Source organism: Ursus americanus, chromosome 9 (genome assembly GCF_024610735.1).
Source record: "Ursus americanus isolate L20-20 chromosome 9, mUrsAme1.1.p, whole genome shotgun sequence".
In the NCBI taxonomy this organism is placed as follows: domain Eukaryota; kingdom Metazoa; phylum Chordata; class Mammalia; order Carnivora; family Ursidae; genus Ursus; species Ursus americanus.
Genome location: NC_142135.1, coordinates 47,359,638 through 47,431,726, shown reverse-complemented (window position 1 = coordinate 47,431,726; position 72,089 = coordinate 47,359,638). Strand labels below are relative to the sequence as shown.

Here is a 72,089-nt window from a genome sequence, read left to right as displayed (position 1 = left end):
AAAAGCAAAGTGTGTCCCTGGGTAAGAAAAAAACATGTGAGCTTCTTGATGGAAATGCAAATGGATTATCCAGATTCTGCTCTTCCACCAACATGCACATCATTGATAGTCACTGGCTCTGGTTCATCTGTAGAAATTGAGTTAAATGATACCACCTCCAAGACCCATCCAGATCTCATAATCTCCACCATCCAATTCAGAAATTAATCTGCTTCAAAATCCTCTACTTGAGACTGAAGAAGATGTAGTTACTCATATCAGTTGTCCCCATGCTTTTTTTAAAAAGATTTTATTTATTTATTTGACAGAGAGAGACAGAGAGCACAAACAAGGGGAAGCGGCAGGCAGAGGGAGAGGGAGAAGCAGGCTCCTCATTGAGCAAGAAGCCTGATGTGGGGCTGGATCCCAGGACCCTGGGATCATGACCTGAGCCAGAGGCGGACGTGTAACCGGCTGAGCCACCGAGGCACTCCATCCCCATGCTGTTTGACTGTGCTCCCCCCTGGGGAACAAGTTAATTATGGATCCCCAATAGATGTATATTAATCAAACAAGATACCCATTTACTGTTCCACCAATAGGTAAATTTTTTAAAAAACACATAAAAATATACATTTAAAAAAGAGGCAAAAAGCAAATTGTAAATGGGACCCTAATGCTCCTTGCTCACACTACTTTGGACACCACATTTTGTAGAAAAAGTCTGAATTCTGACATGTATCATTTGAGGGCAGTCACGTTTACCCTGCTTGCTTCCCTCCACACTGCTCTCTTCATGCCGTCTACACTCCTGCCACCTGGGATTACTTAGCATTCTCTGGACAAGTCATGCACGGTCACACTTCCTTGTCTTAGCTCTTGCTTTCTCCTTTTTCTAGTCAGGCAGAAAACAACCCCCACACATATGCTAGCTAGTCTTGAAGACCTTGACCCAAAGTCACCTCTCTTGTGAAGCCTTCCTTCTGCGTTCCAGTTTTATTTCCTGCCTCAGTACAGAACGATCACCACACAGTGCATGCACCAAGCCACGTGTATAAATTGTGTTACGCCCATGAATTACAGCACTCTGTAAACTCCTTCACAAAATGTCAGTGTGTGAAGACCAAAATTGTCTATTTTTACCTTTGCCTGATTTCCAGCAGCTTGTGCATGGCAAGGGCTCAATAAAAGCTTATCGAATTTAATTTCTTTAGGGAAGTTTTAACCTAGAGTTGAACTCTTCCTTTCAAAAGCCCCTGTTTTCTAGCACATCTGTGAAGGCAGGCATCCACCGCAGTGAAGGTTAGAAGTAAGACTAGTCCTCCGGCATCTGACGTCTGGAGAAGACCACGTGCTACCGAAGATAACGGTCATGATGAACTGTGTCTCGATGTCTTCTTTCACTAACAAAGTGTTGTTTAAAGACTCTATTCCTATGAGGTACGAAATACAGTAAAATGAATAAAACTACTGATTTAATTGTTGACTATGCCAGCTTAACTGGGTCAAACTAATAATAACACATTCCAGGAATAAAGTATGACCATTACTCTATTTTTTTCCTAAACCATGTTCAGCTCTTCTCACTCATGGCGAGGGGGGCAGAGCAGCTCGTGGCGAGGTGCAGAGACCAGCTGAACCCAGGAAGAGGGCGGTGAGTCAGGACCACGGAGCTCCTGGCTCACACCAACAACTGTGCTGCCTGGAGGGCGTAGGAAACAAAGCAATCCCAGTCTGGAGTCAATGGGTGATGTGACACAAAGAAGGAGGTGTTGCCTTTGTGGTTATGACTTATGACCTTCCGTACGTAAAAATAGTTATGGGTTACTCCAAGGACTAATAGAGTGTTTGTTGTTGAACTGGGTGCTAAGCTAATGATAAAAATAAGATTGATTACTTTTAGAGCAATGAGAGGTCCTAAACCAGGGGTTTTTAACTATTTATTTGCCAAGGATTCTTTGGAGAAGCTGAAGAAAGGAGCCATGAATAATTTACGAAGATGTGTCGTATGCTTGGGGAAAACTTCTATCCCTGGGATGTCAGGCTAAGAGGTTCCGGTGCTTCCTTTCTCTCCTATGGTTTCATGATTTTTGTGTGCAATTCATTATTTCTGTGTTGTGCTTTTTCAAAATCAAGACAGTCATTTGTGTGGTTCTTGAACAACTTCTTAAAAACTCTGAACATTCATGTAAGGTTTCTGGAAGCATTTTGGCAGAAATATCAGTGGCCGAGAGATAAGCCAAACTTCCTGGAAATTTTAGCAAAACTTTTTTTTTTTTTACATAAATAAACAAAACATCTTGAATAACATAGTTTATAAGTTCCAAAATACACATTTTCCTAATCAAATGAAGAATGCACAAATGAGGTTTTAATATATACTAGAATTAAGTCAACTCTTCCCTGTGAAACCTGGGCCCTCCTAAGTCACCAGTTGTTGGTAAAACGATCAATGCAGATCCCTAATTACATGGCCAATATCGAAAGCTCACGTGACTATTCTAATATATTTGAATCAATATGTATTATTTGCTTTACAAAACCTAGACCAGCAGAAAGACTTATGTGAATGATTCCATGTTATACGAAACTCTTCTATACAACCATGCATTCACTTATTATATATTTTCCTAAAAGAGAAAAGAAAGCCCAGGCCACAAAACTCAGCAAAAGGATTAGCAGTTCTAAGAATTCAACCAAGGATGATATAAATAAGGAAGGAATAATTTTCAAACCTTGGCCTTTGACCTCAAATTAGAATAGTAGATCTATAAAATCTGAAGCCTAGGTATGGTTCTGATTATTCCTTTTTTCTAGAGTAGACATTGTAAATTATTAGCTTTAAATCATCCATTCCACTTTTTAAAAACTCAGTTTTGCATGTCCTTATAAAGCAAAGGAAATCTTTCAGAATATTTTAGCCTAGTTTCAACAGGATCTGATTTAGACAGCTACTCTAAGAACAGGAGAGTGAGAAAAGAAAAAAAGCCTTCTAAGATATATAACTGACTTCTTCTAAAACTTAAAATATGAAAAAAAATTGAACATCTCATCCAATTTTCTCTCTCCATGTCTCTTCTGTGCTGCACTGAAGGCTTTATAAACACAAGACTGGGGAGTAGTTAGCCAAGGTCTCAAAGGGCAGGGTATTTCTTACTCTGTTTTTTGTTGGGACTTTGAGCTTATCTCTTCTGCTTATCCCAAATCAAGCTCCTGTTGCCCCAACAGCTACTCCAGTTTGGGAACTGAGGAAAGCAAGAACACTCTTGACTGGAGAGAGACCAGGACCCGAGGGGTGGTGGCGTGGGAATGGGAGAGAGGCTAAATGCAGAAAGCAGGCCGAATGACAGCGGATGGGGCAGGCCACAGACATCCTGTCCCAGAGAACTTTGAGAACTGCCCCATGAACTCAGGGTTCAGTGGGAAACTGTATATTTAGCCACTGTTCCCACACAAGGATGTAAAAATTGAACCATAATAAATGGCTACTTCTTAATAAAGCTATTTTACTAAGATGTCTTACATAGTAATGCCTCCTTAATCATTTAAATTGCCCAGAACTAGAGGTGCAGACATGCAGGTTCAGAAAACTTAACTCTAGCTATCAGATGGAAACAAGAAGATATATTCTGCCATCTGTAATTCGTAGGGGAAAACAAGCTGATCCAAAGACTAACCTATCTAACACAACTTGACTGGAATTGAAGAAGCCAGCCTCTGATGCTTATCCAGTCATGGCGCAGATTACGTAGTGAACACGGTGATGCGCCCTTACGATGTTCTTAACTCTCTTGTCCTCAATCTCCACATCCACTTGGTCACCAAGATTTACCCAGTTGAAATGACTCCTGAATAATGCCCCTTTTCTCCCATCCGAGTCACTGCTTTAACTATTCCAGATGGTCTGTACACAAGGCGACCCAGGGCGGCATTCCAACAAGCACACGGCGAGGCCACTCTCTTTTGCACACAGGACGAAGCCCACCTCCTTGGCTTGGTCTGCAGGGCCGTGTGCAGACGGGCATCATTTTATCATCACCTGACTTCATTGCCGCCAAGCCTGCTCTCTAATCTATGCATAAAAGATTCCTGGGGCTTCCTCCAATCCCTCTCAGGCTTCTAGCTTTTACATAGACTATTTCTTCTCCCTAGAAAGACATTTCTTCGGTCTTCCCGTGGTGAGCTCCTATTAATCTTTCAACAACAATTCAAATGTCATCTTCTCTGTAAGACTATCTTCGACAGACCCACCCCCATCCTCACTCCCACCGGAAAAGTAAGTGTGCTCCCTTGCTGCCGAGCGTTTCCTGGGGCACGGTGCTCATGTCCCTATTAGGCTATCACATTCTCCTGTCATGGTAGGGCACAAAGACCAGCTTCAAAGTTGACTCTGTCACAAATTGCTGTGTGACCTCATTGAAACCATTGTACCTCCTTCTACTGAATTTCTTCACCTATAAAATGGAAATAAACCCAGCTACCAAACAGAGCTGTTATAACAATTCAAGAATGCATTAAAGCATCAACACAACTCCTGGCTGTAGTAAAAATTTAACAAATAGAGCTAAAATAATTATTATTAATAATAGTTATTACAGCATTAGTTATGTAGGTAAAGATCTAAATAAGGCTTATTAAAATTCTATGAGGGTAAGAACTGTGCCTTATTATGCAATCTTCATCACACATATACTAAATTCAGTTTTTTGGTTTATCTCCTACATATCTGAATGGATTTTCTCTTTTCTGACATAATCCCAGTTGTTAAGACACATTCCTAAGTTCTTTTCTCTGGAAAAACCTGCCCAATCTGAAATGAATGTACCAAAGTCCTGTGAAACGATAAGACACAGGCCCTGATGGGGAATATAATTTTCAGTAACTACAGTGATTCAGTGATTATGTGCTGAGAATACTTATTCTAAATATTTATAGTTCCTTTCTTAAAAAAAAAAAAAAAAAAAAACCTTTGGGGCGCCTGGGTGGCGCAGTCGTTAAGCATCTGCCTTTGGCTCAGGGCGTGATCCCGGCATTCTGGGATCGAGCCCCACGTCGGGCTCCTAGGCTGGGAGCCTGCTTCTTCTTCCTCTCCCACTCCCCCTGCTTGTGTTCCCTCTCTCACTGGCTGTCTCTCTCTGTCAAATAAATAAATAAAACCTTTAAAAAAAAAAAAAAAACCCTAAAGATTTTTGAAGGAGATGGCAATAGGGAGGGAGGAGGGGAGGGCAAATGTTTGACTGTGTATGTGCACAGAATATATATTATCGTGGAATAACCCAAATGTTAAGCTATGTTTGTACTGCTCATTCCCAATACTTACAGATGTCCTAAACCTTCCCTAATTTCCCTAAAGGGATTAAATTAGTACAGCTATATTGAAGACTTGGCGTGAACAGAATTTTCATCGTAAACATCCCTTTAGTGTTTTATAGTTTAGATCACATTCAGTCCCCTGAAGAAATATGCCGTTTCAGGAACTTTATTTCTAACCTCCTAACATGTCCCTAAATTGTGATTTGTATTTTATAAACAGATGAGTTCAGGTTAATAATCACACTGATGAAAGCAGAACACAGCGTGTCTTACAGCTTCCCATTGATTTCTCTGCTGTGGTAACAATTATTGACATGAAAAGGTCCACTTCCTGCATCATCCAGAATTCTCCAGAAACTTTTAAATTGTATATTTTAATTATATTTAATTGTATGTAAAGGATATTGTATGTTTAATTATATACACTTAAATAATGTTTTATTTATATTATGTATCTTTTAATTCTCCATATATTTAATTTTTATTTTTATAATTTATAATTTATACTTAATTTTATATAAATTTATATAAATATAAATTTAATTTTATAAAATATGAATATAATTTACATTTAATTATACACATAATTATATATAAATATACATTTATATTTTTATATATATATATATGCCAGGCAGTTAATATATATTAGCTATTATCACCCATCCATTCTCCCTTCTTTCTGCTCATTCTTTGTTCATTTTTCCCAAGAACATCCTACCTACCAATCTTCATGTGGTCACTATGGTTATGATCTCTGCAGCAACTAACATCTCTCAAATCAGGATGCATTTTCAATAACATACTGTCAATATAATTTGACTTTGCTTTTCTTATTTAGTGGAACAGACAAGTAATAGTGTATGTATATCATAATCGAAAGCATCTTACATTCAATGAAAATTAATCTTGCTTGTTTTTGAAATGCCATCTTATTCACTGGCCATATCCTGTCTGTATATTTTACTTCCCCAACTTGTATATGGGATTATATTTTTGTATTATTGTACCCCTAACCACTAGAATGTTATTAATTATGTTTTAGAAATTCATCAAGAATTTGATCAAAAATTAATACTACACCATGACCCAAGGAACTGGAAGATTCTAGATTTCTGAAGAAACATTCAATTTTATTTTTTTTAAAGATTTTATTTATTTGAGAGAGAGGGAGGGAGAGAGAACACATGAGCCAGCGGAGGGGCAGAAGCAGACTCCCGCTGAGCAGGGAGCCCAATGTAGGGCTCCATCGCAGGACTCTGGGAACATGACCTGAGCTGAAGGCAGACGCTTAACTGACAGAGCCACCCCGGCGTCCCCAATTTTATTTAATTGTACAGTAGCATAATGTATATATTGAGGTAGACATATGGATATATTTTTAAATGATTCAATACATTTGAAGAGATTTTCAGCAAGGATTAAGTTAAAAGAATCCATCTTTTCTTTATCACTAAGATACAACCGGATGTTTTTCTTTTTCTTATGCTTTCTCTGACTTTCCCTGTATCTTAAAGATAATATCAATCTCGAAGAGGGCTTTGACCATTCCATCTTTCTGTGTAGGTCTTTACCCAGACTGCTAAGGGAAAATAAGATAAACTTTTAAAAAGTAGTCTTCTGTCTTCTCTGTAGTTCACATTTTAGTGTTTCTAGTCATGGTGAAAATTCATTCTGAGGTAGAAGTATTGATGTTCATTGAGTTTGTAGAACTGCCTAAACTGCCTGTCCCTTGACCAAGTCAAGTCCACAGTTAACCTACAAGACAGAGATGACATTAGATATCCATATTCCAAAGGACTGGGCAATAGTGGCTCACCTTTAAAAATCTCCACTTTAATGTATATCAAATAAATTATGGAACCAGAAATGAATTTTCTTTCTTTCTTTTTTTTTTTTTTTTTACTACTTTATTTAGTCAGAGAGAGAGCACAAGCAGGGTGAGCGGCAGGCAGAACAGGCAGAGGGAGAAGCAGGCTGATGCAAGACTCGATCCCAGGACCCTGGGATCATGACTTGCACCAAAGGCAGATGCTTAACCGACTGAGCCACCCAGATGTCCCCAGAAATGAATTTTCAAAATTGCACTGAGCTGTATTTCTCTTGTGTTCACTCACTTCCACCTCTAACCTGCCATCATACAGCACTGGGGTTTACCTCTCTTCTTGGGCAAATAAAGATTCATTGCATAAACAAATGTAAACACTGGCTACGTGTGGATACTTTGCTAGGTCAGAGAAGATGCAAGAATAAATTACTTTCAAAGATCCTACAGTTTAATATAGATAGACAACACATGAGACCCCACCTACCTCTCGAGAATGTCACTGCTGTTTGGGAACAATGACATTGGAAGCTTTCCTCCGTATCAGCATAAATGCTTATATTGACGCTGTGATGAAGGAGACATGGCAGAAAACAGAATTTCATCCCCTTCACCTTACCTGGATGTCAGAGGCCTAAAAATAACACAGGTATCTTTAAAAGAACCAGTGCCAGAGGAAATAAAGATATTAAAAAATCAATATCCACTTGGCAGAGAGAACAAGTTTTTACAGTTCAGAAACATGCATTTTCTGAGCTCAAAAATAAGGCTACAGGCACTGAGATTCCAAGAAAAAGAACCCATTTTGGAACTCTGCGAAGTGTGAGGAGAGTAGCAATCTGCTCTCCCCTTCGTGCCGTCACAGGGGTGCAGGAGGAGAATGTGTGTTCTTTGGCCAGAAGCCCATGCGAGGCCACGTCACATCCTCATCCTGGCTGGGCAGGATCTAACTGCTCTCTCCGTGCAGATGTGAGGCTACTCAGCCATCTTCTAGAACAGCTGGGACTGACAGTAATGCAGAGAGTCTGTGAAGACACACTCTGTGTGTGTGTGGGCAGGGAGGGGTAAATGTTTAGTTATAGTACAGAATAACACAAGAAGGGAATACATCTTGGAGGTCAGAAATCATTTTAGAATGAGAACTAATTATTCAATTAATCTTATTTTGCTTTGAAATTTACCTATGTAGTAATCAGGTCAAAGGAACATTAGCTACAAAAACGTGCAGTCAAATAAATTTATCACAGAATTCGGAAAAATAGGTCCTGCAAAATTTGGACTGCCAAGATGTCCTCTTAAATGATAAAATAGCATTAAGAGAATGTTAGCTAAAAATGGGTAAAGATAGTGGCCATTTTAGGATTATGATGAAGTTAAGTCTAGCCCATCTACCACTCAACATGCATTACCTGGAGTGGTTCTACTGGGTAAAGAAAATAAAACAAATTGGGAGAGAATCACCTATATTGTGATTTTACTTTAAAATTTTCTCTTTTAAAAAATTCCTTTGATTAAAAAACTCATGTAACTATCCACACAGCTATAGTAATAAAATCGTATGGCTTCATAGATGCAAACATAGTTTAAATCTTACCAAACTGCACAATTTAGACACGTGCACCTTATTGTATATCAACTATACCTCAATTAATCTGCAAAAAATATCTATGTAGGTTACGAAGTTATACCAATACACAAGACAACACCGTGGGCACATTATTTAGGAAGTAGTGTTTCAGAGAGAGATTGGTATTGGTGCTTTAATCGAACCTTTAAAACCATTTATTCAGATACCTTTTTTGTTCAGAAGTAGAACTGATCAAAGCAGCTGTGATGAAAGGATAATGATACTAAATGATTAGTGTGTGCTCCCCAAGCTGTGCGTGACTCTCCATTACTGTGTGAGCTGTGCCGTTCACAGCAAGGTAGCCAGGAATCGCTCTCATGAAGCCCGGAAGGACCAAACACCCCCGCCCCGATTTAGACCCGCAGGTGTTGCCTCATGACCTCCACCAGAGCCCATGTAAGGAGCTGAGTCCTTAAGGACTGAAGAAAACCGTCCTCTGAAAAAATAAATAAATAAAATGAAAATTATACTGCAGAAAAAAACTTAGAGATAATTGTAAGGTTGATGAATAATGGCAATAAAAAGATAGCTGCTCTTGCTGTAAATCTGAAAATATTGCAAAGTATTGCTAAACTTCGGTGGAAAATACTAGGCAGAAATGAAAGACTGTAAACTATAGAAGAATCCGCCTACAAAAAACAGATATAACAAATAGTAAGTGTGACGGATTATTTAAACCTTACCATACTTAATCCCAGCCTCTAAATATATTGATTATTTTATAGTTATGGGAGGAAAAATTCTCTTAAATTATGGACATTTAATTTATTACCTTCAATAACTTTCTGTTGAAGAGATTAAATAAATTTCATAGACTGCCTCTATTCTGAATTAATTGCCACTCATTCTTTTAGATAAACTCAGGAAGAACAGACCAGGAAAAAGTATGTGCAACTTACACTCCATCTTAACAGAAAAAGACATTAGGTTTAAAAGAGTTGTCCTTACCAGTGCTCTCCACCCTTGTGCATGTTTAAATATCATAAACCAAACACTAGATAGTCCAGTGTAACCAAGGCAGGGATATACATGTAATCAGTTAATAAGTCTGTTTTGGATCGAATAGGAGATGAAAATAAAGCACGAAAAAGAATGAGAGTACCAACAGGAGAAAAAAATCCTCCTTATTTCTGATTTTATGCACATAGACACATATAAAAATAAAAATTACAGCATGTGATTTGAAATACAAGAAAAAAAGAGTGAAAATGTGTATTTTGTTCTAAACAGTTCACGAAGACCTTCAAGGCCACACCGTGAGGGCACAGTGAGACATGTTCACCAAGGGTAGTTCCATGGTTGCTGAGTGATACAGCAATTGGCGATGCCAGGACTTAATGGCCTTCAGTCAGTGGCAAATTCACTGGTCTTCCGGCAGATTTAGGGCTGTCAAGTTATGTAAAGGGAGAATCTTTCAGGAGGCAAGAAATATAGATTGGTTCCTTAAATAGTCATAGTCCAAGAAGATCAACATCACACAATTAGAACTTTTAATTGCAAATTCCTTTAGTCTATAAAAGTGGTTGGGAGTACAGATGGTTTTGTAAAAAATGAATATCACACTATTTAATCCTTGCATATGTATCGATGAAAGAATAAGAGTCTACGACAGTATTATGTGACTAAAACATTAACTTAGAAATGTTATAGCTTGCTGTTTTTATGAAATGTGTTCCCTTCCTCCCCATCACCACCAAATTGCACTTTTCCTTGAGTAACATGTCTGGGCAAAGTAGACATGGAAATGACACACATATAATAAATGTTTAAATGGTTTTGGATAATGACTACTCTTCGAAAAATAGAGCATTCATGTTCCTTGAAGAATCAGTTTTTAACTTGGCTTCATCTTGGTGACTATTAATAATAATAAAATAATCCATCTGTAACCCATTCAGGGTGGTGGGTTATCTCAGTTTATGTTGTCTTTCCTCATAACCTTGGGAAATTGATTCCTTCACAGAAGGAAATGTGAGATGAAATTCAAGCCAGGTGATTTTTCAACCTAAGATGTAACTTAGGATGAAACTAACACTGTAATTAATAAGCCTATTGAGCAGTTGTTATCTGTAGAATCAGTCAGCAGGAGCAAAGCAAGCACTGCATCTGGGGAGTACATCCTTACTTAATCCACATTTCCCCTTTCTTGCCTAGTAATTGTGCAACCTTGGGCAATTTGTTCAATTTTGCTAAGTATCCTTTTTTTTTCCCATCTGTATAATATGGGGAATAATGTCTATTATAGAATTTTTGTGAAATTAAGGTGGATAATATTTTAAAGCACAATCCCTGGCACATAATAGAAACACAATAAATGGAAGGCGTTACTGTCACTGTTAATATTTTGATGCTTTCTGTGATATCCCCCTTTATAGTTCTCGCTGGTAATCAAAAGCTGCTTCATGAACAAGTCTACACAGCACTCATAGTTGGGTTTGTATGAGAAGCAAGTGAGTTTGCAAGTGCATGTAATGAGTAAAAGAATAAGGCTCTTTCCCAAGTTGTCCCAAGATAGCTAAGCCTGGATGTCAACCTTGAGAAAGAGTGACAACCAGAACTGTTGTACTGAAAGATTATAATCTATATGATGTAGATAGAACTAACAGGAATATTCAGAGGTCTACCAATCTTCCCCTACCACCACCACCACCACCACCACCACCCATCCCTAGAAAAGAATAGCAGGAACAATTCTTCCTCTTAAAATGGGAATTCATTCAATATTACAGTCCAAGCTTTCAAGAGAGAAGTTCAAAACATATACCATCTGTCCTCCCACCTCCCTGCTGCCAGTCCCCAGGAAACAATAATCTACTTTCTGTCACTGTAATTGAGTTTCAATTTTCTGGACTTTTATATAAATGTTGTTATAGTATGCACATTTGGGGGGTGAGGAGAGAGCCTACCCAGGGTCCTTCCCCAGCTGCAGCTGGATGTTTGAAGTTCCACTTTCAGTACATCGTCCCTATGCCAGGTCCTGTGAGAACCTGATAGATTCTGGGAGTCACTTTCTGAGAAATTACGCACACACACACACACACACACACTGGTGTAACACTCCAAGAAAATGTTGCATAGAATTTCAGGGCACTCAGAGGAAAGAATTTGCTTTATCTTACAGCTTTTATAGCCATCAAAAATGATCAAACTGAAAATCTCCATCTATTTATCACACCGAAGCTGGAAACACAAGAGAGCTGTGCATTTGTATTTTCAGTGTTGACCAGAAGGGGTTTTATTGCTCAGAGGATATTTTTTTCTCTTCTTTTTAAGGAAGCACGACACAAGATGGAACCAACTTTCTTCTATTGTTTAACAGAAAGGTTGTCTTAAAAAAGAAAATCTATAATTGGTTTATTGTGTGTGTTTTTGAGGGGGAGGGATACTATATCAATGTAATATTAATGTGTACATATATATTTATATATGTGTTATATATGTTGTATATATTAATATATAAATTATAATTTATGAATACAAAATGTAAGGGTGAGCTCACTCAACCATTTGCACACATATATTCTCTCAGAAAATGATGTATAAACTTGTATGCAAAACCACCCATCAGATTAAAGCCTTATTTGATATGTCTCAAAATATTTCATTTTGTGCCTAGATGATAAATTTTTTTCTCTCTTCCCTTCAGCAATAAATGCTGCAACATTGTTTATCAAAGGAACAAATATGAAAGAAAGACATTGCTTTGAAGTGAAGACAGATAGATCCCCTGGCAAACTACAGCTTGAGGTGCAATTTCCTAATGTTCACATTCCTAAAAAAGGAAATGAAAGAGACTCAACTCTTGAGAAAGCTTTAATGCCGGCTTTGATCTCAATTATAAAAAGTTATTAACAGAAAGTGCATGTTTACATTTAGGATTCAAGAGGGGATATACTATGGAGTGTTTAATAAAAAGTTGAGCAATGGATGGCTTTGTACTATTGATTTGAAAAACTTAACTCTTTTTTTAAAGCAATTGAAAAAATTGTTAAGATTGATATGTCACAGGAGTTGAAACAAATGGTAATTAATCCTGTATGCCCGGGAGGTGAACAATATGGTGGAGCCCTCACCTGGAAAGCCGGACTCTGGGTTTCATCTTTAGCTCTGTGCAACCACTAGTGATATAAGCTTGAGCAAATTCCTTTACTCTCTGGGCCTCGACTTGCCTCCTCATAAAATGCACGGGATGGGCTAGATCATCTCTGAGACACTTCCTGTCTACAACGACCTATTTCTTAGTCCCTGTTAACTAAGCCATGCCCACAACTCCAGAAAACATAAATAAAATCTTAGCCTTGATATAAATAGTTTTTTAAAAAAATAGATGAATAAGAAATAAATAGTAACCATAGGTCTGTTCCTTTAATGAACATTATTGGGATTCAAGATATAAAAAGCACACATATAAAAAAACACAACAAATTCTAGTCAGTTTTTGGTATTTGCATAAACACTATGTGATTGTAGATATCAAGAATAATTTTTGTCAGACTAAAATGTTATAATTAACGCATTCATCACCTTTTGCCTGTCAAATGTTTTATTAAAGTCAGTAAAGAAATTATTTCATATTCTCCAGGCAAATATTTTTGAGGTAATGGAAAAACATCTCAGAACAGTCTAGAGCAGCAAAAAGGAGGGAGGAACAGAGGGAGGGGGAGAGAGACAGAGAGAAATAATCCACAAAATGGAAAATGTCTCCTGCAGACACTGGAGAGAAGCTTATTTCAGGGAGGGGGAAAAAAAGGCAGAAAACCCATAAATAGGCCAATAGCTTCAGCTACTAAGATATTTTGATTGCTGGGTTAAAATGGTATGAGACTTTTGTTCAGACTACAGCTGCCTTTCTTTTTCATGACAGAGGCTCTTTTTTCTTTCTTTCTTTCTTTCTTTCTTTCTTTCTTTCTTTCTTTCTTTCTTTCTTTCTTTCTTTCTCTCTCTCTCTCTCTCTTTCTTTCTTTCTGGAAAACATACGCCATGTCCAGACAGTCTGGGAATGAATATTCTTCTTATTCCTGCTCCAGTCTTGTTTTCTTTTCTAGTTCCTTCCCTGTTCTTTGCAGCCCAAAAGGAAAAGGCAGGCGGAGTAGGAGGTAAAGGAAGAGTATTCATCCAACATGACCCCTTGAGTCACTGCCCTGCATATCAGCTTCTCCAAGCCCTAAAGGAGTGAGTCAGATCCTCGCTCTGCTGTTTGGAGTCTCTGAAGTCTGAAGGAAAAGTGGCAGGTCATCTAGTCTAGTGTTTTCCAGTACAGAGCTCCTTGAATGCCATCATCCTACTTCTTCCATAGGGTATCGGTTGTGATATTGTTTGTTAAATATTTTTTAATGGCTCATTTTTTTTATTCAAATATTTTTTTAAAAAAACTCAAATGGTATTTTACTAATCAGTTTAACAAAAATAGAAGTCAAGTATTAAAATATTTACAATATGTACAAAATGTACAATGATCAACACAGTAATTTTAATCCCCAATAAATACCATTGACCACTACAACGGCAGTCTGATCCCTGCCCTCTCTTTATTAACGAAGAAGATTACTAAAATGATAAAGTCTTATTAATGTGGAACTGAGATCCTGTTCTTGACATAATCAGAAGGCATGAAAGATAATTGAGAGGGAAGAATTTTCTCACTCCGTGATTCAAGGTTATTTAGTGCCCTGTCTATGAATCATTTATAATCTTTCCACACAAAGCAGGGGTAAAACAAAATGGAAATAAAATATCTTTTGCTGATATCATACAAAGTAAAAAGAAATTCATTTATTCCACAAGACTAACGAATTTTAGACTGATACATATGAATGTAATCTACTCTTCCTCTTTACACAGCATTTACTCTTGCTTCTGCATTAAATACCTCAAGAAGATTTAAAAACATAAAAACAAAAACAAAAATCTTTGTCTTTTGGGGCGCCTGGGTGGCTCAGTCATTAAGCATCTGCCTTCGGCTTAGGGCGTGATCCCAGCGTTCTGGGATCGAGCCCCGCAAGAGGCTCCTCCGCTGGGAGCCTGCTTCTTCCTCTCCCACTCCCCCTGCTTGTGTTCCCTCTCTTGCTGGCTGCCTCTCTCTCAAATAAATAAATTAAAAAAAAAAATCTTTGATGAAAATCTAATGATTTGTTTTTGGAAAGAAAGAAACCACACAAAGAATAGAGAACAAAGCAATCATTTCTTGAAGTGTCAGATAACATAGGAATAGCTGCCCTTTGTCCTTTTTTTTTTTTTTAAAGATTTCTATTTTTAAGTAATCTCTACACCCAATATGGGGCTCAAATGTACAACCGCGAAATCAAGAGTCACACCCTCCACCAAGTGAGCCAACTAGGCACCCCATCCTTTTAAGAATTATTTATTGGGATGCCTGGGTGACTCAGTTGGTTAAGTGTCCAACTCTTGATCTCAGCTCAGGTCTTGATGTCACGGTCATGAGTTCAAGCCCCAAGTTGGGCTCCACACCCAGGATGGAGCCTACAAAAAAAAATTATTTATTGAACATCTACTATGGGCCAGGCATGGTGTTAAGTGCTTTACAAACATTAGCTCATTTAACCTTCTTATCAATCCAGTAAGGTGGGTACATTGCTCTTCCCCTTTCTGAATCAGGAAACTGAGGCTCAGAGAGGAAAATAAGCAAGGAAGCCCAGGATGGCATAACTGTAATGGAGAAGCAGGACTCAAACCGAGCCCACCTCAATTCTGTGCATTCTTTACTGGATAGGAAATAAAGGAGTCTAAAGGGGGGAGCTGTTTCAGAATCCCCAACATTTAGGGCAGTTTTAACCCCTGTCAGCTGCCAGAATTGTCAGAACTCCTCTGGAGCTCAAATTCTGCAGGTAAATTTCTTGTGAGTGTGGCCGAATGCAGTGTCCAGTGCTGGGAGGGTTCTGAGAGAGGATTGTGCAAAGATCCTTTAAGCTGCCTTATCTGGCTCACAGACTCTGAAATTAGCCCAGGTGCTTCGTTTTAAAAGCAAAACAATGGCCTCGACCATCACCATTCTTCAGCCTGCATGGAGGGCCCCCCAAAGCATATTGCTTTTAAGGGTAAAAAAGGAAAAGTTTATTTCTCCAAAACTTCAAGCTTGTACTGATGTGTGACTCTAAATCGAAAGGCAAATTCAAATTAAAATCATGGACGAAAATATGATGAAAGGAATTTTATCAAAAAATCCACCAGAACACCAGGGTTGATAAAGTTCAGATTGCTGCACAGGCAGCCACAGCTGGAGGCTATTATGTGAAGTTAAATCTCTGTCCTCGGGTGGAACCTCCAGGCACCGTGCTGCCATGTTGTAGGAACCCCAGCAGATGTTGTCTGGAGTGGGACCAAGCAAGAGTGGCCCCCTGCCGCAAACCAAATTACTCCCGAAACCATCCTAGGCATAAACGACTGTTCTTTGTACTCTCTCCTTCTCTCCTCCAATGTGATCCAACCTCCTAGGTTCATATCATTTAGAAATCCATGTATTTAACAGCAAGTAAAAGCAGTATTAAGACGGAATGCCAATAAATACAGTGTTCATTCCGTATCAGGCAGCCTAACCTGTTTTGTAAGCTAATTTCTAACCAAGAAAAGTTAATGGCGTTTAGAAATTCAAGGGCGAACACATTACAACTGTTTTCACAGTTAAAGAATATGTCTGTTATGATGAAGGAACCAAGAATATACAATGAGAAAAGGACAGTCTCTTTAGTAGATGGTGTTGGGGTGTTGGGAGAACTGGACAGCCACACACAAGAAGAATGTAACGGCACCACTTTCTTCTACCATACACAGAAATTAACTCAAAATTAATTAAAGACTTGAATATAGGACCTAAAACCATAGAATTCCTAGAAGATATTATAAGGTAGTAATTCCTTGACATCAGTCTTAGCAGTGATATTTTTTATCTGATGCCAAAAGCAAAGGCAGCAAAAGCAAAAATAAACAAGGGGAACTACATCAAACTAAAAAGTTTCTACACGTTAAAAAAAATCAATAAAATGAAAAGACAACCTACTGAATGGGAGAAGATATTTGCAAATGATATATACAATAAGGGGTTTATATCCAAAATATATAAAGACCCCATATAACCAAATAGCAAAAAAAACGAACAATCCTATTTAAAAATGGGCAGAGGAACTGAATAGACATTTTTCCAAAGAAGACATACATATGGCTCATGGGTATATGAAAAGGTGCTCAACATCACTGATCATCAGGGAAATGCAAATCAAAATCCCAATGAGATATCACCTCACACCTGTCAGCATGGCTATTATCAAAAAGACAAGAAATAACAAGTGTGGGTGTGAAGAAAAGGAATCCTTGTGCTCTGTTAATGGGAATGTAAATTGGTGCAGCCACTGTGGATAACAGTGTGGAGGTTCCTCAAAAAATTAAAAATGGGACTACCCTATGATCCAGCAACTTCACCTCGGCGTATTTACCCAAAGGAAATGGAAACACTAACTTAAAAAGATATATGCACCCCAATGCTCATTGCAGCATTATTGACAAAAGGAAAGACATAGAAGCAAACTAAGTGTCCATTAATGGACCCTGTGATCTCATCTCCTGCTGCTCTGCTCTTCCTCCCCTCTGTCCCACCCATCCAACCTCCTACTCTTCCTCCAACATTCCAGACACACTTTCTACTTGGGCTCCTGGTGCTTGCCATTTCCTTTGCCAGGAGACTCCATACTTCTCCCCCACCCCCCATATCCACAGTACTCACCCTCTCACTTCCTTGGGTCTATTCCGTAAAAGTCATCTTCTCAGCGAGGCCTTCCCTGGCCACCCTAACTACTCTTTCAACTCCCTTCCCTTCTCCCACCCTTCACTTCCCTATTTTAGGTTTTATCATTATAATATATTCCTCATCACTCTCTATATACAATTTACTTTTACTGCTTACTGTCCTCCCAGACTAGCCAATAAGAATATAAGCCTCAACAGCAGGGTTTTTTGGAGGGGTTTGTTTGTTTGTGTCTTTTTGTTCAGTGTAGTGCAGTATCCCATGGCCTAATACAGAGTCTGGCACATAGTAGACACTCAATATCTATTAAATTAACAAATAGGTGTATGCCTTATTTCCCCAATTCGGTACTTCAGCCCAGCATAATAGAAGGATCTGACTATAAAAGGATCTCAATAAATATCTGTTGTTGTTTTTAATGACTGAATAAAACAGAGTTGTTTTAGCTTCCTAAACGTTGGCAAGAAACTGACATTTCATAGCTTCAGGACTCTCTTTACTGGCCATGGTGGTCCATTGCATTGAAAGGTATTTTAAGGAAAAAAATATGCGTGGCAGACAAACCAGTGAGATTTTTTTCTTTTACATATCTGCTCAGTTTTGCATGCATTTCCCCAGATTATTCTGATTAAATGGCATGTTGGTAATGACATAATTCACTCTCATATTCTCTCACAACCTAATATTTCTAAGAGTATTTAAAATACTAGATGAGTACTCTTATGAAATGGCTTCTTAAAGAAGTACCAAGAACCTAAAATGCATTATGGTATTCATACCAAATATCAGGAAAGGTATTTGCATCATTATCTGCTTCAGATAATCTTCTGAAAATCCAAAGATCACGCTAAGCCCATATTTCTGCATTAGCTCATATCACCAAATTCTTGACAATGCTTCTCAGAGACAGGAACACCCAATTCATTTCATTGGCAATTGCCAGAATTATTTCCTTTCATTTTCTCTTTGCCCTTCAAGATATCTCTAACTTTATAAACTTTTATCTTTTTTATCATTTCCCCAGGGTTTCTCTTCCTTCCTAGATCATTATTTTCCAGTACATTTCTATACATAAGCATGCTTATACATGAAAAGGAAAAAATAGTACGTTTGTATTTTCTTCTTATAAATACATGATGTGGATTTGGGAGCCACAGGAATAATAAAGAAAAAACCTAGTAAATATCAAGTCAATATTAATACAAAAAGCAGCAAGATAAATACATGATAAAGAGATACACCTTCTTTCCCTCGTGTCCTCAGAACTGTTTTTTTGTTGCTACTTCTCACAAGCTGAGAACAGCTGACTCATTTCTTCTTTACATTTGCTTCTAGCCATGAAATCATGCCAGTGGGACTCAGGAGGCTACCTGCTTTGGTCCAAAAGAAGAAAAAAAGACTCTCACGAACCTATAATTACCAACAAATAAGGAGGAAATTGATTTGGTTGACATGTCTAGAGCCATTTACTAACTCTAAAGAAAACATTATTTCATGAGGTTTCCAAATTTCAGCCTTTCAGTGTTTCAGGGTCTTTCCGTCCCTCAAAATGTGCCAGCGTCTCCCAATAACCCCGAGGTATATATTAACATCTCCAGGCTTTATAATGAGGAGTCAAATCTGCAGATAAAATACTAGATGGCCAAGCAGGATGCAGGAAGGCTTTCTGACAACCAGGCCCACGTCCTTGACCACGTAGCCTTACCGCCTCCTCCACAATTATGTGCTGCCCACGCAGAGTTCCAATTTGCCCAGGGCTTAAGGTGCTGCAAATTTGGGGTTTAATTCTTACTCGTATTTCTAGCCCAGCGTTTCTGAAGCTGTGATTACCAAAACTGTGATCAGTATTCCTGGGGGCAATGACGCTCTGTTAAAAATGTCAGAGTCCAACTTAACTTAGAATTTCATAAAGGCTTCAACAGGCTTCAGCACAATATGAATCATCAAAAGAAGCTTCTCTAATTTATTAACCCAAGCTTATTTATTAACCACAAAACTCTAAGTGTGTATGTGTGTGTGGTGGGGGAGAAGGAATGGTGATTGAAGAGGGTGAAAAATATTTCTTACAATCTCAAGAGACATTGGTGTTCCACAACATTTTTAAAATACTGAGAACAAATGTCACATTTATTTGTTTGTTTTAGTTCAGTGAAGTTTTAACTTGCATTTTTCATATTATGAAAAAACCTTATGCGTCCATTCAGATATGTAGGGGCTTCTTGCATTCCCCCCCCCGCCCCCGGAGACTTCCGTTCTTGTCTCTTCCTGTTTTCTGTTGAAGACCACCCATTTAATCTTAGCTTTAGCCCACGGAACAGCACACATTTCCCCTGATCTCTGTGATCATTCTGGGCGCAGCGCCAGTATTGTCCAACCCTGAGCCTGCATGTGGAAGGGGGTTGCTTTATTAAGGAGACCAGAAAATCGAGGTAATTCCAGGAAAAGCCAACCAAACTCAGGAACCTTAATGAAAGCCACAATGCTAATTAACGAGAAAACAAGAAACGTTTGTTCCCAGCAGCACAATTCCCTCACATTTATATTTTAATTTGAGAGAAATTTTTAGCGGCCTGGAACTTTGTTTCCTTCACCTTTCAGCACTCCTATTTTTTCACTTTACAACAGTTTGACTAGTTTTACATGAAATACTAAGGAGAGTAAGTGTTGTTAGGAAGGAAGGAATTCGGCCATTTTGCAATTAAATTCTTTCTTTTCTTTGACTTTCTTAATTGCCCAGGGTAGTGGTAGCGGTGAGAGTGTGGGAGGAGATGGATGAAGAACGAAAAAATAAAAATAGGCTCAAATGTGAGATGTATAGGGTGGGTGTATAGCCTGGGTGGCTCAGTTGTTAAGCGTCTGCCTTCGGCTCGGGGCGTGGTCCCAGCGTTCTGGGATCGAGCCCCACATCGGGCTCCTCTGCTGGGAGCCTGCTTCTTCCTCTCCCACTCCCCCTGCTTGTGTTCCCTCTCTCGCTGGCTGTCTCTCTCTCTGTCAAATAAATAAATAAAATCTTTTAAAAAAATGTGAGATGTATAAATTCAAGAAATTATACCCAAAGAAAAATGAGTTGTTTCTTTCAGGTAGGCTTCAACTCTCTGGGGTTATCAAGCTGGCAAAATTCTAACACAATTTTCTTTTCTCATTTGATTCATGGTGCTCTATGTTTCATTTGATCATTTTTATTTGCAAGAAACATCAGTGACTCCAGCAATCCCAAAAAAATTTTTTTTATTCCAAAAAATTTAAAAGGAAAATGATGATTGCAGTCTAAACACCTTCCTGCTGGAAGTCTGACAGGAAAGGCTGCCTTCTGCCAAGCCTATGTCCAGCTCTTAGAGGTAGAGGATGCAGAGAGAAGACGCAGACCTTGGACATTCATCTCCCTTATCAACAATGCTCAGACTCTTCCACCAAAAAAAAAATCAGCTCCGTAAATTCCAAATGTCCAAGAAGACTCTAAATGCCACTCACGGATGGAATCTTAAAGACATTAACACTCTGGATTTGATTTAGCTCCAAAAGCAGAGTTAAAGTTATAATTAGTCCTAACCTTTGACAAGCACTGTGTAAAGAAACTAAAGTAAGTTTTTCATGTGCAGAGAGGTGTCAGGAGCTCAGAACATTCCACAGAGAAACGTCGAATTTCAGAGTAAGTAAAGGGCAGGGCTTTACACTTATTTGTATTATGATAAAATATACTGTTATCACACCTGGAGCAAGGTACCGCCAACTTGCTGAGGAATTTTACTGACAAACTCAATGTGGTTAAGACTGAATGTAACAGGAATCAAGTCTTCCCTGTTCTACTGCTGCTCCTGTGGCAATCTTGTGTTCACATTGAATTGAAATTTGAGTTTTATGGGGATGTACTGTATGGTGACTAATATAACAAAACAAAAATTATTTAGAAAAAAGAAATTTGAGTTTTAGTGGAGAGTTGGTCATGATGCCAACTTTACAGACAAGTCGATAATAAGATTAAGGGGCAAAATATGAAGAAGTTCACTTAACACTTTTTTAAAATTGGAGTTTGGAAATGCAAAGGTAGAAGTACACAGCGGAGGGACCTAACGGAAGACAGAAGTCACATCATGGACTGAAGCATCAATCAGAGTGGCATGGACGCCAGGAAGTCGGAGTTGACCCAAACCCTGGGGCTACTGATAGTCTTCTTCTAAAGGGAGAAATTTTAGGGTATTCAAGACGAAACCTTTACAATAACCCAAAGCCATAACAGATGGTGTGCCTGTGGCTCTTACAGGTCGTTTCAGGCATATTTGGAAATCCATTCTGCACTTTCCCCTCACGCGCTGCAGGGAGTCATTTCCCAGTTCAGTGCTGTCGGGTTACTAGACCGAACATTGCACACGCTCCGAACCAGCATGATGGGACCTGCTCTGATTGCCAGGAATCCAGAGCCGGCAGGAATTCTCACAGTCCCCTAAACCAACTTTGTTCAAGACCCAGTCCATCCTAAAAGAATCAACCTAACAGAGTTTTGCTTCATTTGCTGTGTTTATGTGCATGAATTTTCTCCAAATACGAAAAGCATGGGATTTTAAGTCCGAACTTTGAACTGCTCTGCCATCTACAAGGTGGTGATCTTGGACATAACACATATCTTCCCTGGTCCTTGTTTTTTTTTTTCTATAAAGTGGGGTTAGTAATAGCATAAATTAAAAGGATCTCAAGGAGGAATAAATGAAAAGCATATGTAAGTAGTAGTAGTAGTAGTAGTAGAACACCTAATTCATAGCAGATATTCCCTCAATGTTAATTCAACTTTAAAAGCTTTGTATATGGTTTCATTATGGGAGTAGAAAACTGGCTGGCAGTTAAATTCTTCTCATCCATAATTATTGGCTGAAAGATGAAACACCTGAGGTATAATCAAGAACATTATTTTCCCTGGGACACACTGAGGAAGTCTTAGAAAGTACAATTGGAGAGTTATTCGAAGGTCACTCTGGTTAATAGTTAAATTGGGGAGTAAATCTATGTAGATTCAAATCCTCCTTCTATTATCTCTTAATTGGGTAATCTTTTACTTAATCTCTCTGTTACCTGATCTGTAAAATAAAAATCATATTAATAATTACCTCGTAGGGTAACGTTAAGTATCTGACACATGGTATATACCAAGTCCATACCAGTTTGTATTAGAATTATTATTGTATTAGAATTATTAGTTGTTTTATCAGAATTATGAGTAGTGATTGTTACTAATTGTTCTCCCTGTATTAGTTAGAAAAGCTTAGGTTATACTGTGCTAAATAACACTCCCAAAATTTCAGTGGTTAAAACAGAAATATTTCTCAGTAGCATATGCCAATGACTAGTGCAGGCTGGCAGGGGCTCTGCTCATTGCTCTGTTCATCATAGTGCCTCAAGGACCCAAGCTAATGGATCCATCTTTACACACGCCTCCATTGTTACTGTGGTAGCAGAAGAATCCTCTGGAGTGTCTGGCACTGGCAATTAAATGTTTAGCTATGGAATTGACCGGAAATTCACTGGTTGGAACCAGTCACATGACCCCAGTCAAATGGAAGGGAACAGGAAGTGTAATCCTCCCATATGCCTAGATGCGTAGAGGTGTTTGATATTGGTGAATAACAGAACCTACCACATTTTTCAATTACTTTCTTGAAGAGCTTTTCCCATTTATGCTGACACAAGCAAGAACAATTATTTGGGGAAAGGGAAAGAGGATTATCTTCTCCTCAAAACTGAGCATGAGAATTCCTAACAAGGAAGGCAGAAATGTATAAGAAAAGGATATTTATTCATTTATTTATTTTCATATTACTTAAAGAAAGGAAAATATAGAATAATTGAACTCCTAGATTCTCATGACTGATGTAAAAAAGATGAAAAAGAAACTATTTTTAAATCATCTTAGATAATGATCTTATGTAAATGAAATGGGAATAATTAATCAAAAATTCATTCAAGAAATATCCCTACCTTATTTACGACAGAAAACATAAATTCTTTATTAATTCCCATTTTACATTACCAAAAAGAATTTGTCCTTCAAGATTAAACTGTTTATTATGGACACATCAGTGTCCTCACCAATAACTGTTTAGGAAATTAGCTCTTCGATAAACATCATTATCCTGAAAACCAGTCATACCCACCTGACTTCACAAGAATAGGTAATCTTTTTCTGGAGTCTGACTAATATCACTGACTATAAAGGCAATAGTTCGCAAAATGGGAAAATCTATATAATATTGACATACACATATTATATATTTTCTGTGAACTTAGTCTTCATTACTAATCCATAAAATACCAAAAAACTTTCATCAAATTCACCTCAGAATTGTTTATCCATGGTTGATTAACCTCTGTGTAAAAAAAGAATAATGTGGAAAATTTCAGTTCAAACCTCCACAGATTCTTCTTTTTCCTTTTAACAGCAGTAAAATCTAAACATTCCTTTTGATTTCCCTTTTTTCCTGGCTCAACCATCAGACTCACTTGCAAAACTGAAATTTAAAAAAACCTTTAAAAGTCTCAGCTCAAAATCATTCAAATTCCTTATTTTTAGTTCCCCATTAACTCATGATTATTGACATGTTTAAAAGCTTAGTTTGTGGGTTTTTCATTTTGCCCACGCTTCTTTTCAACACTGAAGTTATTAAGTGGAAGGTGGCAACCGTCCCCTGCTGACAGTTAGAACAGACTTCTTTTTCTTGTTCAATAATCACAACATTGCAGGCTGTTCATGAACTACTTTAGAGACTGTGGCTTTTGAAAATACCTTTTATACATTTTTTTTTAAATCACATATAAAAGGAATCCTGTCCTACTGAATGACTGCATCCCTTTCCTATCTAATGGGAGTGACAGTTGAGGTCTGCCTAGAGTTCTGCCTCTCCAGCCCTGCCTCCCATCTACAGATCTCTCTCTATCATAGGCTCAGTGACCACTGTTGACAGTAGGCAGGTGGATTCATCCCTTTCATAGAATTTCAGTTATCTGCTGAGAGAGCGATCAATAAGTCAACCTCTCCACTAGTTGAGTTCTGACCTCATGGGCCTTTCCTAACAGCTGAATTTATTCTCCAGTTCTGACCCTACTTTGTAGACACCACTTATTCCCTGATCTTTTACTTCTTCTTGACAACCCTATCCTCAGTCCCTCTGCCCTTCCATCCACCTTCTCTGAGGAAGTGTCATCCTTTCCCTGAAGCCCAGCTTCCATCTGAGATCTTTATCTGCTAAGAATCTTCCTTGCTGCAGCCTGCTTGGATGGGAGAGCACTGGCTGCTGACGGACTCCTGCTTGTCACTCAGTCTCCCCGCAGGAGTGCTCCTGACCTCAGAATTCCCTGACAGTCTCCGCTGGTGCTGCCTGCTGCCTGGGATGCCCCCTATGACCTGTCGGAGGTTCTCCATTCTTAAAATTCTGTTTGCTTAAATGAAATTGTTCTTAGTACCTACAGCTGATTTATCTCTGAGTGTCTGTCTACCTCTAGGGATTGTCACCTTACACAGTCTTCATTTGCCACATGCTTCCTCAGGGCTAAGCCTTGCCAAGTCCTGTTTCCAGCTTTGAGCAAAAAAGCCTTGACAGCTAATGAGCTGTCTATTGATGCTTATCCATTGCCCTTCAAAACTTAACAGCTTAAAACAACAAACATTTATCATCTCACACGCTTTCTGAGAGTCAGAAATCTAGGAGCAGCTTACAGGGTGGTTGCTTCTGACTTAGAATCTTTCCATGAGGTTGCATCAAGATTTGGCCATGGCTGTAATCATCTGAAGGGGCTGAAGGATCCATTTCCCAGATGACTCATTTACACAGTTTCTGGCAGGAGCTCTCAGTCCCTCTCCACCTAGATTTCTCCATAGACCTACTTGAAAACCTTCACATCGTGACAGCTAGCTTCCATCAGAGTGAGGAATCCAAGAGAGAGCAAGGTAGAGTCCAATGCCTTTTACAACCTAACTTTGGAAGTTGCGTGCCAACACTTCTGCCATATGATAATGATCACACAGAGAAATCCTGAAATAATATAGGAGAGAACTATTAAGGGCCACCACAGGACCTAAAATGGAAACAAAAGTTCTGTAAAAAACAAATAATAGGATACCCCCCCACACACAAAACAACAACAACAACAACAACAACAACAACAGCAGCAATTGCTCTTTAGTCAATCCCTGACCCCTTTATTCCTAACTTCTCTGCCATACCCAATTCAGCATATAAGCCTACTAGGAGCCATAGCACTTAGACAATTCCCAGTAGACTCCCACCCATTGACTCCCCACTTCCTTGCACTATTCTACTATTCTCTTTGTTCACAGATCTCGGGCTATCTTAATGACAATCTTGGAGAGGAAACTATTGGCTCCATTCCCAGGCCCAGGGAAATCTCTAGTTTCTCATTATTAATCAGATATCACTCTGAGTGTAGGGAAATTAAAGGAAAAAGGTCATTGAAGAATATGGAGTACTTTCCTGCTTGTTGGAACCATCAGTATACCTCATGATGTTGAATTCAGTGCATGATGTCATGTAGACATCTTCTCAAGCACTTTCAAATTGTTCCCAGTGTCTATTAGTTTTTCTGCAATTTTATTTAAGAATTCCATACATCCCAGAAAAGATTCTCAATGTAGCATTTGCTTTAATAATATTCAACAAATTAATAATAGTGCCAAAGGCAATCTTCTTGATTTGATTATGAATGTTATTAACATATCTAGTCAATAAACCATCACTTAGTTGAACTTATCTATAGTACTAGTCCCTCTTTTTTTTCCTCTGTCTTTTTCCTGTGTGAAATGAGAATAAGAAAAAAACTTAGAAATCACATTTTCCTGAAATAAAACAGGAAAGTAGAGCCCAGAGAGATGCTGTCCATAATTTCTTTTGATCTTTTTGACAATTTTTTTTTGATGACCCCTTTATCCCACAAACTCAGCCTTCTCTTTCCTAAATACCTAAAAGGGTATCTCTCAATTTAATTGGAAGCCAGGCGTAGGAGATGTGTACGAATGTGGAAGAACAATATTAGAAGACGGCTCGGACCTACGTAAGCCTGTGTCTTTCTGTTCTTCACCAACAGAAGCCAAGGTGGCACACATGCTTTTCCCAGTTACTTAAGCAGATTCCGTAGGGTATCTCCTTTCTTCTTCTTTTTCTATGGCTGTTGTTCGTTTTTCCTCCTACATTTAACTTTTCAAAGCTAGTGTTTGTCATGCTTGGTCCTGAGCTCTGTAGTCTTCCTTTTATAATTCCCCTCCTAAGTTACCTCACTTTTCCCTGTGGCTTTAAGTTTCCTCTACCCCAACAATGCTCACCTTTGTATTTCCAGGCCAACTGCCTCTCTGAGCTCTAGTGTCATACGTGCAATGACCATCCAGTAATATCATTAGCGTATCCTACAGGTTCTCCAACATAACATGTCTAAAACCCAATCTTGATCCTGGGCCCTGCTCCCCAGCATTTGTTTCTCTCTCAGTCTTTATATCTCTGTAAATGATATTATCTGGCTGCATAAGCCAAACACCCCAGAAATTATCCTTGAATCCTTTTTCTCTCACACATTCCCTACACTTAATCTATCACAAAAGTCTGGTCATGTCTGCCCCTAAAATAGATGGCAGGTCCATTTTTCTCCATTCCATTGCTCATCTCCTCTGTCCATGTACCATCAGTTTCACCTGGTTTCCAACATTACTCTTCAACATCTTCTTTCATCCTTATCAATCATTTCCTCACAAAGCAACCAGACTAATCAGTTGAAATTTTTAGTTGACTCTATCCAATGATGGCCTATTGCACAGAGACACAAGTCTGAATTTCTAACAATGGGCTGTGATGCCTGCAGGTAACCCAGAGCTGCATAGCCATACCTCTCTCTTCCTTCTCCCCTGGCCCTTCAGTCACAATGCCTTCTTTTTCTTCCTGAAACACAGCAACACGAAAGATTCTTTTTCCCCTCAGTGCTTTCAGATATATTTCCTCTGCTTAAGATGTTCTCACATTCCACGTCTGATGCTCAGAGGAAAGGGTATGGTGGCAGTTATCACTCTGCAATCAGCCAAGTTAGGATTCACAAGTGACCACCTGGAGAAGCCTGGGGGACCTTTTCCTCTTCCACAGTAAGGCTATAGCTGGGATCATAAAGGTAGCCCCTTTGTGGGGCTCCTGGGTGGCAGTGTTAAATCTTTTTTTTTTTAAGATTTTATTTATTTATTTCACAGAGACAGCCAGTGAGAGAGGGAACACAAGCAGGGGGAGTGGGAGAGGAAGAAGCAGGCTCCTAGCGGAGAAGCCCGATGTGGGGCTCGATCCCAGAACGCTGGGATCATGCCCTGAGCCAAAGGCATATGCTTAACGACTGTGCCACCCAAGCGCCCCATGCAGTGTTAAATCTTTAAAAAACAAACAAACAAACAAACAAAAAAAGGTAGCACCTTGGCTGGGCAATATGTCATGAATGCAACCGTGTAATTACTTCATTAAATGTTATGGAGTCACATATTCCTCATTCCTCTTTCACAGCATTCCTGGCGTTAGCTGCTATGAGGAGGGACTTCCACTTTTGCAAACTGATGTGCAGCATAGTGCAGTGGTTAAGAGCCCAGCGGCGGTATGGACAGGAAGGAGGCTGACAGTTGAATTAACCAGTGTTGGGAGGTGCCAAGAACTTAATAAACACAAGGACAAAGGGTTTGAATGAATATCCTAATAACTGGTTGAAATGGTTTGCTCTAGGAATTAATCTGGGTAAGTGATGGCATGAGGGGATGAAGGACATTGGGTCCTAATGAGTCAATGGATGAGGGGCACTAAATGAAGCCAGTGGGTAAGAGAGGAAGTGGAGGCAGAGAGCAGGGGGTTACAATTGAGGTTGTAAAGTGATTGTGGATGGGTGGAGGGCAAGATAATTGGATGGAAGGAGTCGAGGAACCAAGACACTAAGGTCATCGATGTGGCTATTGAGTCCACAATAATCGTGACAAGAGTAAGGTAGAACAGAGTGACCCGAAGCCTTGGAAACTGAGAAGTGAACTGAGGCTCTGGCAGATGCCTGCCACAAGGAGAGGCCATGGGTCAACTTTATTCTTTTATTTTTTTTTAAATAAAGATTTCATTTATTTATTTATTTGACAGAGAGAGAGACAGCCAGCGAGAGAGGGAACACAAGCAGGGGGAGTGGGACAGGAAGAAGCAGGCTCCCAGAGGAGGAGCCTGATGTGGGACTCGATCCCAGGACTCTGGGATCACGCCCTGAGCTGAAGGCAGATGCTTAACAACTGAGCCTCCCAGGTGCCCACATGGGTCAACTTTAACCCACAGCATTACTGGGGCGCCTGAGTGACTCAGTTAAGCCTCCAACTCTTAAGGCTCAGGTTTTGATCTCAGCTCAGGTATTTTCTTTTTCTTTTTATTTTCTTCTTAAGAAATGTTAATTTCTTTATTACTGCTTGTTCTGTTTTAACAGCTCAAGTCTTGATCTCAGGTCGTGAGTTCAAAGCCCTGCATTGAGCATGGAGCCTACTTAGAAGAAAATAAATAAATAAGTAAACCACCATATTATTGTAAAAATGTATATTTATATCATGCTTTACTCTCTAGAAAACTTTTGAATACACATCATCTCTTTTGATATTTTTATTAAGTCTGTGAAGTAGAATTTTGTGGGGAAAGGCAACTAACATTTGCTCTGTCTATACTCTAGACCAGGAACTGTGCTAAATTTTTCACATATTATACCTTTTATTTTCAAACCTACCCACTCCCTGGTAACTTTTGTTCTCCCAGGCATAGTCTTGGAATTAACAGCCTTCTTCACTGATTAACCAAGCTAATGAGAAGGACTGTTCTTTCTTAAAGACTTTTTGACTGTCGTTCTCAACTTTTCTAGATTGAGGGGATAGTAATTAAAATAGTGTTAGTTCTTTTGGGACTCCGTTTGGGAGACTCTGAGCGAAAGAGGTCAGACAGGTTGAACCAGAGAGAGAGGATAAAAGGAGAATGTCAAGTTATGTTGTCTTGCCTATTTGAGAATAACTTAAAAGAGAAGGTGAGAAATTAAGAATTAAGAGCAAGGTCTCACTACCATGCTCCTTGATAAGAGAGTTGGTAATCCATGTGTTTGGACAATCCTGCCTGAGTCCTGAATCTCTCTGAATGCTCCCTCCCCCACAGAACAAAACTGTTCCACACTCAAGGGAGTGTTCAACAATTATCCAGCAGTTATTATACACAAGCTTGGAGCCAAACACGTTCACGTTGTCTCTCCAGGATGGCTCTTCTGATATACAGTTACGATGGATGCTTTTGTTGAATATATTTTCACCCTTTCTTTCCCCTGCCCTTCTCTAAAACCTGAAAATCCCTACCCATGAAGATATTAATTACTAGTCTCTTTCCTGAGAGAACATAGAGGTCCGATATTGTTGAGTTTGGGGGAATTTTGTGAGCTTTATTTCACACAAGACACATCTCTTTGTCCCCAAAAGAAAACTGAGAAAGCCTGCATGTGAATTCAGCAAGGTCAAGCATCAGTAATTGCTGAGGTCAGGGCTCGCCCTTTGTATTCAGTGGAGCAAGTATGGGGCCTCTTGAGGGATAAAGACCCATCCCTCATTTGAGGTTGTGGAATGTCTGGGTGGAAAGAACAAAAACTTTGGGTTTAATTCCTTGTTTGGGTGGTTGCTAGCTGTTTGATGTTGGCCTATTTACTCCATCTCTTTGTACCTTAATTCCCCCACCCCTAAAATGCAGGTGTGAGTAATAATATCTGCCTTATTGAGTTGTTTTTAGACATGATGGGTTCATATATACCTTGTACTAGTACACAGCAGGTATCTGATTAACATAAATATACTTTAAAATCAGGAGGATCGGTGAATGCACATATCATCTGAATTGTATGTGCTTGTGGGATAAATGTGGATTCATTATCCCTCTTAGATGCTCCACACTGGCCACAGCAAATGCTATTTTTAAACTACTTTGTATGTTTTAATGTGGTTTTTTTTCCTCTCTCTCTCTCTTTTAAACAGAAGAGACAAGGAGATTATCCTACTATTTTTGTTTAACCTTTGGTATGCAAGAAGTCTTTTGAAGCCAGCAAACAATTCTTCCTCAAAGCTAAGCAAGAGTGAGGAAAAAGCAGCAGCTGTCCTTCCCTTTGGATCGGTCAGAGAAGCATGAACTGCACTGAATAAAAGAAGCTCAGTGGGGTTAGAAGCCTGGGTTACTGGGTCACCGCGGAATCAAGCCAGAACTGTCCAAAGAAGGATGAGCTGTATGTACCACTCCACAGTCACAATCCATCTCAAAATGCAGAAGAAAAGGTGCTGGTTAAGTCTGGTTTGACCTCTCTTTCTCTGAAAGCAAATGCCCTCTGATTTATAGTCAAGTTCCTGGAAGGAATGAGAGAGAATACAATGGAAATTAGAAAAGTTTAAGTTAGATATTTGTTTCCCAAAAATGTTTTTCAAAAAATTTTTTTTTCTATTTCCAAAGACTCTTGTGTATTTGGCTTGTCTCTTTTGAAACAAAGATAGACTCTAAGGTCTATACATTGTGTTCCTTTGTTCCCTGAGGGCCTTATGGGGGTGTTGTTCCTGCAAAGATTGCCTGATTTGGCCACTTCGAGGCTGGGGAGATGGGGCCTCCCACTCCTGCAGCATCATCCTGGTGTCAGGTAGTTATGTCTAGAATCCAAAAGATGGGGCTGGAGCCATGGCACTTTTTTTTTTAATTGATGTATCTAAAATCTAAGCTAGTTTCTCTACCTTAATGACTGAGCACATTAAGTATTTTCTGAAGCAATAGAACAGGGACAAGCTCCTCTCTCCATATGCATTCCGCAACATTTCCAAACTGTCGATTTCTTTCAAGTGAGAGCACTTAAGAGTCCGGCTTCTCTAGAGGGGTAAGAAAGCATCACGGGGAGGGAGAGCACTGCCCGCCACCCCCCCACCTCCCCCACCCCCGGGGAAAGTAGCAGACCCCGCTTGCAGACTCTGCTTGCCGTTTTCTACTGGAAAACTAATGCAAGCAGTCACATTGTTTGCTTGACCTGGGGAAACCAGAGCAGGAATTCAGCTCAGGCTTTGGGGAGTTTACTTCTTTCCACGGAGTTAATTTGGATGTAGACATTGTAGATGGAACATCAGCACAAACGTCTGTTTCATGGGCAAGTGATGGCATGCATTAGAGATGCACATAAATCCCTACCATGTATTATTAAAGCTTAGTTTTGTGTACATTTCACATAAATATTCAAGTGTTTTGCAAACTGATGGCCTCATAGGCAGAACCTGGCCCTTTTGAAAAGATGCCTTTGGGGGCGCCTGGGTGGCTCAATCAGTTAGGCCTCTGCCTTCGGCTCAGGTCATGATCCCAGGGTCCTGGGATGGAGCCCCACATTGGGCTTTCTGCACAGTGGGGAGCCTGCTTCTCCCTCTCTCTCTGCCTGCTGTTCCCCCTGTTTGTGCTCTCCTGCGCTCTCTGTCAAATAAATAAATAAAATATTTTTTAAAAAAAGAAAGAAAATATGCCTTGGCCATTTTTTATTTGACGCTGACCCCTTTTAGATGACACTGGAGACCTAATTCTTCATAGCCTTCCCCCTTCCTCATTGTCTTATAGCTCTGCCCCGCCTGCTGGAGTCCCTTTTTCTGACTCCTGAAATAATGGATGCTTGTGAAACCCTAGAAATGGTTTATTTTTGCTCTTAGCATCACAAATTTCTCATAGCCAGAAAAAAATTAACTTAATATGGCCTTATATGGTTACATGGATAAGCTTTTAAAACGCGCACGGCTCTAGACGCACACAGGCTCCGAGCTTGTGAAGGTTGTGAAATGAATGAAACGCCCGGCGTCAGCGAGGGAAGCCGGATGCCTTGCTCTGTCCTTCCCAGAGCAATTCTGCTGTACTGCTGCTCCGCAGAGGGGAATCAGTGAAGTTCAGCCCCACAGCGAGAGAAGGCAAAGACAGTGGGGCTGGAGCCAGAGGGGGCGCAAAAAAGGACTGGGCCTGAGTGGGCAGCAAGTTCGATGCGAGAATAACTTGTTCTTTTCCAGAGTGAAGCAAAAACAAATTCTTTGGGTAATAATGAACTTGGTTTTATTGATGAACGCTTCTGAGTGTGAGGAGACAGAGTGTGTGGGCTGTCACCGGGGTAACCGAGCGGGCAGCACTTCGGCAGTCTGGTGAAGTTATGGTAACACTCAGAGCGGATTCATCAGTACACTCGAGTCTCCTTCATCCGGAGCGGCATCGGAGGCCGGGATTGTGAGCCCGACTGGGGGTCGGAGGGCAGGGTTGGCTGGCAACTGAAGAATCTAGCCTGAACCAACATCACTTCATCAGGAAAGGGGAAGTGAAGAGAGAACAGAGAGAAAATATGGAAAAGTAAAGTAGGACGTGCTGAAAAAAAAAAAAAAATTAAGTCTATTTTTAGACACACAACTACAGTGTGCAGAGTAAACATCTCTGCATGACAATGACCAGATACTCTCGAGCCATGTTTGAGAATAAATCTTCAGTCCTTTGTAACCCTGGCAGGAGCTTAAGCAAAAAACCACAACTTCTGAGGCTGTCACCTGATGCTTCGACCACACTAGCCAGTGGTTGATGGGTATGTAAAAGGAAAGTCCTTTACTGAATACGCTCAGTAAAAATAATTTCTCATTGAGAAAAATAATTAGCTAGGTCTATCAGATTGGTACAGAATATGAATCCTACAGACAGATTTGTAAGATCCTGAATAAGGAGTTACTAAATTATAACCTATTCTATTAGGAATTTCTGTGAAAAGAATTAAGACATGTTCTAATTAAGTATGCTCCTAAACGGTCATTGATCAACATATAGAAGGTTGTGCGTTAGCAAGATGTTCCAATTAACCAGCTCTTGGGGTTGGTCAGTCTTCTAGAGAGCCATAATCAAATGGTGTGTCTATGCATCATTCACAGTTTCTTATTTATTTTATTTTGTTAAAGATTTATTTATTTATTTTAGAGGGGGGAGTGCAGGGGAGAGGGAGAGAGAAACTGAGGCAGACATGGGGCTTGGTCTCTCGACCCTGAGATCGTGACTTGAGCAGAAACCAAGAGTCAGACGCTTAACTGACTGTGCCAGCCAGGCTCCCCACAATTTCCCATTTATTTTAATTTTGTAATGAGTTAATGTTTTAAAGCAAGAACTTTAACATATGACAGGGACTCTTCCAAATTATCTCCCAAAGATCAATTTGGCTAATACTCATAAAAGGCTGGTGTTTGAAAAATATAGTTTCTCACCAACATGTGGGCCTCAGGATACACAATTTCATGAGGACATATTGACTTTTATGTCTTAATAGAACTACAAATGCTAGTAAATGTGGCTGCTGAAATACAGGAAAGATTCTATTGACATTCTTGGAAAGAATAAAAAAAAAAGAACAATGTCAGAAGTGGCAGGAAGATCTTAAAGGGTGGATCATCTGGAACAGATGACTTTCATATTATTTTCTCTCTCTTCACTGAAAACATGTTCTTCTTTTCCAGGAAATGGATGCTGAGCTTTACTAACAGAGCATTAGTAAGTTTCAGTGCTTTGTCTTCCTTCACCGCTCACTATAAACCAAGATTCTCTCACAGGAGTCCCCACTGCAATGCAAATTTGACCATTTTTTTTCCAGACCTCACATTCATGATGAAAAAGTGAAAGCTTTATTTCTCATAATGTTTGTTTTATTCATATCTCAAGGAACAAATTGGTCTTTAAGTTTGTCTACCACTTGTTGACAAATCATAGTAGATGAGACCCTGCTAACTGGTAGAATTAAGTAGCAGGGAATGGGAGGGGAAGATCAACTCTCTTGTTTTTCTGCAGCCTATATTTCAATGTCTATTAGCTATCAAATATTTTTGTGGTCTATTTCAAACTTTCCATATCTCAGCAATGATGTATTTGATAGTAAGTTTCAAAAGAATCCATGAAATCAAGATCTATCTTTTTATCCTAAAATTCCATGTCTTTCAACAACAGTTGTAAGCAGTAGAGGAAATTACAGACAAAACAGGGCCAAGGGGAGCATTTCCTAAGTCTTCTATTCAAGATGTGACCCTTCTTTCTATAAATGACCATCCATAGACATCCATGGTTTCCTACTGATATAGACCGCATATTTGTGCTCCCCACCCCAGAATTCATAAGTTAAATCCTAATGCCCGATATGATGGTATTAAGAGATACAGCCTTTGGGAGGTGATTAAGTCAAGAGGTTGGAGCCCTCATGAATGGGATTGGTGCCCTTATTTCAAAAAAAGACCTCAGAGGGGTGCCTGGGTGGCTCAGTCATTAAGCGTCTGCCTTTGGCTCAGGGCATGATCCTGGGGTCCTGGGATCGAGCCCCGCTTCGGGATCCCAGCTCCACCGGGAGCCTGCTTCTCCCTCTCCCACTCCCCCTGCTTATGTTCCCTCTCTCACTGGCTGTCTCTCTCTCTCTGTCAAATAAATAAATAAAATCTTTAAAAAAAAAAAAAGACCTCAGAGAACTCTCTAGCATCTTCTGCCATGTGAGAACACAGTGAGTAAACAGCTGTCTATGAACAGGAAGCAAGCTCTCACCAGACACCGAATCTACCTGAGCCTTGATATTGGACTTCCCAGATTCCAGAACTGTGAGGAATAAATTTCTATTGTTTATAAGCCACCCAGTCTGTGGCATTCTCTTATAGTAGCCCAAATGGATTAAGTCATATTTGCTTTGGGATTAAGAGTCTATAAGGACAATGTGTAGAGTTAAACAATTGTAAGGGGTGGCAGCCTAGCCAGTGTTGATGCTGCAAAGCTGTATCTTGAAAAAGGAAGTAAGTCCTCATGCCCCAAGTCAAATGTATGTTTTCCTTATGCTCCATGAAAACAGTGTGGTGATTTCTACACTGAATTATTCTTCCATGGTCAACAATATGTCCCAGTCATTCCCATTAGTTAACTTTCAGGTTATGATTGCTATCATAAGGACTAAGAACCAAGATTTTTGTTTCCAGTAAATGACAAACTAGATTCAGACCAAAGTCCTGTTGGAAACAATTAAAACACTGCTTAAGATTTTTAAAAATCTTCTTAAAAGAATAAAATATTTGACAAAATTGTGAGGGACTACCAAGCCAAAACCTAAAGGAAAGTGGAGGAGAAATGGTGAACCTAAATGGAGGAGAAATAGTGAAATACTGAAGCTCCTTCTAGCCTGAGGACATTTGCTGAACCCAATACATTTGGACATAGGTGATGAGATAGTCAGAACTTGAGGCCCAGAGTCCACTCAAGGTGGTAAGTTTATTATGAGACCCTTCCCACATTAAGCTGCATGCCGGGGGTTCATCTCAGGGTAAAAACAAACCAGAGATAAGTTCCCTGCCTTACCTTCCACACATACACACCCCTCAGGAGACTGTAGAGAAGGTTGTCATGGCACTGAGTAAATGGAGGAGAAGAGACAAGAGGGCAGAGAAAGTCCCTGAGAACTTGTGGTCACCGTGGCCTTATGCTCACACAGACTTGAAGTTTGGATCACACTATTTGGGCAGCCAATCAATCTCAAGCCATAAACTTGGTTGATGGTAGCAGTAGTGCCCACTGGGGTCTACAGAAGGAAATGCAAATCATCTCTGCAGGAAAGTCTCAAAGAATCATTAAAAGTACTTTTTCAAAATCACTGAGTAGCCCACAGTAAAAATAGTCAAATACACAAAAAAAATAAAGACACATGAAAAATAATCAGCCTCCAAAAAATAACAAAGGAGATGCAAAATATTTGAGATATTGAGATGATCAGATCCAGAAATAAAACAAGTATGCTTACTGTGTTTAAAGACATTAAAGACAACTTGAAACTGTCTACAAGAGAGAACTATAAAAATAAACCTACAGATTTGAAAAAGAAAGGAAGAAATGCTATAAAAGAAACACAAAGTCAGAAGAGACACATAAAAATTTATTTGAGGGGTTGAAGAGAAAATTAGACACAGTTGAAAAAGATTTAGGGAATTAGAAAACAGACTAGAAAATTAACCATAATGCAGCATACAGGGACAAAAATATGCAAAATATGGAGGAAAGTTAAGAGATGGATAACAGGGGCACCTGGGTGGCTCAGTCGGTTGGGTGGCCAACTCTTGACTTTGGCCGCTGTCATGATCTCAGGGACATGGGATTGAGCCCCATGTCAGGCTCCAGCAAGCGAGGAGTCTACTTGGAGGAGTAGACTCCCTCTCCCCTACCCCTCTGTTTCTCCCCCCCCCCCACATGTTCTCACTCTCTCTGAAATAAATTAATTAAATATTTTAAAAAGACAGAGATGGATAACAGAGAGATGAGCTAATTTACTTTTTTATTTAGTTTTTTATTTTAATTTCAGTATAGTTAACATACAGTGTTCTGTTAATTTCAGGTATACAATATAGTGATTCAACAATTCTATACAGTATTCAGTGTTCATCATGATAAGTATATTCTTTAATCCCCATCACCTATTTCACCCATCCCCCCCAGCAACATTTTTCTCCTATGTCTCTTGAGGCATGGGAAATAAAAGCAAAAAGAAACTATTGAGACTACATCAAAATGAAAAGCTTCTACACAGCAAAGGAAACAATCAACAAAACTAAAAGGCAACCTACAGATTAAGAGAAGATATTTGCAAATGACATACCCAATAAAGGATTAATATCTAAAATATATAAAGAACTTATACAATTTAACACCCAAAACACAAATAATCCAATTAAAAATTAGGCAGAAGTCACAAACACTTCAAAGAAATGCTGATGGCCAAAAGACACATGAAAAAAAGCTAACTTACCTTTAATCAGTGTTCCATAAGGAGGCAGATTCAAAAGAGGGACAAGAACAGAAATAATAATTAAAGAAGTAATAGCTGATCATTTTCCAAAACTCAGAAAAAACAGATTCAATAATTGAAACCACATTTAGAAATGTCATCGTGAAACTGCAAAACCCCAAAGAAAATGTAACTATCATAAAGCAACCACAGGAATAAAAGCAGATCATTAGAAGAAGACAGAGAAACAGCCAGTGCTTTAAGAGCAACAATAGAAGCTGAAAGTCAGTAGTATGGTCATTTATACATGCAGATATAAAATAATTGCCAATCTAGAATTCCATATCCATAAAAAGTATCTTTTAACAATATGAATGAAAAATTAAAATAAATTAAAAATAAATTTGTAAAAACCAGAAGAATGTGAATGGACTTAATACTTCGGGGGTTATCAGGCTTGTTTCTAAAAAAAGATATGCTCTTTATGTAAGAATAAGTTTAAAGAAAAGAATGTAAAGAGGTATATTATGCAATTCTAGTAAACAACATGGCAGGTAGAGCTTTATTAATATTAGACAAAATTGCTCTTAAGCAAAAAGAATTACCAAAAATAAAGTCATTTCACTTTGATAATAGGGTCAATTTTTCACAAAGATGGCGCTGTTTAAATTTGTAAGTAATTAATAAAATGGTCCTAAAATACCAAAATCAAAACTTGATAAACACACAAGAGTAGATAAATATACAATCTTAGTAGGAGATATTTATTGTCGTCATTAAAGAGACTCCCTCCCCCCACGACATTATGCGGGTATAATTTTAATTCAGTAAACTGAGTCCTTTATAGTGTACAATTCAGCAAGTTTTGACAAATGGATACAGGATATTTCCATCTCTGTGAAGGTTTTCTGATGCCCCTTAACAATCCAACCCTTTCTCACTGCCTAGTCTGGGCACTGAGGGCAACCTCTACACTGCTTTTTTATCACTACAGGTTAGTTCGCATTTTCTAGAATGTATATAACTGAGTCATACAACGTGTATTATTTTGTGTTTGACGTCTTTCACTCAGCATAGTGATTTTAAGAGTGACCTCTGATTTTGTGTAACATCAGTAGTAGTTTTTGTATTGCTAAAAGGTACATTCCTTTGTATGGATGCATCACTATTTGTTTACCTATTTACCTGTTGACGGACAATGGGGTTATTTCTAGTTTTTTGCTCCCCAGAAGTTCCTTTTCCAGCAAAGAATGAAATTGTGATTGGGAAGAGAACCATCAAAACTTCCAGCATGTTAGCAAGGTTCTCTTGGTGGTTATACAGGTATTTACTTAATAATGATTTCCTGAAATACATACACAAACCATTACCTTTTTTGTCAATATGTTAGATTTCATCAAAAAAGAAGAAAAATTGAGATAAAGTAGCTGAGACAAATATGCGTGAAAGTGAAGCAGCTATGGCTTAGTAAAGAAAATCCTAGCACTGATAAAGTGAATCTGGGCAATGTTACTTAACCTCCCTCGACCCCCTTCATTTGCAAAAAACCACATAAGTTATATTATAGCACTTTATAATTTGTACCATACTACACCCATAGGATATATTACTACTACGACTACTACTACTACTACTATTACTACTACTACAAGGGAATAGATAAAATGACTTGAAGCAAAAGATTCCAGTTAACCTGTCTCTTGATTAGCCTGTAGGCTTTTTCCCACTGGGCAACCGTGAAACTGTGCCACTCAGATTCCTCCTTTAAGAGAGAACCTTCTGCACAACCTTCTGACCCCTGCAGTGGCCACATCTCCGGATCTGCTGCAGCATTCCGGCTGAGGCAACACTCTCCCCAGTTGCTCCCACCAATGCCTGAGTATCACAGGAGTACTAGAATGGGGCCATCTCTGCCCAACACAGGATTCCTCTAATGGGCAATCTTTTAGTTCCAGAGCTTCACCATTGGCCAAGTGATGGCCTTCTCAGAGATATGTTGTACTCGAGGCTCTTCCTCCCCAGTCTTGCTTCATCTGCTCCTTCCCTTCCACGAATCAGAACCGCAGTGCTGTTTGAAGGCACTCCTTGACACTTCTGCCCTCTCTCCTTTAGTTTTCACAAGACTTTTCCCTAATAAATCTCTTACACTTCTAATTCTGTCTCAGCATCTGCCTAGCATCTTAGAGGATCAGAACTAACAAATTCAGAATGGTGCTTTTAATTAGCAAGAACTATAAAAATTTTTAAAAATAAAAAAACCAAGAAATTGTAAGTTTACAGACACTGAGATTTCTGACTTGATAAACACACAAGAGTAGATAAATATACAATCTTAGTAGGAGATATTTATTGTCTTCATACAAATGGTACAAACCGATTTTTAATTTCTATTTGATCCTGTTGTCCCATGTAAGCACAGCCAGAGACATAAGGGATTAATATTTTTATCCAAAAAAATCATGAATAGAATAAGTGAGACTTCAAAATTTTGCTTATTTTGCATAATAAACTACATTTTCTTCCTCTCCTTTACTCATTTCTACATTAGATCCAGATTCTTTTTGAAATAAATTGATTAAAGGCCCAATGAATCTGGATTTGCTAAAGTCTCTCAAAATAAAGTCACCTAATTAAAGGCTCTGTGACAATTTAAAAATGTTACTAAACTGTAGAATTCAAATGATGTAGCGAATTTAAGGATTACAGTAAGCAGAGAATGTTAAAAAAAATCTTTGTATCCATATTCTGCATTTATGTTCCAAATATTTACCAAGTCAGCAGCCAAATGAAAATGATTTTTGCATAAACTGTGAATTGAAAAATTTCAAGTAACAAGGGAACTGCATTTAAATTTATTTCATTTAAAAATAGTCATGGTTTTTACAAAACTTATCATTTTATAATTTAAAAGGAAACAATAGGGAATATCCTTTTAAATGGCTGGCTTTAAATTAATGGATTTTCCTAAAATTAAACATGATGTCTTTTATTTACCTCTAACACCATTACTCTAGGAAGTATCCAGTTCAAATCTAAAATCATGCTTAATTTCATTATTTGGGTACCAAACACGCCATTAAAAGGTCAATCCATAAAATGTACCCCTTTGATCATATGTAATGAAAGTACAACTGATTATCTGCACTTTTTAAAGTAATTTTTGGAACACTGGTGGGTAGAATAAAGTGCACTGTTAATCATCAAACCCGGGTAAGAGGTAAGAATTCTATCACTGATTCAGTGACGCAGGTAATGTCACCACTGGTATTTGCGCAAGATTTCATCTTGTTGACTCTGCTACCAACTTTCTCCCCTTCTAAATCTCATCTGATTCTTTACTTATTTCTTTGATTTGCCAGCTCTCCTTTCTCCTGCGTATTTGCTCATTTTCTTCCCTCATTGTTTATCTACCTCCTTTTTTGATCCAGAGATCAAATAGATTCTTAAGGCCAATATCCACTTCACAGTCTTCTCTTCCCTCTGTCTATCCAGCTATAAATCAACCCAACTTCTTTTCTACCTTCAGTGTATTCTCTCAAATGCTCCCTTTGGAGTTGTCCTCCAACTTTCTAGATCTTCTTCTGCGCAAGCACCCTGAAATACATCCCTTATTCCACTGCCTCATCTCCTAGATCTTAGCCATCTTTTAAACAGTTTGATGACATGTCAAGAACATTGCACCCTAAAAGGATCTAACGAGTAAGTTTAATACAACTAAGGATATTTTAATGACTTCAAACGGAAATAGGCCTTTAATTTGATTTTTTCTAAGAACGAGATATTCAAATGTCTCTTCTGCTTATACTTAAATACTCTCTAAGCTAACTCATTGTTTCCTGGATCAGCTTCATTCTTAGATGGAGGGCAAAATTATAATCATAAGGAACTCTTAGGTGTTTACACATGAAGCCTCCACTTGGGCACAGCTAAACCTGGGAAACCTCCCTCTGGTCCTGGAATGTGTTTCTATTTGAAAAATATGGGGAGGAGGAGTTCCTTAAGTAGAGTTCGTCAAGACCTCAAAGTGATCTGTTCCTCTCGTTTTCAAAATTGCAGAGGCAGTTTTGTCTTCTACCCTGAAATATTTCATGGATACCCAAAACCATATTTTGAATCTCAGAACTCCTTATTCATTCATTCATTGCCTCATTCATTCATGTACTTTTTAAATGCTTACTATGTAGCAAAAGCTGTGCTAGCCCTTTCTCTGGTCTCAAGGAGTGACTCTTAAGATACATTTAACTCTGTCTTCTTGAATTCATTAGTCATCATAATTTTCAGTATGGTATCATACCTACCTAGATGTTAGTTAGGATCAAACGAATTCCCAAGAATTTTAACAAATTAGCCCAGATGGATCTCAAGTAGATGAAGTCTGAGCGGACTAACCCATTCCTATCACCAGGAACATGGACACTTCCGCTACATCAGAGCAGAGAAAATTCCTGGTCCTGCTCCCACACCAGTTGCTGTAAAAATCAAGGCTGAATTCTGCTGAAATCTCAGGCCAGGATGGTATAAATCAACCAACACAGACCTATTATTACTACTCTTCCTTCACTGGCCCCATTTCCTTCATAAGATGTATCTTCTCAATCCAGGCTAGGTTTAGTCATCACACCCGCTGCTCGGAGCACACAGCCAGAGAAACAAAACAAAACCCCACATTCATCCAAGGGACCATGTTGCCATCTTAATCATCCTTTTTGCTTGATTCTTGCACTTTCATACCTTTTCTTTTCTTCTTGTCTTCAACAGATTGCTTCTCTTCTGGTTCACAAGGCCTTGAGTTCCCTCAGTCAACTTACTAATTTGCTTTTCCTGTCTGAGGAGCACATCCTTCTTAATTAAATGAGACAAGGGAGGCAAAGTTCTTTATTAAATATAAAGGAACAACAAGATGTAAGCTATCACTTTTAACAGAGATGACTGACCCTGGAGTAACATAGGAAAGGCAAAGACCGCCTCCCTATGTGTCTCTAATTCGGTTTGTCACTTTGCCTTCTCTGACAGCAGCTATCTGACGGGTTCTCAGCTGCAGTAAAATGAACTACCTAGTGTTAGCTTATCACATATTTTTTTTTACCTTTAAAAAACATATTTGTTTAATTCACAAGCTGTGCATGAGAACATTCTGATTGTGTTAAGTATAGACAAAGCCAAATTCTCCTCAGCTTTCACCAGCGTCCCTCCCTTTCCATTACTTGCTACAGAAAAGCTGCCATTGGCAATTTGGCTCAGATCTTCTCAGACCATTTTCTATATGTTTAGATACGTATATATAAGAGCTGCAGTTTTGTTTTGTAAAATTTTGTTTTGTCTTGCTTACAAAAATAGGATCATATTGTTCATTTAGTTTAGCAATATTTTTTAAGTTAATATGTCTTGAAACTATTTTCCTATTTTCAAATAGATCATTCTTATTCTTCTAACTGCTACATAATTATTTCATATGAATATACATAATTTAGTCATCAGTCCTCTTAGGTGCTCAGTAATTTTCACTTGTCCCAATAATGATGGGGAATATGTTTACAAATATCACTTGGCATATATATAGGAATATTTTTCTAGTGTAGATAATTATTTTAATAGAAACTGCCAAATTTCTTTAAAGGGTACTTGACTAATTTGCATATCCTTCATCCTTCCATATCCTTGTGTAACACTTAGATAATCTCCAATTTTTTTGTGTGTTTCTTTTTAAATGTGTGTTACAAATATTTCCTCTGGTCCATTCCTTGGCCATTAACTTTGTTAGGGTTCAGGAGCTTTGTCATTTGCACAGTTACATTATGAATATTTTTCTTCATGACATTCGTATTTTGCATCTTGATTAGTAGACTTTGTCCGTTTTAGAATTATAAACATATCTGCTCATGTTTTCTCCCAATTCTTTAATAGTTTTGAATTTTTATTTAACTCTTTAATCCACCTAGAGTTCACTTTTGTGCGTATTATAATTTAAATAGTTTCCTTTTTCTTCCTAAATGAATAGCCATAGACACAAAATCATTTACTGAATAGTTAATACTTTTTCTCTCTGATGTGAAGTGCTACCTTTATCATTTACTAAACTTCAGTGTCTATATTGTCTATTTCTGAGCTTTACTATGTTCAATAGATCAATTGTTCCATTTTTGTGTAAACACCAGACAGTTATAATCACTATAACTTAAGAAGATGCTTTACTACATGGAGATAAAATTCCCCTTAATTTTTAAAAAATAACTTCTTCATATTCTTGTGTGCTTTAATATCCAGATTAATTTTATATTTAGCCTGACAAATTCTATAACATTTCTTGTTGACATTTTTATTTATATTACTTTGAATTTATAGCTATTTGTCACATTTTTATAATATATAATTCTTTAACAAAATGTAAAAAGCAGCAATATAGAAATGATTTCAAGGAAAGAGAAAAATTTCTTTGCAGTCTTGAAAAACAGTATAGTTTTGATTTATGTATGAGGTAATGAGGAATCTTAAATGAAAGGAAGGATGAGATGAAAGACTTGCTGTTAAAAAAGCTTGTGCTAATTGCTTCAGAAGCTTCCTAAAGGACAGGTTAGGTTAGGATTAGGGTTATGAAAGAGATAGTCTCACATATGGTGAACAGTTAAATGATGATGGGAATCTGGCGGTGAGGGGATGAGAACCTGGTAGGATAGTACCAAGGGGTATGCAGCGGAAAGGACAAATGTGAACTACTTCCGAGGAAGAAATGGGCTATACTTGCACCCTTCTCTGCTAATTAAGGCTCTGAGGCATTACAGTGAAGTATCTTGGCTTCTTTATCCTTGGGTCTCCACTCAGGACAGAAGGCCTTGAAGACCAGAAAAGGTTATTCCTATGCTTTACTTCATTTGTGTATCTTTGATATGCCTGATTTGTGTTCAGGGACATTACAGCATTACAGCCCAATTTTTTTTTTTTTTAAGAGGGAGCACACAAGCAGGGGGAAGGGCAGAGAGAGAGGAAGAGAAAGAATCTTAAGCAGACTCCACACCCAGCACAGAGCCCCACATGGGGCTCGATCTCACAACCTGGAGATTATGACCTGAGCTGAAATCAAGAGTCAGAAGCTTACCCAAATGAGCCACTCAGATGCCCCCCAATCCAGTATTTTCTGATTGTCACTTTGAGCTGTTGCCTGGGGTTTTATATATAATTAATCTTTTGACTGACTTTAATACATTTACACAACAGCCTGATTAATTTAAAAGGTAAAACCAGTCTGTATAGTCCCCATCGCTGTATTAAAGTCACAAAAACATAAAAATTAAATCTGTAAATTTTATTTTGCAGAATAAATGGAATCTTCCAGGGTTATAGGTACTGGGCTCTTAAGAAGATTTATTTTCTAAATGATGCTCATTATTATTTTCATCATCATCGTAGCTCTTAGCTTTTGTGGGGTAGTTACCGTGGTCCAGGCACTTTGTTAAGGGCTGTGTACACATTATCCTAGTTGATCCACTCTTCCAAGGAGTATCTTCCCAGGAGATGGACACTACTAATATTCCCACTTTACAGATAAAGAAACTGAGATGAACAAAACTTAAATAACCTGTTCAAGGGCAGGCTTAGTGCTAAGTGAGTGTGTTGAACACAGCAAAGTCCTGAGGCTAAACTTTTAATGATTATCCTAAATGGCTAAATCACCAACATCTTTGCCTAGACTCCGAGATCTTTAAGAAATTGCTACTTACCGCTCACCTTTTTTGTTACTTCTTTGAGAACCTATTTTCTTTTCCTAGTCATATATTTAGATGTATTGAGGTCACATATTTGTGTTCAGAGCTTTTATTTAAATGAAAGAGAAAAGTGAGTCATCGGATTTGGGATGCTTCTTTGACTCGAGTGTTCTAATTTTGCTTGTTCTCCCTGGAAATCTGCAAACATCCTGAATGTCTGTGTGACTGAAGCTTCTGAAGTTAGACAGAAACATCCTTACATCACTTTCCATTCTTCACTGGAAGGCTGGTCACTTAATGCTGCTGCAAACGCCATTCACTGCCGTCCTCCGTTCGCACCTAACATCTGGTCACCAAAGATAAAATTTGTCATTCTTCCGCTGTTTTGAAGCTAGCTTATTTTCCGTGCATTTGAGGTTTGAACAACAGTTACTGAAAGCCAGTTTCTCCCCTGCATACATGAAGATGGCCGTATTTGGAGGAAGTGGACCCCCAGCAAGTGATTCCTGGCTTTGAGTGGGTGGTATTTGATGAACTATAAGCTTCGAGTTCAACTTGGAGACAGTTGCAATCCACGATGGACCCAGAGATGCCGTTGATGTTCACTGTACTTGATAACGCCTGAGAGCTGTCTAAGGGGTTCAGCTGCATTTATCTAACTCCCTGGTGACAAAAGAACAAACTGTTTCTCAATTTGCCTTGATAGTCTAACTGTAACTGTAGGCAGATCTGGGAAGAAAATGGTCTGGGCTTACATACAAGTAGGTTTGAATAAGATAAAATGAAGACATTACTGCTGTTGACATTCTCACTTTCTTTTGGAGCAAATTTCTGACCGTATTGGCTTCAGGAAGAAAGCTCCTACAAACCATCTGCGCTAAGAGACCATTCAGATTCTCAGAGTGGAATTCCAAGCAGCCATACTCCACTCTGAGGTAGAACTACTGCAGAAAAACCCCGAGGTTCTCTGTTTACAAGAGGGTGGGAAAGTTGTGAAGTGCTCTGCTGATTGGATGCATGGTTCTGCTTCCACGAGCTCTGATGTCTGCTTCTCCCTCCGGGGTTATTTGCCGCAGGAGCAGGGAGACTCTAGGGACTGTCCTGCTACCCAGGCAGTGTTTGCTTCCCAAGGCATTTATCCCACAGGTAAGGACGGACTTATTTCACTCATTTGGAGGGCAGCCTTTCTTTGGATCTGCGCCCAAGAATCTTTCTAAAAAGCAGAAGGGCTTAAAGTTCAGCAAGCAGGATGAAAAACTAGCGCAACCCCTTCCACAAATTTTTGCACCCATTTTAGATATTTTCCTTCTTTCAATGGGGGGGGGGCGTGGAGAGAATTTAAAGCCATATTGGAAACATGGTTTGAAAATTTAAAGTAAATACTATGCTAACATTGGAAGCAAATTGGGGCCAGAAACCAATCTAAGTGGACCATTTGTTGTGGGAGAGTATGCCTTCTCCTGAGCACGCATGAGGCGTGCTCACGTTCGAAATCAGAATGGAATGAAATAGATGACAAATACTGATTCCTCGCATCGAGATCAGAAGTATATTGGTAGTTGTCTATTACTAGAACTGAATTCCACAGCATCATATGTTCCAAGTCATCCTGAACACAATTACTAGGAGAGGCTGAAATACTCACATAGGATGAAAAAGAAACACATAATCCCCTATTTTAATTCATTTTTCAACTGACAGAGTCCCATATCTGAAAGTTGATTTATATTAATTCATAATTCAGGAATGTGTGGTTTCCGCCACATTTCCAATCAGCCCCACCAGAACAAAAACATTTTGAAAATAGCAAAGCACAAAGCATAAATCAAGGACTCAAGCCCCAGTTTCAGCCCTCTATGGTATCCCATAATATATGCACAGTTTTCTCACTTTCCTCCTGTGACTGTGAGATAAGATGTCTCCATTTTTTTGCTTTTTTGCTTCTTCTTTCAGGCAGCAGGATAAAACTTCTCAGAATCAACTTTTTTTTTTTTTTTTTTAGGTCTGTTGTCAGTGTTTGAAATGGTGATGCTATTACAAAGATCTGGGATCATTATTTTTCATGATAGAATAATACATGGCGGTAGTAAAGAAAAGAAAGCAGAATAAAGGTTGTATTTCCCCTTCAGTGTTTCATGACCTGATAGCTAGGCCTCCTTGACTTCTTATTTTTAGTTTCCAGCTACCAATGCTAGAAGGTGCATTTTCATTCCGTCAAGAAGTTGGCAGTCTCCGAGGCTAAGCCTGCTCTTGCATCCTGCTCTCAGCGCTGTGGCAGCTGGTATTCTCCAAGGACAACCCCAACATTATCTCCCATCCCACACTCTCCTCGAGGACCTAGCGACTCCCCCTTCAATCCTGAACATGGGCAGGCTGGTGACGTACTTGTAAGCACCAGAAGGTAGCAGGAGCGATGCGGTGTCACTTCTCAGCCTATGTCACCTTGTGAACTGGAATATTCATGCCAGAGTCCTGAGCGGCCCTGCGAGGAGCCAGCTGCCCCAGGGCAGTCATGCTAGGAGGAGGCCCAATTTAACCCACACAGAAAGATCACCCAGCAAGTCCTGGGATGACACGAAGACAGCCAGTGGCTCCAGTCCCAGCTTGTCCTATCCTCCGCACCTGCATGAGCACCCAGAGTTGGAACCACCCAGCCAAGCCCTTCTTCCCAAACAGTTGGCCCACAGAAATGGTAGAGATAAGAAATATTTCTGTCCTAAGCTACTAAGTTTTGGGGTGACTTGTTACATAGAAAGAATAACGAAAACATAGAGACTGAGAAGAAAGTAAATTACACGGGCGCCTCGGTGGCTCAGTCGTTAAGTGTCTGCCTTCGGCTCAGGGCGTGATCCCAGGGTCCTGGAACCGAGCCCCGCATCGGGCTCCCTGATTTGCTGAGAGCCTGCTTCTTCCTTTCCCACTCCCCCTGCTTGTGTTCCCTCTCTCGCTGGCTGTCTCTCTCCCTGTTAAATAAATAAATAAAATCTTTTAAAAAAAAAAGCAAATTACAAATCAAAGTAGTAGTTCAGCTTCAGAAATTCATCAGCAGAATTTCTGGAGCAGGTCTATCGGAATATAGCCACTCTGGTAAGTTCTACCATTTCTCATTAATATGTTGAAAACTCTAGATCCCCGTTGGCATAGAGATTGAAACGTTTGAATCACAAATCTTGTTTTCTTCTGTCTGTGACAAACTATCCCAATTGAAATTGCAAATGAGTCCAACCCAGAAAGAAAGTGGTTATATGACAAATACATTAGAGTCACTTTGAATCACCCCAAATTCTCCTTGAGTACTTACCTCTTGTCTAGTAGGTAAGTTAGCTCCCCTATTTTTTTCTTTTTTTCTTTTTCTTTTTTTCTCCTTTTTTTTTTAGAGGGGGAGAGTGAGAGAGAGAGAGAGAGAGAGAGAGAGAGAGAAGGAGCAGAAGGAGAGGAATAGAGAGAATCTTAAGCAAGCTCCACCCCAGCTCAGAGCCTGACCTCACAACCCTGAGATCATGACCTGAGCCAAAATTAAGAATTGGACGCTTAACTGTCTGAGCCACCCAGGCGCCCCTCTCCCCATTTTCAAAGTGGGTAAATAACAGAATGACCTCCTACTGTGTTTCCAAGATTTTATGCTTCTCCACGGGAGGGAGAGTTATGATTAAGAGATGAAATGGTCTAGGAGACAACATTTTAATCATCTTCCCTGAAAGAGCTGCGTCTCTCATTTGGCTGTCTTCACTGGTGCTTCCGATGAGGCTGCTTTGTAAAGAGAAGTGTTCCTCCACATTTCTCTTATACTGGTGCTGCTCACTTTGTCTCATGAGCGATGAAGAGAGAGGAGCTCTGTCTTTTCCAGTACTCCGCTGGTCCCCACAGCACCTACCACAGCTCTGCACGCAGGAAACACTTGGAGAATGTGATGCCTAAATAGGAGTATTTCAAAGAATTAGACATCCAGCAAGCTCTTTACAAATGTCTATGAGATAATAATTAAGGCCTTGATTATAATAATAATATCTAATATTTATTGAGTACTGACTAGTTATCAAGCACTGCACAAAATATTTTAAAGCATTATCTCATTTAATCTTCATAATATTCACTTAACTGACATAAAAATGGCTCTGGAGTGTGTGTCTGTGTGTGTGTGTGTGTGTGCGCGCGCGCACGTGTGCGTGTATGTGTGTGTATCCTGGGGCCCTCAGACTCTTGGCTGTAGCTATTTGATTTTCTTTGTGGCTTCATGAAGTACTGCAGGCATGGGAAGAGAATTGTTTTTTTCTATAGAAATGGATGGCAGCCATGGGAGGATGAGGAAAGCAGAAACTGACGCAGCAGGAATTGCTATGAGCGTCAGGTCCATCTAAGCTAGAGTCTGCGTCAGTCACACGGATGGAAGCGAAAAGGGGGATAAGATGAGGGAACATGTTACCTCCTTGGAAAATCTTTCCTGAAAATCCAGTCTAAAAGATTCTTTGTCCCTCCAGCCTCATAGCCCTTGCCTCCTGCCCCTTATAAGTCTTACACACACACACACACATATACGCACACGCTCGCACACAGGCACACTCACGCTGGCACACGATGTACTAATTGTTTATCATTGATCTTGCAGGACTAGATTGCATGACTCTTGAGGTCAGAAATAGCAGGGAAGCTTCTGTGTCCCCAGAGACTAGAAGAGAGGCTGGCACAGAGTAGGTGTTCAATGAATATTTGTTGAATAAGTTAGGTGAATAATAACAGACTTTAAGAAGAATTGAAAAGGGGTAGTTGGATGAAAGATTTTGGTGAAAGGAAAGGAGAAAACCATCTGCTTCCAGGGCTGAGACAGGCTCTTGGCTGAACGCACGAGATGAAAGCTGCCGTGGTTCCCCACCCTCTGTCCCAAAGTTAATAAGATCGAGCAAAGCAGCAGACACATGATAGGACATGATGTTTCTAATCACACAAGAAGCCTCATTTTTAAAATACCTTTGGCCAGATTCATTTTCCTTCTCATGTTTATAGCATTGGTAGACATTATACATTTTTAGTAACCACTTAATTTGTTTTTGTTTGTTTGTTTTTAGTGACGAGCTCCCACCAGCATTTGTATCGCGTAGGTACCAGAATCCAGAGACCAAAACGATATCCAATGCTCTTTAGGTTACTTATCCGATGCCTCTAAGATAACAGGTCAGATTATTCCTGTCCTCCTGCATTTCACAAACACCCACTACATAGACACGATCTGTGTCAGGCACGAGCAGGAAAACAAATATGGCTCAGATATAGACCCAGTCCTCAGAAACCAGTATGGACCCCCAGCAGAAACCAGTATGGACCCCCAGCAGGCTGCACCATTTTCCACGAACACTTGTACCATGTTTCTTTTCTGTAGAAGCAAGTGACAGTTTACATTAAGTCACCGAGTTTATTTTCACTGATCTCACCAGCTGCAGAGCGGCTTTCGTGATCTTCTTTAATGTCATGGAAAATTTCCTGTGGGCTGTGTTGTCCTGTCTCTTTCTTTCTTAAAGCAGAAAGTAAGAGGGGAAAAAAAAGTGTTAGGACATCTGGTTTATGTGCCTCTGGGAAAGGACTGAATTCTTGATACTTTTTGTTCCTTTTATTGCTGCCTTTACCACCATGATTTGGAATATCAGTCATTTCAACAAATATCCAGATTACAAGGTTTTTATTTTCTTTTTGATTTTCTGACTTTATGAAGACGTTTTTATAATCCCACCTATCAGATGCATTCACTCTTCATACATTCATTCATTCAACAAATATGTCTTGAGTTACTAGTACAGGCCAAATATTACCCTACTCTCAAGGAGCCCATCGCCTTGAGGGAAGATAGACAGGCAAACCCACAATTTTAGTACAATCAGAAATGTGATTTAATGAGATATGTGTAAGCCTGGGCCAGGACGAGTCATGGAGGGGGGCAAAAGAAAGGAGCCTAAGCCTGCTGTGAGAATCAGGAAAAGATTCATAACAGAGCTAACTATCAGGCTGCAGGATGAAGAACAGGTAAGAAGCAAGAAAAGCAAGGTGTGTGTGTGTGTTGGGGCTCGGGGAGATGTTCCAGGGTCAAAAAAGTTCAGAGACGTGGAAATGCAACACAGATGCGGTATAGTTAGAGTGTAAAGTAAACGTGGTAAGTAGCAGAAGAAACTAGAGAGGAAAATAAGAGTCTACTCATGGAAAGGCCTTGCATGTCATTAAAAGGAGTTGAGATATTTAACCCAGAGGGAATATGAAAGCATGAGAAATTTCTGAGCAAGAGAATGATGGAATCAAATCTTGTTTTGGAAAGACGGCATCATGAGGATTGAGTTTCTGGTAATGGAGGAGCGGTGTGGGGAAGCCAAAGAAAGCCAGAGAGATAAAAGTAGGTAGGCTGTGGAGATAACATAGGTAGGAGATGATGCTGTTCTTATCAAAACAGATTCAATTTTGACTCTCGATTAGTTGAAATCAGATGGTCAGTATGAAATAATGAACAGAAAAAAACTGGAATCAACAAATTTAACAAGTACTTATTTAGAACATATTACCTGCCAAATGATGTGAGTTGCCAGGGGAAGAGAGATGAGTAATACAGGGTCCTCTTCTTAAGAAAGCTCCAAGTCTGGGGCGCCTGGGTGGCTCAGTCGGTTGAGCATCAGCTCTTTTGATTTTGGCTTAGGTCATTATCTCGGGTTGTGAGACAGAGCCTGCGTTAGGCTCCACACTGAGCGTGGAGCCTGCTTAGGATTCTCTCTCCCTCTCCCTCTCCCCACCTCCAATCTCCCCCTTTCGTGGCTGCACATTCTCTCTCTCTCTCTAAAAAAAGAAAGGAAGCTCCAAGTCTGAGAAGTGAGACAAATCAAGTCAGCCTTAGTATACAATGAGATAAGAGCCCCACTGAAGCATGGAAGGCTCTGGGAACAAAGAAGCTTTAGTAAGCCAATGATAGAAGATTTACATTCTCTGATTATCACAAACACTAACTTCATAAGGGCTGGAATGTTTTTTTAAATACCCACTACATGCCAAATTCTGTGGGTGTGCTTTATGTACCCAATCTCCATAAATGGAAAATACTAAAAATTACTTTTAAATTGTCTGTCTCTTTTCCCTCCAAAAGATCTTAACTACTCCAACAATATTCTAATTAATTACGTGGTGGCTTATTTGGAGTACGTTCGTTTCTGTTTGACTAAGCAATCTTACTTTTGCAATTCCCAGTTCTCCCCCTCAGCTATGATTATCCAAAACACACAATTACATTAATGAAAAAAAAAAGACATTAAAGATAACCTTTTACAAAGGTACACATTTGGACTGCTAATTACAGCACCTAATTTATTATTACTTCCATTAATGATGGATTTAGCCCTTACTTAACAAGATCTTAAGAAAACATTAACAGATTGCAAATCTTGTCCCTACTTTTGTACTCTACTTAATAGCTCAGCTGAATAGTAAGCACCGGCTGGTGGTTTTACAGGCCCGGGAGCCGGAGGTCACTCGGAGTAGCATGTGCAATCGATGTAGCTGACAGCACCATGCTAGTGGTCCTTCCACAGACTGGTTAGTACTGGGAAACTGGATGCACTCCTCAAGGACGCACCTTGGCTTTCCCTGTGTACTTACAGTGCGTGCTACGTGGTGGTTGGGAAGACACATGGTCCTACGGATGCTATATGTTTGGGTGGAGGTAAATCTAAGTTAACAGACTATCTCAAATCATCTCTGAGACCCTTAGACAACAGATGTCTGTGACAGCACCTTTTCTCAGTCAAAATATTTTTGTCTTATAGTTACACACAACTTTATTCAATTCAAAGAAACAGGTTTCTATGAGCTTCAAAGGCTATATGGTCTGAGGACCATGCTCCATGTACTATCCGTACAGGCTGCTTTCATGACATCCATCATTTTCCCAACTAAACTACAAGTTCCTTAAAGGCGGAAACCATGTCTTATATTTATTCTGCAAATCCCAATATGCTGCACATGAAATGTGGACAAAATAATTCTACATTTGGCTCTGCTGCTTGCCATCTGTGTATCTTAAGTAAACTTCCTTTCTGCCCCAAGCTTCAGTTTGCTCATGTATAAAAGAGTGAATAATATCTTTTGACCATTACTTAGGTAATAAATTTAAACAATGTTCTGTGGGGGCGCCTGGGTGGCATAGCGGTTAAGCATCTGCCTTCGGCTCAGGGCGTGATCCCAGCGTTGTGGGATCGAGCCCCACATCAGGCTCCTCCGCTATGAGCCTGCTTCTTCCTCTCCCACTCCCCCTGCTTGTGTTCCCTCTCTCGCTGGCTGTCTCTATCTCTGTCAAATAAATAAATAAAATCTTTAAAAAAAATGTTCTGTAAAACTACATAAATTACCAAATATAATCCAAAGTAAATTAATAATATGTATATTACCAAGCATAGGAAAATAATCTTGCCATTGATGATTACAAAACATCAGTGAAGACACCCCCCCCCCCCCATGTCTTATATGGCAAATCTCTTAGACAAGCAATTTCTGAAAGGGGGAAAAATTCATTTACGTGACTTGTGCAGTGATCTCACATGTGGCAAAGATCCTACATGTTCTTTTACAATGATCATGGCAATGCTACCAATATCCCCAGAGATTATAGTGCTGAGGAAATCTATGATGCTTACCAAGAAAATAATATATCAAAATATATAGGCGAAAAGAGATTTAAAAATGAAAAAACTATGAAATTAATATATTCATAGCAATGGTTATCTACAAAATAAATTCCTGTTTTTAAAATCACATCAGTGGAGGGGCACCTGGGTGGCTCAATTTGTTAAGCATCTGCCTCTGGCTCCGGTCATGACCCTAGGGTCCTGGGATGGAGTCCCATGTCAGGCTCCTTGCTCAGCGGGAAGCTTGCTTCTCCCTGTGCCTGCTATTCCCACTGCTTGTTCTCTCTCTCTCTCCCTCTGACAAATAAATAAAATCTTTTTTAAAAAATCATATCATTAGAGTGAAAAGAATTGTAAACCTTGCGGTCTCTCTGGTACGTTCATTTGGTTTCCGTGCATTTTAGTGGTACATTTCTTTTTTGTTTTTTTAAAACTTGGGGGGATCTAAAACTCTATTAAAAATAAGTGATGTTTTTGAGAGAGCTTAGATCAAGTTGGAGATACTAAGTCCAAAACCCCTCGTTAGAGTGTATGAAGTACCTTCTTTACAGGCTTCCTCTCACTCTTTTTACATACGAAGTCAATGACATATGCAGTAGAAATTAAAAAGAAGTCGTCCAGACCTTAGAAGGTAAGGCAGCCAGTAGGTTTATTCACACCAATATATCATCTATATCCTTTAGGATTCAAAGGTTCCACAGCCACGTGTCTTCCATTTAACCAACTCTAAGCAAGACAGCTCACTATCTCATCTAATTTAGTGCTCAACTGGGGCTGACCACTTCCCGCCACCACCCCAAATGAGAGCACACCATAGTGAGGAGTGAGGTGGGTGGGAGGAAATGATCCTACATGGGCATACCCTAAGGAACATTTTACAAAAAGTTCACAGGAATAGTCCTTTATGGACCTATCTTTCCCAGACTTGGTAACTTGAGGATTTTTTTTTCTCTTTTATTTTATTTTTTTATTTAAATTCAATTAATTAACATACAATGTATTATTTGTTTCAGGGGTACAGGTCCGTGATTCATCAGTCTTACATAATACCCAGTGCTCATTACAACACATACCCTCCCCAATGTCCATCACCCAGTTACCCCATCCCCCCACATTTCCCCCCGCAATCCAGCAACCCTCAGTTTGTTTCCTATGATTAAGAGTACTAGAGGAGTTTCTTAGGATTTGTCTGCTAGGTGTTTCCTTGACTAGCCACTGTTTGTGTTGATTGGTCTGTTTATTTTCTTAGTAATGTTTTCCTTATGCAAATAATTTTCAACTATCATTGTTGTTTTTTATTAACCCTAACCAATGATATTATGGAAGTGTGATAATGGCCATAGTGTGCCTATCACCTGGCTTATTTTCCAGCACTGTAGAGATCAATCTTTTCCATTTTGGAGGCCCTGGGTGACCCACTTGGTGAATGGCCACAAAAGTTATAGTGTGTGGTCCCAAGAGATTGTAAGTAAAAGATAGTCTTGCTGTTTTTATTCAGGTCACAGAGTTCAGCGCTTATATTTCCTTAGAAAAGAGGGCATTTTCAACACAGCCAGATTATGCCAAGTGATATACATAGGTTCTTGGAACACTAGTTTTCATTTATAAACTAAACTTAATCGTTCAAGATTTGAGATACCAAGGTGGCTCTAAAAGGCATCTAAAAAGTCTTTTTTCCTTATCTTCTATCTACAACACCCAGGTACTTGATGCCAAACTATTGCCAACTCTGAAACCACATGTTAATCCTTTTTTCTGAAAAATTAGTTTTCCCCAAGTTTTAAAGAGAACTACAGAGGCTTAATATTGATCACTTTTGCTGAAAATAAAGCATCATATTCTGATATAAAATGACCAACACGATATAAACAAATGTTCTTTATATTTTTGATTAAGGATTGATTTCTTTCTAGGAGTAAAACTCTTGTCAAATAAATGAATAACCATTTACGCATCCATTAATGCACCCTAAAAACTTTACTGGATACTATCCATGTTCTGTACTAAACAGGTTATCCAGCACAACTCCACCTGGAGCATGTCTTGACCCATTTATGAACAGATGGAAGTGAGACTGATGATTAAGTAGGTAGAGGTTGGCTCCACCAGACCTTTCGAGATACTGAATGCAAAAATGGGTTGACTGTAAATATCAGAAGTCTTCAGAGAGAAGAAAGGCAGGTGGCTCTTTGATCTCCTATCTCTTTTCTACTCATCTACTACATTTCACATCCCTTCCCTAGTCCACATTGCTTAGAAAGCTGCTGTAAGGGGCACCTAGGTGGCTCAGTTGTTAAGTGTCTGCCTTCAGCTCAGGTCATGATCCCAGGGTCCTGGGATCGAGCCCCCTGGGGAGCCCTGTCTGGAGCCCCCTGCTCAGTGGGAAGCCTGCTTCTCCCTCTCCCACTCCCCCTGCTTGTGTTCCCTCTCACTGTCTCTCTCTCTGTGTCAAATAAATAAATAAAATCTTAAAAAAAAAAAAAAAAAAGGAAGAAAGAAAAGAAAGAAAGAAAGCCATTTAAAAAAAAAGAAAAGCAAGCAAGAAAGCAAAAGTCACCCTAGATACCTGTATTTGGCAATTGGCTGATAATCTTAAGACTATAGGACCAATGTTACAATAAAATAGTGAGTGGCAACAGTTGCCTATAAAATACAGCAGAGTGAATGTAATCAACATGAAGCCAAACTTGGTTTTGCAGGTTACCAAAAAAGAATGGTGTGTCTTCACAAAGGATCCTACACTTCGATACCACTAGAAGAGGAAGAGACGTGCCTCTCCCCCAGTGACCATGCTGTTTCTCGTCTATGCAGTGTTGGCGCCCCCTTCCAGCACAGGACCGAAAATGGCAGCCCAGGAGAAGGGAGCAAACCATGTAAGTACTCTGGTTTTATTTAAGCGTGGAAATAAGCATCACGGATAACAGGGCTGTTTCATGAACATTATTTATTTCCTCCTTGTGTTTGTCATTATTGGGTCATTTTCAATTTTGATTTTAATCCGAAAACCTAAACCTAGTCCAAAATGAAATGAAAATGACAACTGGATATTTTTAGGGTTTAACAGCTAAGAGTTGATCAAATATATTTACTCAAGGAAAAAAATTAGAGAAATAACTCTTCATATGGTGAAACATAATCAATTAATCTAGAAGTATCGCTACTACTTACAGTCTCATCAGCATCATTTCCTCACGAACAGGATCTGCAATGACTTGTGAAAGATAGGTCAGGTAGTAGTACTCCCTTGCACAATACTTAATTCCAACCACCGCCACACCTATGTAAATGATGCTTCATTCTCCTTCCTCCTGCAGCAAATATAATGTTGTCATGTACCCTTAATGTGGAAACAGAACATAAATCTAGTTTAGAACTAAAAAATAGGGCGTCTCTGTATATATGTGCGTTTGTGAGCACAAGCACCCGTATTATTCTTTTTTTATTTAGATGTCATAGACCTGTCTGCAAAGAGCTTTGGTGAATTACTTTTTCATTTTGCAGAAGTGAAAGTTCAAAAAGAGTAAGTGACTTCCCTTTAGTTTTAACATTTATTCTCAAGAAATTCCCAAGAATTTTTGGTCCTATTCATTGAACAACCCTGAATTGTACAATACCATAATTTTGGTTGGTCACATGGTTGCTAGAAAGTGGTTAACTGGCTATCGATGACCACTTTTATTACAGACTAATTGAAGACAATTAGGAAGAAATCACTATTTTCAGATCGTAGTAGATTCCAGAAAACACATATTACAATTAGAGGAAGCAGTTGTTTGCTGTATTAGAATTTGTTCCTCAATATCTTTTTCAAAATGCCAACTCTGGTTACGATTACAGTATATAGTTTCCTGAGAAAAAACTCTCAGGCAGCTTTTGACTATTATTCAAATCTTCTCTAACTCAGATTAAGTAACTATTAATGTTCGTTCTGAAAGGAAAAAGGATCTAGAAGAAAACAGGCTCCCACAATTAGAAAGCCACGGTGTCGGGCGTTACTATCTTCACCTGCGTCCAAATTCCACATTTATCTTTCTCTGCTGAATTTTTCTTTTTTTTGCTTTGGGCTAATTCCTCTCAAGAGATTTGGGGTGTTTGCATAATCCACACACCATCTAGTGGTAATAGATGGAAAAATCCACCTAGAAAAATAAAACATGAGAGCTCTCTAGAAAGTGAACAATTGACAAAGTACAGTACTTCCTCTTTGAAATTATACTTCGTAAGATATGCCTTTCTTATAAAGAATTAATTCTTTTGTGATAATTATTTTTGATAACTTTTGAACTATGCTTATCACGTGGATTACCTATGGCAAGGGGAAGGAGTACTTCTGGAGAAATTCTTTGGAGACAATTCCTATTGTGTTTTTGGTCGGCTAGCAATCACTTCTCATTCACACCCTTACCAGAGCAAGAGTAGTTCAGGGATTAAGTGCTCAGAATAAGGACTCAAATGAGCTGGGATCAAATTTCTGGCTCTGCTTTCTATTATCTGAATGACCTTTGCCAAAATTAACTAACCTTTCTGGCCTCCTGTAAATGTTTCCTGTAAAACAGAGGCAAAATTTAAAAAACACATGCTAAGCACTTACAAAAATGCTGAATGCATATTAACTACTCAATAAATGTTTGATATTATTATTAAGCAAATCAGAAAAATGTATAACGTTTGCATATTTACCCAGTTCCTCAATCAAGCCAATAAAAAATGCTAAAGCTTTTTCCCCCCACTAATACCATAGTCCTAATGTTAACGATGATTGGCTGCTCTCATAGGAATTTCAAAGGCTCAATAATCACTCCAGCTCACTTAGTAACTCAATAGCAACGCATCCTTCAGACAATGAATGTGGTGGGGTGCCGGTGAAGTGGAATTTCTCTCTCAGTGGAGATGGGCCCAAAACATGCTCCTCTTCCAGTATTTTAATGGATATTGGCCCATTCTTGATTTATTTACTAAACTGTTTTTCTGCTTTCCGTTGGCTGTTTTTGAACCAGTCCACTATTCCATTATTAGACAATAAACAAGGGAGTGATATTAAAATACATTCTAATTTATTTTATTATTCTGGCTGCATGAGAAGTCAGAGAGGGGGAAATATCCATCACCGTTGAAAGCACTGTATGTTGAACAAGACTCTATGGGAAAGAAACATATGGTAGATGAGTTTTGATCGATAGAAGGGAAGAACAGAACGCAGGTGCTGCTAAAAGCATTGAGCCCATGACAGATGTCCCAGGGGAAGGTGCCCAGGTAATGATGAGGCCACATGTGAGTACTGACTCCTCGGGTGTGAAAGACCTTGACATCTGTTCACTATATTCTGCCTCAGCCTGAGGCTGGCCATTGATAAATTGCTTCTAAAACACATTCTCCATGTCTATGGCTCTACCATCAACTACAAACGAAACTGGCAACTGGCCCTTTGATTTATTTGACAAACACTTACTGAACATCTGCTTCACAATCATCAGTAAGTGGCATCTTCATACATAGAGCGCTGAATCACTATTAAGTCAATGACTGCCTTTCTGCGCTTGGCTTTCTTAATGTTAAAACAAGGTCTGCCCATTGAAACATTTATTCAACAAATATTTTTGAATATCTGCTATGTAGCAAGTGCATGTGTGTCCGACTTGTTGGGATTCAGTGACCAGGACGGGCAGAGCACCCGCTCTCAAGAAGCTTACATTCTGCGGGGAGACATACATTAACACGTAAAATAAGTAAACAAGAACAAAAGATTGTGATTGCAGGTATTTTGAGTTGTGTGGTCAGGAACTAACTCTTTCTGAGGAATTTAAATTTAATCTAAGATTGGAACGACAGAGGCCAGTCATATAAACATCAGTCATATAAACATCTTTCTAGCAGAAGGAAGGGCCGGTGAAAAAGATAGAAACAAGGTTGGCATGTTTAAGAGACAAACTTCTCCAACTGAAAATTTTCTCCATTTCTCTTGCCAGATTTTCTACTTGTTCTTCATGAGAAGAGATTATTTGCAGCTAGTAGTTTCTGACAACTTGGGTAATTTCCTGCTGTAGTCTGAACATGCCACTAAAAAGAGTTGAAGTAGGTCTTTCTCAATATTGCTCTATACTCAAAAACATAGCCTAGAAAAAGCATACGGTTTCTTTACTCAGCTGATGGGGGTTTAGCAATTTCCTGTTGCTATGCTAGACACTTTATACACATGACCTCATTGGTCCTCACATCCTGTCTTGATAAGGAAAGAAATATTATCTCTATTTTATAGATGAGTAAACTAAGACACACAGCTATTAAGTGGCAAAGCTGAGATTCAAATTCAGATTTCTCTGGGGCTTCCTTAAAATATATAGAGGCAGGGAAGCCATGGGTCCTGTCTCTGGGTTCAGTACAGGTGAAAGGTCAGCGGGGATCTCCAGCTATGCACCAGTGAGCAGCACGAGCGCGCGCGCACATGCGCGCACACACACACACACACACACACACACACACACACACACAACTCCAGCAACCTAAACTGTCCCTATTCTTTTTTAATTTAAATTCAGTTAGCCCTATTTTTGATAGGTGCTATTCCAACATGATGGCAAGGAACACTAGCATTGCTATAGAGAGCGCAGGTGTTTGGCCTAGAAAATTGAGGGCTCAGAAGTTAAGGAAAATGTATGAAAAAAAGATGAAAATGTTTTGGAGTGTAAAAAATAAGCAAAGAAAATGATCACTTAGATTTGGTATTTAGTAGGAAATAGCAATTCTGTCTTTTTAAAGCCAAGTATAATCTCTCAAGAAGTTTGTCATCTAAATGCAGAATAAATTAAGTATAGGGAACTGTCTTTGTTCACGTAAGGAATTGTCTGAGAATGGATTTACATGTTGGAAGAGGTAGCTGAGAAAACCCAGAGTACAACAAAGCATTGAATGATGCCCATGAATAGAGATCTTTATTTTATCAGTACAGAATGGTTCATAGGCTAAATTTTGCTGAAATTTTTAAAACGAACGTGCCATTTTGTATGCAGCTGGATCTAGAATATCAAGTGTATTATGGACACAGGAGTAGTTCTTTGAATAAAGGAAGCATCCAAATGTCCTCGGAGACTGAAATAAGAGCAATTTAAAAGAAAAAATCATACCATGGCAAACAGTTTCTTCTATTATTTGTTAAATATAAACTGATAGAAGTTTTTAAATTATCATAACTACCACCTCCTCTTTGATGTGAACCCCTTGATAAATTTATAGAGAGCTGGAAGACTGTATTGTATCACCAATCTCCAGATTAAAGCCTGTCAGTAACGATACATACTAATTCACTGCAGGGCTTCACCATACCTGTGTAATCAAGCAGGCAATCCATGGATCACTGCCCTATGTTATGCATCAATCACATCTTCTTCAAAGGAGAAATTATAATGGGACATGGCATTGCCACTTTTATAATTGCTCCTTTGAACCATGACTTACTAAAACCACAAAGCTTCTTCCATAGATAGCAAATCCCTTCCTGTATAAACTACCAATTTTGTTAGCTTTGGAAGAGTTCTCTTTCTCCAAATTAGAAATGCTTGATAATGTTGACTTAAATATCATTAACACTTAAATAATTTTGTTTATACTCTATTCATCAGATACATACTGCGTGGTTATATACAGAAACCATGTAAATGATAAACTATTCAAATGTATATATTTATGTATCTTCAGGAAATATTGGATATTGAATTAAGGAACAAGAGGTTTCTATTTTTTAAGAAAAGAACACTACAAGTAGATGCTCTTAGAAAATAAATAAATATATACATGTAAATTATAGCAGAAGAATATTCAATGAAAGGACTTAAAGATAAACCTAAAGAACGCCAATAGAGAGGTCAAATATCTATAATTGAAGTTCCTGAAAGAAGAAAGAAGGCAGATGAAAAGAAATTATAAAAGGCATAAGTCAAGAACACTTCCCAGAACTGAAGAACTTGAAATCCAGATTAACAGACTTACAGAGTACGCAATGTAATGATCAACCCCCAAAAATGATGTAGACAGGGATCATTGTCATGAAATTTCACAACACCAGGAATGAAGAGAAGATCCCAAAACCTTTGGAGAAAACAAAAAAGTCATCTATCAAGGATCAGATATAAGAATAATATTGTAGTCCTAGGAAAACACTAAAAACTAGGGACAACACTAAAAATATGGGGCAACCTGATCACGTTCTTTGTGAAAAGGATTTTCAGTCTTGTACTCCATATCCAATCCAGCTACTAATCAAGAACGATGGTAGAATAAACACCTTTTTAGACATTCAAGGTCTTTCAGATTTCACCAAGGTATTTGGAACTCCAGTTCTGTAAGTTTCCTTGGGAGTTCCTGGAGCATATTCTCCACCAAATTCAGGGAATCTACCAAGAAAGAGGAAGACACAATATCCCAAAGGAAGAGAAGGAGATCTAACATGGAAGAACATCCAAGGGAATGCCCTTGATGACAGAAAAAAAGTTTCAGGGTAATAGCTTTAGAGTAGGCCAAGAAAGCAACCGGAATAGACTAGAACAGAATGACTGGAAGAATTGTCCAGAAGAAAACAAATAATAAAGAAAGATGGAGATGATAGATTTTCTGATATATTTGTGAGGACAAGTTCATTAAGAAACAGCTGGGGGACTTGAGTAGAACAAATACACAGAACAAAGTAGATAGAAAACTAAGCAAATAAAAAAATAATAATAATTACTCAGGAGGAAGTCAGAAAGTTGTACAAGAATAGAAATGTAATCACAACACATTGTGTGAAAGAAATTAAATGATCATAATAATGTAACCAGTGAATATCGATTTAACCAAAAATTATGATATAGCTATTAATGGACAGGGAATGACATAAGAGAGCAAAATCCTCTCATCTACGTAGAAGAATTCCATAGATATTGCTCAGTCTTTACACACCATATTCCAGGAAAAGGGAGAGCTTCTTGGAGAAAGGTCTGATGTCAGGTATGGTGTAAAAAATGTACAGGGTGAGCCTGGGACACCTTGTCATACCCGAAAGCAGAGGTGTTATCAAAGACTACTGAGAGGTGGCTATAGAGGTCCAATGTGATATTCTTCCTGCGTTTGTTGTGTTTGAAATTATTCATTATAAAAAGTAAAAATGAATAAATCAAAATAAAAGTGAAAAAAATGGTTTGGGTAGTAGGATTGGGGGGAAGTAAAGGGAACTTTTACTTTTCTAGTAAATGAACTTCACTACTGTTTGAATCTTTTACCATAAAAATGTAAATTTATACATTCCTCATGCAATTTTTAATTAATTTTAACTTCAGGTTCAAATTCAGAAGGAACAATGGTATAAGCGTATTACTGAGCAGTGTGGAGTTAAATACCATTACGACTGGTAAAGGTGGAAAATGTTGGCCAATGGGCAGTACATCTAAGGTATGCAGGGGTGAGCAGGGAAGTGCTGTTCTGTTATTTGTAAGCCCTGGTATTTCATAGCTCTTACAGTATATGCACATTTACTTCAATAAAAACAAACTCCAAAAATATTGTTATTTTTAAAAATGATGGGCTTTAGGGTCATAAAGAGCTCTTCATTTGTCTTCTTTATTCTGAACTCACACACACACACAATTAATTCATGTCAGTCTAAATATTTATCTATCTGAAAGTCTTACCATCTATACTAGAAAATCAACTGCATTTGGAGTGGCTCTGATGAATCCAGTGGACTAACACTACCTTCTTTTCTTTGGCCACCTTCACTGCAGAGCCTGGAAGAGCCCACTTTAGCAGAACTCTTTACAGTTAGAATAGTCATGTGACTCATTTCTGACCAATGAAACCATAATGATAGTAAGAGGACGTTGGCTTTTGATAAGCTTTTTACTCTCTTCTCTTCCCACCTTCAGTGAACAGGGGGACATTCACAGGAGTAGACATCTTGAGACCACTGAGTCATGCTAACAGGCTAAAAGCGGAAGAAAAAGTGAACCTGGATATTTGATGACAGATTTGAGGAGACAAACATGTTTTTAACCCATACAGGGAAGCTTTAGGTTTCTTTTGTGTTTACTGTCAGAGTTTATTTACTTATTTATTTTTTACATGTACCAAGGAAACATGAAAATACAAATCTTTTATAAAAATTTAAAAGAATTGGGGCCCCTGGGTGGCCCAGTCAATTGAGTGACTGACTCTTGATTTCAGCTCAGGTCATAATCTCAGGGCCCTGGGATTAAGCCCTGCCTCCGAGCTCCCTACTCAGTGGGGAGTCTGCTTGAGAATTCTCTCTCTCCCTCGTCATCTGTCTCTTCCCCAGCTCTCTCTCTCTCTCTCTCTCAAATAAATGAATAAATCTCTAAAAAAAACTTTTTTTTAAAAGAATGCCAAATAAATCCTCACAAAACACCCCCTTTTAAAAAATAATGCCACCTTTTCCCCAAAGATGTTAAGTGTGGTAAAGGGTGTGCCACAATCTAATTTCTCCTCACTAAAAGGAACACAGGAAACAGAGAAGAGACTGGTTATATAAATTATATATGTATTAACAGAATTCTTGGTTGGAATACGGTATATCTGAACCATCAGCGTTTTGGTTTTTGTGGGGTTTTTTTTCAGTTATGTGTACTGTATCCTATACTCATAAAACTGTTTATTGTTGGCTTACCTTTATTTTACTTACCATAAACTATACCATAAGCCAAGTGAGAGCACAGGCTCTTTGACTCAGGAGGCACAGAGTCCAGATTGTTGCTGACTCATATCTCTGTGACCTTAGACAAGCTACCTGATCACCTCAATCCTCAGCTCCCACGTCTATGAAATGGGGATAATGATAATATCAGCTTCATCGGGTTGTGGGGAGGGTAAAGGAGCTAATAAACACACGTGCCTGGTGTAAAATTTGGGTTCAACCAATGTTAGCTATTATTGTAATCACTATGACTTTACTTACAAGCACGTAGCATTTACTGTGTGCCAGGCACTGCTCTAGTGCTTGACAAATACTAATTTACTCATTCCTCCTGAAACGTGGTGGTTATTACTGTTGTTATTATTGTTGTTGTCTCAATTTTATATTTGAGGACACAGAGGAATTTAGGAGCAATTACAGCAGCACACAGCTCAAAGGTGGCAGAGATAGAATCTGGAAAACAAAAGCCCAGCCCCAGAATGGGTGCCATGAGCCTCTGCTCTGTTTGCCCCCCATCCTTCCCCTTTCCCTTCCCTCCTCTCTGTTCTTCTCTAACAGTTCCTAGCAAATGATAAGCATTCAAGAAATACTTGTTAAATTGCATTTGTACACAAAAGAAACAGACATGGAGGTAACTGTGAAAGATCTTGAAGGCTTTTCCATCACCCTTACTTAAAATATGAATTTTGACTTAAAACAATAATATTTCTGTTTATTTAACTGAATATCGGTTGTCTGTATTATAAAAGAAAGTTGAGCTTGAATAAACTATAAAATATTAAGATGATTGAGCGTTTTCAATCATCTTCCTTATCTCTTCACAGCAAGCAAACAAGTCTCTAGATGCCTAACGCAGGGAGACTCGCCAATAGCCTTCATTTGTAAGAGTGAAGAAGATACACATTTTGTAGGCTAAGGTATGAAGTAGAAGAAAATGTCCTGAGGTAATTCGTTTTCACTGGGGTTTGAAATTTAACATATTAACCTGGAATTTATTTGCAACTATTTCATCACCTCTGACCAATGACCTGCTAAAGATAGAGGCTGGTTCTGCTTTCAACAACCGGAAATCTAGTGTTCCCCACGTGACTCTTCATATGAGCATATGGGATGCGCAGTCTGCACTTGCCAAACCCTTTTCTGGACATCACCACCTAGAATTTGACATTGTCGTGTTGCATGTGGAACTGCTAAGCAGATTCTATTTGCTTGTGATGTATGCTGTCTCTGAACCAGCAACTACTGAAAAATGGACCTCACGCATACATGAAGTCTCCCCTAGCTGACTCCATCGGGCTCTCGCTGCCTGTAAAATAAACGTGACAGAAATGAACAGGAGGATTCGAAAAGGCATGTGTGCTGGTGGGATGGTATTAGCCACAGGTAAAAAGCGAAAGATGGGAAGCCAAAATCTTACTGATCATATCACTCTAACAAAGCCCCCTAAAAAGATGCTGTAGACTTTTTTTTCCCTTCATTTGTTAACTGAGCTAAGGTCACTCTTGAAGATACAAGCTTGCATGGGATAGCACTTCATTCAGCCTTAGCCTACTCCTCTGAAGAAATCCAGAGGGGCAGATGTGTCAATAAAATTAAATGCAGAAGACAAAAATAAAGATATGGTGTGTCTTGACTATGTTTTCCTTACAATACTCTAAGAATTAATTGTTAAATGATTATTTGAAGAGGTAGAGAATCAGCAAATCTGGGCAAATTATTTAACTTCTCTGAGATTCGTATTTCATGACACACATACTTTGCATTTAACTGTACTAAATTATTTGCAGTTTCTCAAAGGAGTCACATTTGTTAAACATTTATATTTATATCTATTGCGTGACTCGTAGTAGGCTCTGGGTGGTTATTTGTTTTTAGAGGTGAAGGAAAATCCACCATAGTAAATAATTGAGAAAAAGAGGAACACAGCTGCTCATTTGCTATTTCCTGCCTCTGTCTCTCATTACACAATTAGTTATGCTTGTATGAATGTACAAGCCCTGGGAAAATAAATCATTTCCAAGAATTTATTAGAGTTAGAGACTTTGCTTTGACAGAGGTCAAAGAGTTCTAGCAATGTCTTGGATGTTAATACAGTTTACCTTTACTTTGTTTCTGGGTGGATTTAATTTTTACAATGAAAATGAAATATATAGAGAAAATGCAGAAAATGGCCTGAAATAGACCAAACTAAAAAGTAAGTTATCAGGGGAAGAGTAGCACTTATTTTAACATTTTGTTTTCATTTGTTTATGTGTCTGTCCCTTCTACCAAATGGTAAACTTCTTGAGAGAAGGAACTATAAGCCACTTATCTTTATATCCAAGGATGATACTCCAAATATTTAACAAGCAGTATAGGAGAGGCTCTGACCAATCAGAATACAGATGCTGACTGTAAACTATCAATATGACCATATTGTGTGCTGGTTAAATATTACACCTATTCTATTCCCAGTGCCCAGCATAGTGCCTGGGAAAATGCCGGAGGCTAAATAAATGTTTGGCGAATGTGCAGATCAAGGAAAGAATAAGTGCCTAAATGCCACACCCAGATCATGCCACCAAAACCCCATTCTTCCAGGATTGTCCTACTATCCCTCTTACAATCTCCTTTGAACTCAATGGCCTTGCACCATGTACAGAAGAGCTGCAGGTATCATGGAAGCCATGTGACCTAAATTGCCCTGGAGCTATTAGCAATGGGTTCAGTTAGCCCAGGGCTTTGTGATAGTCAACCGTGAGTCCTATTGAGAACATAATCTCAGTAATACACATAGAAAGCACATCAAAGCTCCCTGTGCAATGAGGATCATGGTTCCAGAACATAGGCTGATTGTCTCAGTGCTTTCCATATAGCCACACCTAATTTGGACACAGAAATAACTGATTTATAAGAGGTTTCTAATAGTTATCTTATGTTAAAATAAAATTTTATTGTAAATATTTTTTATCTTCCCATTCTTATTTTCGATAGGCATTCTTTTATGGTTTTTTTATAAGACTGTAGAAAAGTATTAAAAATTAGCATCAAAATTTGTAAAAAGATACTCTTTCCTACTAAATCAATTTGAAAAACAAATCTTAACCCTCATATCTGTTCATTAATCATCAACAAAACATCAAGTAGTTATTGAATCCTTTAAGGGAAGTTGTATCTGGAAGCCTCCCAGAATTCTTAAGAGATGTGTGTAGCTTTGCTGAGGAAATGCAGACCCTTCCATACCTCTCAAAAAGTCAAAGAATTGCCATGGGCTGTCAGACCCATCTCACTGTCCAGACACAGTGGAGAATAAGCATATAGCGTAACCTGTTCAATTACTCTCTATCTAGGCATTTTTGAATGATGGGCAATAGCGTAACCTGTTCAATTACTCTCTATCTAGGCATTTTTGAATAATGGGCAGAGTAACACAAGCATGGGAGAAGCAGACGGGGCTGACAGATTGCAGTGGCTGTGCCTATGGAAGATCTTCAAACGTTCCCCGCAGGTCTCCTAGACCTGACTATTTGTCCCGGGCTTACATCTGCAGCTCTCCTGTCAAGCATTGAAGCTCTTACATAAATGTTGAATAAATATAATTTTGGTTGAAGTTAAGCATGGTTAGTTTCTGTGGATTGCACTGAAGAACTGTAACTATGTTTGACATAAGGTCCTGGATTTACAAACAGGTGTGTGGTGCTACACTTGTCATCAGTGACTAAACAACCTTAGTTGAAGAGAAAGAGAACATGAGTGAGAGTACAAGCAGGAGGCAGAAAATGAGCACATGTGGGGTGGAAACATAAGGTGAGAATCCGAGTGAAGTTGGTAGTCAGGAGGCTGGGATAGGGAATCCTCCTCTTCACCATCTTCACTCCTTGGCTTTGTTAAATTCATTGATGGACAGCATTGACTGTCATGTGTCCACAGAGGCTGGATCATGGAGACAGAAGAAAAGAAAGTATGGCTGTCATGCTCAGAGGATGTCCTGTCTAGTTGGGGAGGTGTGTGTCACACACTAAAAATGAGAAAGTCATACCAAAGAGGACATGGCTCAGTGTTAGACTTGGTGATGATAACTTCAAGCCCTATAGGTCTTCCAAGAAGAGAGAAGGGACAGTGGTAAGATCAGATATTAGAGGGAACCTGGGGCATCATGAATTCAGAACAACCTTTAAATGTTGCCAATTCAATGAAAATAATCAGTTTGTTTCTTGGCATTATATAGACCAAAAATTAAATCCTCTGACTCACATCTTAAAAATCTTATTGCATTTGGTATTATGGATATTTGTAGCCTGCCTGAATTAGACTTAATTAAAAAGAATAAATTGCCTAGTTATCTGTTCAAAATACACACACACACAAACACATGCACACACACATACACACACACCCCAATAATAGAATTTACATTTAGTTTTATCCTCTAGTGAGAGAATACATGAACAGAAAGAGATTTCTTAAAATTTTAATTCTTAGAAGTAATATCTCCTATGAAGATGTATTTCAAAAGTAGCTGACTCTTATATAGACGTTGCAATGTACCAGCACTATACTTTACACATAAATTAACTGAACTTTACATATATACTATACTTTACATATATATTAACTCATTCAATGTATGCCGGTGAATGTTAAACAGCGTTCCCCCTGGGTAGGGAGAAAGTGGAACACTGATTTGTAGAGTCTGTCCTTTTCTGTGGTGTAAACCCCTGCGCTCACCTGGATTTTAAGCTACCCTTGTGTTGTCGCAGGAGGCAGAATTAGAAAGATGAGCAGTCTTGGCTCTCGGGAGTCCCACAAATCAGCAGGAGCACACCACGTGTTCTGACATCTCATGTGTGGGAGCCGTTCCGTTAGGGTCATGTCCTCATGATTGATAGGAGGTTCTGAAAAGGGATTGAAGGGCTCAACTTGTCCAATATTCACAATTAACAATGTGAAAAATGAGGCCCCCAGGTAGGTTATTGATAAACCCAGGGTCACACTAGCGATTAAGAGCTGACCGTGGGACCTAGAGAGGCAACAGGCTGAATTCAAAGCTAAAGGGTCAAGTTTCCATTCAAAGGGCAGTCTAGCCCTGAAGGTGGTTCTGTTTTCTTAGTTGGGAGAGATGTCCCAATTTCAAGTCTCCTTTTCGTGTTTATGCACCATTTCTGGTTGTTTCCTTCCCTGGAGAGTGCCTGGATAATCTTGTTGTTGCCTTCTGGTTTGTTTCTTGTACAATATGTAAAAAGACAATTGAATTAGCAGCAACCTGACCACTTATTCCATGCCTATGTGACTACCTTTGGGATGGCCTTTAGTCCCAAATTAGCTTCCCCACATTCTGTCACCAGGCCTGACACTTCACCACTTATTCCTCTAGATCTTAAAGATTTTTCTGGCTTTCTAAGTCCAATAACCTCCAAAGCACCCGGAAGAATTATTTTGCCATGTATATCAGGGAATGTCCACTGACAGAAGCTGAGAAAAAGCTATAGAAATCAAATATGTCAGAAACTCTTTAAAGTTCATTATCAAAAGCGGAATTAAGAAAGCCCTATAAACCAAGTTCATATATTTAACACTTTTGCTTATGTTTGGAGTTAGTGTCACAAAACTTTTCCATATAAAAAGATTTTAGTTGTGAAGTCTATTGAAATCTAAAATAAAACTCTTAGGTAACTTTCATGAACTATAAGAAACTACTTTTTCTTCTTTTTTGTCTCCCTTTTCAAAATAATGACTCGTTTAAGAAATACCTTCTGTGTTGCTTTGTTTCTCAAATGATTTTTTCCTTTTCATTATTTTTTTCAGGATGCTCAGTAAAGCAATTGTTTTGTAAGGGCCTTGTTACCAATGTAGAATTGTGCTGTTTTGGAAACTGGTTTAATTTTGGATATTCATGGTGGGGGGGGTTCATTATGCTTTTGAAATATTAGAGTGAACTGGCTGGTCATCAGCGCTGTGAAAGGCAATCCGCTCAGCTGCCTGCTTAGCCAGATTGCTTCCTTTGGCAGACAACATAGAGAGGATATTTGCTTTACCCATGAAATACATATTTAGCATAGACAGTAAGCATAACTTTACATCCCTGAGTAGAGGAAAAATGATCTATTTACTTTGAGACTCTCAAACCAATGACCTTACAGATCTCGATAAAAAGTACAAAACAAAACAAACAAAACAAAAAACCCCACAGGATTTGATGGACGTCATGGTAACCAGGATCATAGACTATCAGCTGAATAATCTCCTAGCACACCCCTCCCCCCACTCACAGAGTCAATCCTCCTCTGCTTCCCGCACACCCTATCCTACAGCTGCAGGAAAGACGCCTCAGATAGCCACCTTAAATCAAAACCAAGATAGTGCCCTTCTCCCATTTCGGGAGAATGATTTCATAACCCTTCACCAGCACCCTCCCTCCCATGGTGGACAAGCCACTGTGCTCTCCACTTGCAGACACCCACCCCAAGCCCTGGTACTTCTTGGCATTGATTTCTTGATGGTTTGCTTTGCTCTCTTTCCAGAAAAGAATTTAAAAAATCAACAAAAGTGAAGAGATGTCTTAAAATATATTAAAAATACATTAAGAATCTGAAGTAGTTGTGTTATCTCAGGACACTTTAATTTCTGCCCCGCATCCTTTCCCGACCTCAGGGAGTTAAGGTTCATAAGCAGGATTAGAGTAGAGACAGGCAGGGAGAGATTAGACGTGCTCTGAGACAAAAATAAGCAAAGGAAACAGGGCTATGCTTTCAGGCATGGATTAATTTAATTTTCTGGGAGAGAGGAGGGGATTGTTTAGGGGATTAAATCCATGGGGCATCTCAGATGCTGAAGTTTGACTTTTTTTTTTTTGACAGATACATAAAGATAAGCAGAAAAACGACTCATCTCTTTTAGAAAGGAAAAACTATAGGGGTTTATTTTAATTATTTAAATCCTGTTCCCATATAATACTCTTGGCACAGACCATACCTTTTAAGCTCATTGTTAGAAAGAAGCTGATATTTGGTATGATTTCAGTTCAGGATCTCAATAATTAATTCCTTACAGATAATAAAATGTTTAACCACTAAGTGTTTATTTAAGGCATCTCTAATAAAAAATATTCTAAGCAGCCCAATTTTACAATTTACACATGGAATGAGAGGATATTCAATCAGGAAGGGGTTAATATTAAAATATTGAATAACTGAAATAAGTATTTGCTTATAAATAAAGTGAACTCCCGTACCTGTGAGGAGCTTGGGAAAAGGTGGGAGTGATGGTTTTTCCTCCTCCAGACACCTAACTTAAGTCCAAGTAGAAAAGCTGCCTCCCCAGGAAGCTTATCGTACAAAGAGCACTGGGCGTGGAGGTCTGGCAACCTTAAGTCCTCTCCTCCGCTGGTCTCTGAACAGCTTGTGACCTTCATCACAGGAAATGACTCCATTTCCAGAGGTGCAGGGGGAGGAGGTAGGGAGCGTGAGAAGTCACAGGGGCCAGTGTGGGTAAAGGGCTCTGAAATCCAAACATGTTAAAGCTAAGTGGTATTACCACAACTCCACACACCTTTAAAGAAAGTTCACTCTCTGTGAAGGAACTTAGCAACTTTAAACAAGATCCCAAATACATACAAAGGTGTAGCTGGGATACTCCTTTCTTCAAGGCTAAATTAGGACTGCTTATTAAGCAACTCAGAGAAATAGTACAAGGAGAAGGAAAGTGAATGACAAATCACAAGGACTTACTAATTTAGCTACTGGGGTCAAGTCCAATGTCCTAACT

At 38.9% G+C, this 72,089-nt stretch overlaps 2 long non-coding RNA genes across 2 annotated transcripts; both read right to left on the bottom strand.

Moving 5' to 3' along the window:
* Window positions 1-273: 273 nt before the first annotated feature.
* Window positions 274-7,981, bottom strand: LOC148109464 (uncharacterized). The gene is made up of 2 exons (XR_015725804.1): window positions 7,605-7,981; window positions 274-1,412 (listed from the first exon to the last, which is right to left on the bottom strand). It is a non-coding gene; the product is annotated as an uncharacterized LOC148109464 (long non-coding RNA).
* Window positions 7,982-43,918: 35,937 nt separating this feature from the next.
* On the bottom strand, window positions 43,919-51,880 carry LOC123797685 (uncharacterized). Its single transcript, XR_006781023.2, has 3 exons — window positions 51,563-51,880; window positions 50,450-50,529; window positions 43,919-48,937 (listed from the first exon to the last, which is right to left on the bottom strand). It is a non-coding gene; the product is annotated as an uncharacterized LOC123797685 (long non-coding RNA).
* Window positions 51,881-72,089: the final 20,209 nt, after the last annotated feature.